General features: G+C 42.0%; 4 protein-coding genes across 10 annotated transcripts in view; 2 read left to right on the forward strand and 2 right to left on the reverse strand.

Moving 5' to 3' along the window:
* Nucleotides 1-384: 384 nt before the first annotated feature.
* LOC119651011 (actin-related protein 2/3 complex subunit 1A-B) lies at nt 385-15,689 on the reverse strand. Its single transcript, XM_038054302.1, has 3 exons — nt 15,250-15,689; nt 1,379-1,812; nt 385-1,315 (listed from the first exon to the last, which is right to left on the reverse strand). Exons 1-3 carry the CDS (start codon nt 15,320-15,322, stop codon nt 695-697), a joined length of 1,128 nt encoding a protein of 375 aa, XP_037910230.1. The 5' UTR covers nt 15,323-15,689; the 3' UTR covers nt 385-694.
* On the forward strand, nt 15,017-30,630 carry LOC119651010 (kelch-like protein 12). Of its 3 annotated transcripts, XM_038054300.1 has the most exons (7): nt 16,223-16,505; nt 28,508-28,604; nt 28,674-28,913; nt 28,972-29,081; nt 29,147-29,819; nt 29,891-30,116; nt 30,171-30,630. In XM_038054300.1, exons 1-7 carry the CDS (start codon nt 16,422-16,424, stop codon nt 30,310-30,312), a joined length of 1,572 nt encoding a protein of 523 aa, XP_037910228.1. In that variant the 5' UTR covers nt 16,223-16,421; the 3' UTR covers nt 30,313-30,630. The 3 variants fall into 3 exon arrangements, with proteins under 3 accessions (XP_037910229.1, XP_037910227.1, XP_037910228.1); XM_038054301.1 differs by lacking the exon at nt 16,223-16,505 and adding an exon at nt 15,017-15,126 and having other exon boundaries at nt 28,508-28,913; XM_038054299.1 differs by having other exon boundaries at nt 16,154-16,505; nt 28,508-28,913.
* A 24,513-nt stretch (nt 30,631-55,143) lies between these two features.
* LOC119652366 (chymotrypsin-1-like) lies at nt 55,144-56,397 on the forward strand. The gene is made up of 4 exons (XM_038056458.1): nt 55,144-55,401; nt 55,602-55,780; nt 55,871-55,969; nt 56,031-56,397. Exons 1-4 carry the CDS (start codon nt 55,187-55,189, stop codon nt 56,315-56,317), a joined length of 780 nt encoding a protein of 259 aa, XP_037912386.1. The 5' UTR covers nt 55,144-55,186; the 3' UTR covers nt 56,318-56,397.
* A 14,675-nt stretch (nt 56,398-71,072) lies between these two features.
* Nucleotides 71,073-72,089, reverse strand: part of LOC119651622 — a 2,017-nt gene continuing 1,000 nt past the window's right edge. For all 5 annotated transcript variants that reach the window (XM_038055282.1, XM_038055284.1, XM_038055283.1 and 2 more), the window contains exon 3: nt 71,073-72,089. This exon is cut by the window's right edge. In XM_038055282.1, coding sequence (XP_037911210.1) covers nt 71,487-72,089 — 603 coding nt within the window. In that variant the 3' untranslated portion in view covers nt 71,073-71,486.

The following is a 72,089-nucleotide window of genomic DNA, read 5'->3' on the forward strand; positions in this document are numbered from 1 at the left end:
GGTAAAAGATAGAGTGTCCATTCCATGGACCAATTTTCCTCAAACAAGTGGTACTATCGACCATTAAAATTTTTACAATCTTACTCCAGATGTCATCAATAAAAGTTGAGGTTGTTTCGGATCAATTTTTTTTAGAAAAAAAAATTATGCGAGACCTAAGGACAATTTGTTCAAAGCGGAATTTCCCCCTTGTTGCCTCACATTGGTTGACTAAATATATCTCCTGAGACCTATTAGCAATCCCTACGTCCAGTTTTTCTACGAATATTGGAGAAGGAATGTTTTCATTAAACTTCATTTTGGCCTTTTATGTAGGAATATGAATTAGTTCTGGAAGAATACCGCATTACACACCAAAATCAACTTCAGAAACTTCACTTTTTCACTCATTAACATTTGTTTTTATTAAAATACTTTTCTTTTGCACGCACGAAACAATATACAATTTTTCATCTTAAATAAATTATACAATTAAAAGAATGCGCACTGAAAATTAATGGAGCTAGTTTTTAATTAGAATAACTTAGTGGCAGAGACCCAATTTGAAGATTTTAAATCTTGAAAGAATAACGCGCAATGCAATCATTTTGACAAACTTTTTGATTATTTTCACTTCGGACTATTGGTTGCTATTTTCGCCCTTGTTCATTTGTCTCTCATCTTATTTTTGCCTTTTTTATCGCCTACCAATTTTTTAGATCCTCAATCCTTGCATTGATTTCGTGAGACTTGATGCCAAGTCCCAAATGACTAGTTGGCCGTCCAGCCCTGAAGTACTGATTTTCTTTGTGTTACTTTTGTTGCCTGCATACAAACAAATACAAGTTATCGCGTTTTGATGAATCGACTCCAGCCATGTATCGGAGTTTTCAGTTCGAAGATTACGATCCAATGATTGGAAAATTCGCATAGCCGATATCCCGCTTGATTCTTTCTTTTGCGATTGATCCAGGCGTGCGGAAAGCTGAAGTTTCCCGGAAGCGTCCAATGAGTAAATTAACGGGACACAACTGTGGCCGGCGACAACTATAGAGTTCGGTGATATCCAATCGCAACATAAGAATGGAAGGAATTCTGTTTTCAGACGAAGCACTTGATTTCCAATACTCGTATCCGCAACATTAATTGCACTATCGTGTCCTACCCAACAGATGCGATTGCCATCCGCGGAGAAACTTACGCTATGTATCCAACCACCGCCAGCAGTGGTGTTTTTAAATTCGGCCATCAATTGTCCCAGTGGCATGCGATTACCCCAGGGTGTCGGTGAAGGTTGCTCCTCGATGTCTTTGATATAGGCAGAGAAGACTCGTACCTGATGTAATTAAAGAAACCATTTTTGTATACCTATGAACTGAAACTCCACATGGGAACTCACCTTATAATCAGTAGAACCAGCTACCAACAGCACATTATTCGGATGCCAATCTAGGGAGGTAACCGTCGATCGAATTGGTTTCTTGATATGCTTTGAAACCCACCAATCATTCTCGGATTCGAAGTAACACACTGAGATCAGACGCGCTCCAGATCCCACCGCAAACTTGTTCTCTAATGGTGACCACTTTACGCATGTTGCAGCCCGATTTATACGTAATAGAACTAAAGTTGGCTTCCATTTTCCATCGTCTCCTTGACTCCAAACGTATGCATTTCGATCTACGGCACAGGTAACAATTCGATTGGTATTTGGAGCCCAATCGATGCCCATTACACGAAGATCATGTTGGTTTAAAACATCAAGTAGCTTCCAATCGCTGCCATCACGACGGTAAATGTGAACTTCGTGATTGTTAGGTGAGAGGGCAATTTCTGAATAATAAGGAAATATAGTTTAAATTATGATAACATATATACAGAGGATAAATTTTAAAAATTATTGAAATAACCGTTAAGTTAAACATTTGAGTAACATTTATTGACGTTTATCGAAAATTGATAATCAAACCTGAGGATGAGGTCTACGTTCGTCAACGATAAGTGAAATAGGAAAATTTCAGGGGAATTTATCGTTGATGTTAACGTGTCTTCAATTTAATTGAGTGATGGACGGAATCACGATTGCTACATTTAGTTTTGAGTTCCTCTATTGTAATCACTTGGTTTTATCATAAACTCCATTTGTTCAAACGTATGCCGAATACCATTTACATCTGAAATTACCTTTATATCTCTTCATTAACAGTGATCAATATCTTTTAACTAGAAGACTACGCTCTCCTACTGTTCTGGGCCATGTGCTCGTCGGCCACTCTGGGATAGTGAATTCCATTGCGTGGTATAGTTAGGAATGCATTTTCCACCCTTTCTTAAAGTGTAACGTATCCACTGCCAGTTTCCCTCTTTAGTTAACACGTCGACCGGTTCCTGGCCCGTACCCCGGTTCAGATCATCGTTCGAAATTTTCACAGACCGGAGTACCTTGAGACAGTTGTTAGAACAGGCTTGGAGCCTTCGATATCCTGTTTCGTAGAACAGCGCGGGGACAACATTGTTGTAGCAATCACAACTTGATATTAGTGTTGAGGTATCTGTATTCCCGAATTTTAATCACGAAGGACCGTCGGTTGATATCCCGTTCGATGTCACCCTTGTAGAAACACCGTTTCCTAGATATACATTTTTTTACGTGATGTTCTGTCCACTAATGCAGATTGGAAGAGGACGATGACCAGTTAAACTAAGAAGCTTGGTTGTACTGGTGTTCATCTTTCGATTCTGCTATTTGGCTAAGGTCCATGACCCTGTGAGAGAACAGGCAGATGTTATCCGTGTAGTCGAGGTGTTTCGAGAAAAAAGTCATCGTCTATTGGAGTCATCCACGTCCTCCGAACAGGACAGCATGGGAGACATCACCGATAAAAAGAAGAAATGTATCGGCTACCAAATGTTAGCTTACTGAACTCCACTTTGCACTTTAAATACCTCGATGCAATATTTGACCCTTTTCGAAATCGATAAAGAGCAGGTGAAGTAGAGATCTGAACAGCACATATTGTTCCAAAATAATCCGAAGGGCGTTGATGGGTCAGTGGAGGAGGATCTTACGCGGTACCCAGCCTGTTCTTTGTCGATCAATCTCCGAGATGTTCTTTAATGCGTGCTAGGATGACTTTAGTTATAATTTTTGCGACGACAGGGAGCACACAAATACCCCTTCAATTGTCGCACTCAATTTCCTTCTTTTGTATGTTAACGATTTCCCCTTTTTTCCACTCATTGGGGAAGATTACGGGGTCCAGGGATTTTCGAATGTCCAGCGGCCTTACACCCCTAGGCGCATTGATGGTAAAGATAATTTCTTTTTGGAGAAGCAGTCCATATCTGCATGGGGAGAAGCCATTTTATCAAACGTGGAAAGAACTTCACTTCGTACTTCAGAACTTCAGGTATTATACAATTGAGAATGGTACCAAAATATTCCCTACATCATTTCTTAACAGGTTATTTTTTCCATTTTTTAAGGTTTTGTTTGCAAAAATCGGTTCAATGTCTGGCTGGCTGTTTGTCACACGAACTTTTCTCAGAAACGGCTATACCGATTAGCTTGAAATTTGGTGAGAAGGTGGGAACTGTGGACGCCCAGGTATGCAGTGAGTGATATCCTTCTACGTTGAGATATGTAAAAGGGGAGTGTAAAATTTATTTCACCGAATATAGTCATGTGGGGTATCAAATGAAAGGTCTCAATTAGTACTTTTTGAAGCCACTCTTAGTTTTGAGATTTATTGGAAAGGCGAGGAGTGACAGGGGTCGAAAGTGATGATTTCTTTAACGGACCAATTCTCAGGAACTACCCAACCGAAAAATCTGAAAAAATCATGAAGCTGCCTCTATATGGTGCCCAAGCCTCAAAATAATCTCCATATTGATATCCATTCAAATTAAGTTAATAATAGTATGTTACCATATTTTTGAAAAAATTGAATAAAACCCCCCCTAAGTGTATCCCAGAGTTATAAAAGTTGGTACTAGTATAAAATATAATATGAAGCATATTATCCCCAAGTCTCATTAAAATCATACTATTAGTAACAAAGTTATAGTAGCTCAAAGTTGACTTTACCGTGTAAATTTACTGCAATTGAATATCAATATTACACTAAAGTGGGTAACAGATATACTAAATGCTGATGATGATTTTATGGCAGGTCCTGGAACCTGAAGAAAGCCGTAAATCTCTCACCATTGTCGACATTGGCATTCAGATCATTCATCACGAATGCAATGTCAGATTCACGCTTGCCGTAAGGGAGAGGGAAGTGCTTTGAGTGACTTCTACGGCGGCCCCTTAAGAGCCGGAAACCTCTTTTCCACAATATTCTCCTTGTTTTTTTAAAGAAAAATTTCTGTTGGTGGCTCAATCTTCCCCAGCGAATTGTTTAAAATGTCTGTTGACCGGACAGAAAGTTAATTGCCGAACGAGAGCTGGAGCCACGAAAGGGGCTATGTAGGGCTTGGAGCTCGAGGCTATCCACCTTTGCAATAGGCAAACGGAGTTAAGCGGCTATCGAGTACGATCTCAATCAAAGCTGATATGAACGTCTTTACTGTTGCACACATACAGAAGACAGCTGCTAAATCTACTTCTAATCGCGAGGTGATTTTCATTCAATTGAAATGTTTCCAATTTTTGACCGGAACCTCGCCATCAATATTTTATCTGATACCGGTTCCCGAGACATGAAATCGCGCTGTGTGAATGAAGTTGGAAGTTAGTTTTAATCTGATACTGGCTTCCCGCCTACTCCCGGCAGGTATGCAAGAGTGCACAAAAATAGGGCCACAAGAGGGATAGGAGGGCTTCAAAGAATCCTACTATCTTGTTTCACTTGAGACGGGGAATACATCCTTCCAGTTATTTCACTTTTAAATAACGACTGAAAGTACCTTTCCTTTTTTGCTTCTGTATGAAATGTTTTTGTTAGAAAATATTAACTGCTGATTGAAAATAACGATAATAATTATTTTTGTTTTTATCATTATGGTACGACAGCATTTCATTCACAAAGAGCAATATTTCAGCGGATATAACATGAATTACAATCGAATGAAGTGATATTTTTATCCTCTTAAATTGCCAATTGCTAACATTCCAAAACGCTCCGACCCTCCAGTATATAGCAATGTTTGCTGTTGAGGTTTCCCTCTTGAAGCTAGCAAGTTTCAAGCTGAAATCGCTCAGAGAGAGTAGATAAGCGTTTATTAGGACTATCCTTGTGAATAGCTGATGTTACTGCTTGATGTCGTTATGTGTCAGCCAATACTTTTCATTTAGATGCTGCTAGGCACGCTTCGAAACCTGTTATGCGTCAACGGCAAGTTCTTGGAGAGCTCCTGTAATGACTACATGGCTATTTCGATAGGCGCAGAATAATGTGTTTGGCGTTCCTACTCGAATACATTTTCGAACGGAATTGAATAAAAATCAAATGCACAATTAAAGTACAGCAGCGAATATAGCTCCCCTTTCCTCACTTTCTCAGTTGTATGTGAAATGAAAGCCTTTTTAAATTTATTCGGAAAGGCTTGAATTTATTGACACGAAATTTGGTGGAAAATTTGGACCTATGAACGCATGTAAGAACAGGCATATATTGATTTGATTTTAATCTTCACTTTAGTGTGATACATTTTATATATGTTACAGTGAATTTACGCCAGATAGACGAATGTAACTTACTATAGCTTGGTTAACAATAGTGACTTTTTTTCCAAATTTTTCAGTCTCATTTGTATCTCATGTTTGGAACCAGAGAGCATTTTACAATTGTGAATTAAAAGATGAATAACAAATAGTATTAAAAGTGTAAATGAAGCTCAACTCAAATCGATATTAAGAAGCATCAAATGCAATGGTTAACCATAGAAATATTGAGACAACTTACTTTTTGAAGCACGATCATTTCCAAGAGTTGGATCAACCAAATCATAAAAGCGCTATAAAACCTAACTGAAGGGATAACACGTTTTTTCACAGATATGTAATTATGTTGTTTATTTGCAAATGAGGCCGTTATCAGTGAGGTATTAACTCTTGTTAAAATTGTTCTATACAAATCCTGAGAAGTATGAAATAAAAGGAGTAAACCATTTCTGAAATATCATCCCTACAAATAAATTCTTATAACTGCCGTAAAGTATGTAATCTTTTAGTCTTAAAGCCAGCTACCGATCCACTGGGTTATGTCGAGAGATTAGCAGGTAATCTTTCATGCAAAACATTTGTGCCAAAGCGCATTAGGATTAGGATCGCAATATGAAGGTAAGAATTTTCGTCAGATCGGATTAATTTTACGACCATAATCAAGACCTCAACCATGTGGGCTTCAGCATCTATTTTTCGATGGATTTTTTTTTCTGAAATATTCTTCACTTAGTTTTATCGATTCCGTATTATTAAATAAAAAATAATACCGCAATTATCCAATAATGAATTGAGGTAAAATTCAAGGTATTCTATTAAAAATTGAAAATCATTGATTTGGTTCTCATATAATTTTAATATTAATGCTCGTGTGGAAGCTAGCTAATATCCCAAAATCTTTTTCATCTTTCAATTATATTTCCTTGTGTAGATCTTTAAAATCAAAAGTATTCGTGTCGTGAAAAGGAGTTATTACTCCTCTCATTAATGATAGTGACTTCCGATCCATTCCGTTTGTTTAGCACCTGTTTTATGAAATGAACATATTTTTGAGAGGTAATCAGCACTCGGCAGAAATGAACCCACCTGAATTACATACGGAAAGAAAGCATCCATGGGAGCTGTTCTAGCACCAAAAGTGCTAGAAATTTGAAGTACGGACGTTCAGCTGACAACTTACATTACAATATGTGAGAAGTTTCGATCGCGGCTTTAATCCGGGGCAGAACAGATTACGGGGTTATTGCTTTCTTCATGCTATAATTCTTTCGGGGTATTTTGCCAAAAATGTCACGATAGAAAACGTGTTAATCCCTTGGCATAAAGCAATGGATCAGTCATTAGCTTTTAGGCATCAGGTAGGTCAATTTGCTGATATTCGATTGCAATTCATTTTTGGCATTTAGTAGTATTTTGTATATTTCGCTAAATGTGCATAAAAGAATCTTATTCTACCTTAATTCTTCGTTCATAATGACAAAGCTATCATTCTCAAATTAGCTAACAATTGTCGAATTGGATGCATTTTGTAAGTAAAGATGTTTCTAAGAAGAGTTAATGGGTTTAATTCTTTTATGACGCCTATTAATATTTAGGGGTTTTGGCGTTTTCTTGGAAATCATAATCACTTGGTGTCTTAGGTATTACGATACCCATTTGTTATCATCTTGGAAATTTTATTATGATTTTCTTCAATAATTTTTCTAATTAATTATGTTATGCTAGCAAGAGATAGGAGAGTTATTTATTCCAGTATAGATTTTAGTTGTATTTATGAAAACAATTAATTCAACTCAAGATGAATTCCAAAGGGTTTACTTCGCTCTCCGGGTTCATTTGCAAAGCAGGCAGAAGATGCCACAGGAAGCTTGCCTGGAAGACTCTTTCTTGACCTCTCTAAGCTTAAACCCGGAAATCGTTTGGAATTAATTAAAATAGAAAATGTAGGATGATAATCTACCCTTCGTATCTGCATTGAACGAGGTAATAAGGATTGATTTTGTTGACGTTGGGACTGAGCTCGATGCTGATGCATGTACAGGCAGCCTTAGATTGTCTATTTAAATCTGATTGCTGTTGCTTCCTGCGAAAAGTATATGTAAATTGAGGTTGATCATACGAAAGCCAGGTGGTCTGGTTTGACACAATATTAAAAGAAAAACTATAGGTCCGACATACTTCTGACGACTCGGTTAGAAGATATTATACATTAAGGACACTTGCAATGCTAGTTAACTGCTACTGCTAGTTAAGTCTTATTTTTAAGCAATAGATAGATACAGTTGAAACATAGATGATATATAACATTATTTGATCCTCCTTTTTGGGTATATTCAACTTTTCTATATTTCTGATATTTTCAAAATTCGGACTAACTCGTTTTACCATTGGTTTCCGAATGCTGCAATAAGAACCTGATCTGATCTGAATCTTATCACTGTGGTACTTGACGTTAATCTGATACAAAGATTGAATGCTACAGACTTTTATTTGCGTTTAAATATGAGACTTTGTGTTCAATGCATACGTGATCAATCCACACTAATTAAAGATAGTCTGAAGTTTAAAGTCGGACACCAGACGTGACGCGATCGTCTAAAAACCGCATCATTTTCCAGGATAAAGACGAAGTTTCCTCTCCCTCTTTCAAAGGAATATTGGTACCAACATGATACAGTTAGAAGCAGGTCTAACAACGTAACAAATTTCCCTATTTTCTCGAATTTGGACTTAGTCAAAGCATATCATCAAATTCTTGTAGCTGTGGAAGAGATTTCGAAAATGGGAACATATCTTTCGGGCTCTTTGGGTACACTAGGATGACTTTTAGACTTTAAGGCCGCACAAACCTTTAAAAGATTCCTCCACTCTGTGTTGTGAAACCTCCACTTTTGTTTCGTTTATTTGGAGGATGTTATGTCCTATTCGCGGCTTCCTCTGAGTCCGAGCATTTAGAGTATATGAGCGCATTTTTAACGTCACCCTGAGGCCGGTCTAATATTCACCGTTGAGAAATGCCTATTTTTACAATCGCAGATGAGACTCGTCGGCCACCTAATTACCTCTGAAGGTATCTAACTAGACTCAGTCAAAGTGCAAACAATACCCGAAATTGATCAACCAGTCAACGGATATTGTCACGGGTTGTAGAGGTCAAGATCCCCGCCTCCGTTAATTCATATGTCCACGCAGTGACCTGAGACGAAAACTTTGAAAGGCATTTCTGTACAATTTAGTGTTGAGGCCCTCTGTCGAGAGTGAATTCTACACTTCGATGTGACGCTAGTTTTAATTATCGACGAGGGAATGTAGTTTGAGTCCTCCCTTTTTTGGAAATTAGGCAAACTATTCCGCTTGAAATGACACAGGACAACCACATACCACCCGAAGTTCCATATAATGGCCCAAGATGACTTTTCTTGAATGCAAGTCCTGCCAGTCATTCTATTTCCCCCCAGACAGCTAATTACGAATAATTTACTTCAAGTTTCGCGGAACTAATATACTGGGAGAACCTAAACCTGTACTCGAAATTAAATCGGGCGTTAACATCACCGCAGTGATGCGTTTGCTCAAGGACGAAGTGCGGAAACTAAACCCACCACCACCAAGTCTTCTGCACGCATGTAATTAGGACGGACGCCTCTCAAAGGCCGCTGCAATCACCTTACGAGCGAAGCACACACCATTTTAGTTGTTGTTGGCACGACAAGAGGATCTCCCTGGCCCAGCTAAAGTTTTCGGAAGCAAGCACAGCCAGGAAGAGATGTGTGTGATACGTCCATTTTCAGTTGGGGCACCCGAGCTGAAACCCGCATAGTGCCAAGTTCTTATCGAGGTAAAATCTCAGAGAAAAATGAAGTCGAAAGTGGAGCTCAGCAGGGTTGCATCTTGTCACGGATACTTTCTTCTTGTTAGCCGTGGACTTGCAAAAAGAGGCAACCATATTTCGCCTGAAAAGAAACACCAACAAAACCAAAGCACTCTTCCTATCTACATTAATGGGCAGAACGGACATAGGTCCCAGGGTGAAGCGTGGATTGGTACCCACGAAGAAACATAAAACTTGGGAAACGCTTGCTAAACCAACACCAACAGCTCTACTACCAAACTCTATCTCCACCTCAACGTGGTGATCGCAGGGAGTTCTTTCGTAATGGAAAACTGCAGACGGAGAAGGATGAAGGCCCACGCCTCCAGGTTGGGGGTTGTGTAGGGCTGACAACGCTACACAGAGGAAACCGTTACGAAGCCACGGACTGGATTGACTAGACAACGACGAACCCGGCAACGACAACGGAATAATGATTTGCACATTTTTTCATGGAACGTGCGCTCCCTGTACAGACCGAATGCTGCTGAGTAGCTAGCCGATAACCTGTCCCAATATAAGGCTGATGTAACAGCGTAGCAGGAAGTACGTTGGACAGGAGGACCGGTTTCTTGGAGAAGCGCCACTACACCATATATTATAGCGGCCATCCAGTAAACCATGTACTCGGAGGTTCCTTAGTCAGCCAAAAAATGAACCCTGCTGTTATCGGCTTTGCAAATATAAGCGAAAGGCTATGCATTCTGCGTTTGCGAGGCAAATTTACAAATATAACTTTCATAAATGTTTATGCCCATACAGAGGAAATTGCAGAGTCGGAGAAGGATATCTTCTACGAGCAATATAGACTCGGATCACTATCTCGTTGGCATAGTGATCCGGGCTCGAAATACAGCACCACCCAGAATCAACTCTGACAATCAGGTGAGAGTGAATATTGAAGCTAACTACAACACAGCCTTCCGTAACACCTATAAGGGGGAAATTGATGCCGCAATAACTGCAACTAACAGATGTCTTGGGGATGAAGCGTTATCATTAATACGACCACAAATATACTTGGCCCCAGCCGCAAGAAAAGTCGGAACCGCTGGTTGACGATGAAAGTAAGCTAACAACGGAGCGGATGAATGCTGCATACCCAGTAATGTGGCATTCTCACGTGGGCACGCACAGAGACCTAACAAGAAGTCCGTCGAGTGGAGTGGAGAAGCGAGCCTGGGAGACCCAACAGGTCTGTAAATTCGGAAAGAACAGGGAGCAACCACACCAGGCGCGGACGTTTTACCAGCAATTTAGCAGGATGAAGCGTTATACACCTCGATGCTCATCCTGCCGAGACAAAGAGGGAAATCTGATTTCCGATAGAATGGGCATATTGTAGCGATGGTTTGAGTATTTTGATGAACTACTCAACAACCAAAATATCGGCAACTTGGAAGTCCTGCCAACTGAAGACGACGGACCAATGCTGCCACCACCAAGCATAGAAGAAACAGTCCATGTAATGCACCGGCTTAAAAACCATAAGTTGCCAGGGACCGATGGAATTGCAGCCGAATTGGTTAAATATAGGGGCAACCAAAGACACCAAGCGGTTCATCAATTGATGCTCAAGGTATGGAATAGCGAATCAATGCCTGACGACTGGCAACGAGGCAATATCTGTCCCATACATAGAAAGAAGAGGATCATGTTGCTGATTACCATCTATAAGATATTCTCCACTATCTTGCTAGGCCGGGTAGCCCCATACGCCATAAGAGAATTCGGTATCCCGACGAAATTAATAAGACTGACTAGGTTGACCTTGACCAGTGTACCAGGCCAGATAAAAGCAGCAGGATCACTCTCGAGACCATTCGACATCAACAACTGTTTAATACATGCGTCCTCTTTAACCTGGCCCTGGAGAAAGTGATCCGTGATGCTGAGGTAAATACGAGAGGTACGACCCTCTTCAAGTCCACCCAAATACTGGCCTACGCTGGCGATATCGACATCATGGGAAGAACGATCCGAGATGTAAAAACTGCCTTCATCCAGATCGAGCAGGCGGCGCGAGATCTTGGGCTGCACATCAATGAAGGCAAGACAAAATATATGGTGGCAACGTCAGCACCCAAAACCAACAGCCAACCAACACCATCAAACTGCACTGGTTAAACGGGAAGAATAAAGATAGGAGATTACAACTTTGAGACCGTTGATAATTTTTCCTATCTAGGGTCGAAAATCACAACCGATAACAGCTACGATGATGAAATCCGCGCACGTTTGTTGTCAGCCAACAGAGCCTATTTCAGCTTACAAAAACTGTTCCGCTCGAAACGTCCTTGCCAGAGTGTCAAAGCTCTCACTGTACAAAAGTATGATCTTGCCAGTCCTTATGTATTCACCGGAAACTTGAGTTCTTAGCAAGAAAAATTTCGAACTCTTGGCCGCATTCGAGAGAAGAATCCTCCGAAGAATGTTTGGCCCCCTACATGAGGATGGACGTTTCCGTATCCTACATAACGACGAAATCTATGAGCGGTACCTCGACCAACTGATTGGGGGCGGGTCGCTTAATCTGTATGGTGAGGATGATCTAGCTTGGAAAGTCTATAAGAACAATAATTATGGTAGAAAAGGAAGACGAGGCAGACTCTGCTTGAAATAGAGTGATGGCGTATATCAGGACGATGCGATGATAAATTGCGTGTATAGGTAGCGTTGTTTCTGCCGATAGGAGCACTGGACTTGATGTTGCTCGAAGCGTTAATGTTTTGTCGAAAATTTAGAAATCAACTTAAAGTTTTTCTGGTCCCATGTTCTATCTGTGCTGATATATTGGAAATGGTCACCGCCACTGTTACTCGCAAACTTCAAGTTTTCATTAATTCATGTGTGCTGGACTGTTATGCCAGACAATGGAACCTACTATCCCCGAATGCCTGACGAGTCAGTGGTGCTAGATATTTGTGGCACAGAATTGTGGAGGGGGAGTGAAAGTTCCCCGAAAAGTCATGAATTAACTGAAGCACATTACTAGGAACCGACAGCGATGATACGTAGGGCTGGTTGACGCCTTACGCTTCTCATAAGAGACTATGGCCATCACATATAGGGAGGGACGCAGTAAATCAGCATTGGAATTATGGAAGGGATGGAAATGCTACTAATAACCAAGAGAATTTCCCTGAAACCTCGACACAAATTAACATAAAATTGAACATGCCGCGATCAGCAATACTCATGTCCAAAATTATTCCAACTTTGCTTTTGGTACTGAGCGCGGTTAACGGCGTGGAAGTGAACGTTTTGCTTGGGACCCCTATGGTATTAGAGTACCAGGGGGGAAACTTGCCAAATAGCCAAATAGAATCAACTTTTCCTTGACTTTGAAGTACTTTTCAGGAGATGCCTCAGATTTCGGTCATTTTCCAGAAGCATGCACTAGCCAACACGATAGTTCGACAATGTGCAGTAAGTGTGGAGCAGAAGGCGATCTCATCAAAGATTGCATGATGTAAAAAGAATCAGGCCCAATGGTTCATAAGCACATTTGAATCGTGTATGGTGGTGTCCGGATAGCTGAGTGGTTAGAGCACAAGGCTGTCATACGGAAGGTTAAGGTTCAAATGTCACCCGTGGCAGTGGAATTTGTATCGTGATTTGACGTTGGACAAAAATCAACTCAGCTGTGAATGAGTACCTGAGTCAAATTAGGGTAATAATCTCAGGCGAGCCCAATGCTGGACACATTGCCACCTATAGAATACTGTAATTCTATAGAGTACCGTTACGGTCTTGAATGAAATGCTCTAACACACTTCAAGGCTCTGATCCAAATGGATTGTTGGTGGTGGAATTAGTGTCTCTCGCCCAGTGGAAGAGGCATAGATTGGTTCTGCTACCGCCCTATCTATCTTTTAGACACTATGGGGAAGATGTTGGAAAAATGAGATACAACGGACTGCTTCTCTTCGTCGAGGTAGCGGATAGTCTATCGAAGCAGCAGCACCGGTCCTGGATCTGACTCAGGAGGTATCGGCTGTTGGTAAGTGGTGCGCGATGGCGAGATCGGAATGCTTTGGTTGTGTGGTTGTCTTTACAGATGATCCGGCGGTGGTAGTAGTTGCTAAACACCCCGAGGACGTAGAACTTTATGGAAGTGAACCCATTAATGCCATCAAAGTATGTTTACGAATGGTTAAAAAACGGAGGCGATTTTTGTACCAATCGCAGGAAAAACAATACCGTCAAAATCCGGATTAGTAATCACGAGTTCATTTCAAAATCGATCATTAGATACCAGGGGGTAATAACCGATGCTAAGTTGAGTTTCAAGGGGCACTTGGACTATGCGCGCGAAAAGCAGCAGAGGCTAGTTCAATTCTAGCAAGGTTGATGCCTAATATTGGAGTGCCACATTGTAGTCGCCCGCTGCTTATCGGAAAGGGGTGAAATCATCCTACTATACGCGAGTTTTGTCTGGGCGGGAGCACTGGACAACAAGGGTGAGTCCGGTATATCGGTCAATCGTGTGAGGTTGCGTATAGAACCGTGTCAGATGAGGTAGTGTTTGTCAACGCAGGAATGATTCCCTTAGACCTTCTAACAAATGAGTCACAATGTATCAGCCAAAGGAGGAAGCCGATGGGACTGTATTGAGAGATGGGTCGAGTGAAAACATGAACAAGATTTGAATTAGCACTTAAGACAGTTCCTTACGGGACACGGTGGATACAGGAAGTACTTGCTTCGCTTCGGATTGGACGAGTCCCCCGACTGTCCCGAATGTGCCAATACATTCGAGGACCCGGAGCATGGTACATGTTCTCTGTTGCGGAAGAAAGGGGAAGGTTACTGGACCTCATAATCTCGGAAGGAGACGCTAATGTCAGAAGCAAATTGGACCACGATAAACCCAACAATAACTGCGATACACGAAATGTAGCAGGAACTGAATCGAGCTCGGACCAGAGCTCTCCCCGTGAATAAATACTTTACAGGGGGTGATGATTATGGGTGATAATCCCGCACACTTTAGGATTCCTAACTCCATCCAAAACAGAAAAATTAATCCGGAGACTAGACCACAGTCGCTATTTTATTGGCGTCAAGCCAATTACTGTGAACAAGCTGGCAGATAATAGTAATTTGTCGGCCTATATTCAAGGTGCCGCTCTTGACTTCACTTAGCCTCAGCTCACCACTCAAGAAAGTGTGAATAACCACAATTCGTCCACTTTAAAAGGACTATCAAGCACCCTTGTACGGAACGGAAACTATTGGCCGAGTTGAATTGTTGGACGGCCGGTATCAGAGGTAATCCTATCGTGTCCAACTGCTGAGTCAGACGGAATGTGTTTATCTCAGTTTACAGTGGGTGAATATGAATCATTGGGCGATCATATCAAATGATTATTTCATACGATAAAATGGTTGTATTGAAGGAGTGATTTAGTTGTCGCGCCTTTCCAGACGAGCAAGTAGTTTCCCAAATTACTTTTAGAAGAGGAGCCGTCCGATCCTTCAGCAACTATTGAATTGGATAATCCTTTTTGGGTCTTTTTTGATAAGAGCGTTTCATGTAGCAACACTGGATGTGTTCGTATTTCTAAACTAGCAGGACATGATCTAATGTACGCAGGGCAGGATGATAAGTGAAGAGTAAATTACGTAGCTTAGAACAATTGCAGTTTTTCACACTTAATTCGGAAAACCCGTCACCGAATATACTTCAATTTGAAGAAAACTTTTCCGGCATTCAAACTTCACTTACGTGTTCGATCCTTGTTCCAAGCATGACAAGTAATCGGCGCTAAAATTCCTCCAAATGTGTGTCGCTCTGCCATTGTTGACCGTCCGTTGATCGCTTATAAGGGGAGCCTTTCCAAATTAGTCACCAGAATTAAGGTTACCGGAAATCTTTGATAGTTTTTTCACCCAACAAATGTCGAGATAACGAGCACGAAGAGACAACACCCCGTTCAAGTGGACGATCTCTCGCTGAAAGTCTCTTTCGACGCGGCTCCTGACTAAGCTGAACGCAATGATTTCCTTGAACAATGAAAATTCGCGGACTCTGTTCAGTCTACACGAATTTCTTGTACGATTTTAAGTGGAAGCTGCTGCAACCCAGAATTATGATCCAACTGGAAGAAAAAACGAGTCACCCGCGGCGGTGTTTTGATGTGTCACAGTGACAGTTGGACGACTAAATTTGAAGGGTGTTGGGTGGCTCGGCAGTCATCGTGACAGTGGTGGCGGAATTCGGGGGCAGAAATGGTTTCTGAACGGTCGGAGTGCAATTTAAGGTAAAATTAAATTTCTCGAAATAAAATCTCGGCTTCTTTCATGTGATGAAACACGGGTTTACTTTGCAGCAGAACTGGCTGAATCTGAGGTGCAAATCGGAAAGCAGAACGAGTTGTGTCAGACTAGCGATCTCTAAATTAGACAACGGTTTTGTTTACTAACCCCGCACGTAGATGAAAAAGAAATGGCGCTTATAATTAGGGTTATTCTAATTGAAAATAGATCTCTTATTAAGTGCAGTTTCCGTCCTATAAACTGCTTGTAATTGAATCCTTGAATTTTCAACGCAGGTTCCTTAAAGCCGCTAATCCCTTGTGTCTTTAGTCGTTACAAACAGCAAACCTGATTTTTCTCAAATTCCCGAAGAACACAGTACCCAAAACGTACCAATCTATCCATGTTGGTAATAAATTCAACCCGTATACCCGCTCCACGTTTATTCGACTCATCCATATAAAAACAAAGGCCATGCCTGACGACCGGCCATTTCAAACTTTGACACTTGTCGGGCGGTTGGGCTGTCGGGCGACTTGTCAGTGTTTGCTATTTGTTTACGGTTGGTTCTTTGTCGGGTGGAGTTTTTAGGAGTGAAAAATTAGTTTACTGTAGTGAATCCATCGCCAATACAATTTTATAATGTCGGATGAGATAGAGATTAGCGATCAGGACCATTTTTCGCACTACTTTGCTATTATTGATGAATATCGTAAGATTGGGAGGGTAAGTAAAGGAAAATTGTGTGGGTGAGGTTTGGAATTTTTCTTACTTTGTGTGCTGGGATTGTCGAAGGACGAATCGTTTTTATGTTATTTTGTGCATTAATTCTGAATTTATACAGCACCCGCGTAAATATGTACCGCAATACTAGCAATGTCAAGCATCAGCGTAGTTGCAGCAAAAGTGTTATGCGGCCATGGTAAAGTCTGCTTTTATATTTTCTCTATTCCGTAATTGTTCGGTATTCTAAGAAAATATGTTGGAATGAATAAAGAAACGGTGAGAATGTGGATGCAGTAGCATGAAGTTGTGTTGTTTCATCCCATGCGACTCCTGTCCTTTTTCCGGTGCCTTCGGTTCCATCCTGGATTGTTTGCTGTACGCCGAAAGCACTTTACGGACAAAATAAAACGCAAGACTTGTCGAATTGAGAGTCGCCATGCAAAGATTTCGCTCGTAAATGTCGAATCGAGTGCCAGGAAATTAAATCTCGTTTTCACGAAAGGTCGTTGGTCTTGGGTACTAAAGTTTGCCAGCCATTTAAGCATATTTTTTGGTTCCAGTTTAAGTCGCCTTCGTTAGATTCCATTCCAATATCGGTTGTGTTACTAAAAGGGCCGAAAACGAATGTATTTTTGATTTTTTTTGTTTATATCTGATTTTGTAGCATATTTCACACAGAATAAAATGTGTGATTTCAATTTTTGAAGAAAGGTATCTTAAAGTATCTGTTGCAACTTTTTTGCCGTAATTTTCTTCCGAAATGTTGTTTGGTGAAACACTAACCAACCTATGTAGTTGCGGGGAGTGTCGTTTGGTGAAACACCACCGACCAATTAATAACTGTTGACCCTTTGGTGAAACAGCAATGGGAAAAGGGTTCTTGATTTGGTGATACACCAACTCAGGTACCAAGCTCGACAAGGCATCTTGTTGCTAAATATGGTGCGGATGAAGTTCCATAGGTTACCGTACAAAGCTTGTAGCACCTTAAAGGTAGGCTTGAATATTTTCTCCACCAAATTAGATAGAAGCGTCTTTTTCCTTCTTGTAGTCGAATCTGGCGGTACATTATCTATATGTCTGCCTTGAATGTAAACTTCGGCAGTCGAAATCACAATAAAATTGTGAAAATTTCGTCTTGTCCTGGTGGTCCCACATGCAATATGTCGTTCAAGGAGACTTTCGTAGAGGTCTTTGCTGATGCGTCGAATACGACCCTTAATTTTGTGCTGGTACTATCTGGTTTAAGTACGTAGTAATGCGGGTGAGGTATCTGATCCGGGTTGACTTCCTTTATGTGAGCAAGATCGAGATACTCCTTCATAAATTTGGTGTATTGCTTTTTCAAGTCCCCATTCTTCGGAAGCTTGCGTTCCAGTGCATAGAATCTGCTCATGGCGATGTCCGGTGGTTGTTGCTTAAGAGGGTGTTCTGATTGAACATTTCTTCGCATTGTTGCTCCGGGGGCGTCTGTGCCGCGGAGACCTCTGGTAGATGCTCGATCTGCCAAAATCTCTCAATACTGGCTCTAGAGGTTCGTTCATCGTGCAGATGCCGCATGTAGCAACAGATGCATCTCATTCCGTCAGCTTTCCGTAACTATCCATCCAAGTAACTTGTTCTGCAGCAGCGGCAAGTTCTTCCCTAGTTTGATTTGTCCAACTCCCAAAAGCTCATGGTAGTATTCTGCTCCTATTAGCATATCGACTCATCTCGATTCATTGAACCTTGGGTCCGATAGCTTAATTTTTTTAGGAACACTCCATGAAGAGACGTCAAACGTTCGCGAAAGCTGCGGCGCCACGATCTGAGGTAGAACAATCGCTTCAACTCTCGTTGAATACCTAGTCACTCCTGATTGAACCTCAACGCTCACTCTTCGATGCGTCTCCAGCTACGAATGTCCCACTGTTTGTAGGCGAATTGGCCTAAAATTAATTGCTAACGGCATATTTAATTTCCGCAACAGTCTTTCTGATACGATGTTGACTTGTGAGTCAGAATCTAAGATCACTCGCGGCAAACGTAGCATTCTCGCTTGCCGCTTTAGAAGGCTTTCGACTCGAGCTAATTTTCTCAAGATCCTGCGTTTGGTCTTCCGATGATGTTTCTTTCCGGGGGTTAAAGTGAACGAGCGTGTTGTGTTTCTTGGAGCACTTCGTGTACCCTCTCGAAGAACAAGATGATGCAAAATGACGACCTTGTGTTTCCGGAGATGATGAAAACGATCCGTGGGTGACAAACGCAAAAAGTCGTTGCATGCAAAGATTTGATACGCCTCTTTACACATTGTGCATTGACTGACATCGTTGTTCTTGGTAGCTTCTTTTTGCTGTCCTCCGCTTTAGTATGTAAAGATAAGAGTGGAGATAGGAGATCAAGTCGATCATCCTGAGTGGCCGATAACGACCTAGAGGGCAGAGCTATCCCAAAAAGCTAAACAAATTGGCAAAATTGACCGTGAAGGTCCGCCCACAAAGATTGAAGCTCTATCAAAGTGCTCGGTCGACACGTTCTTGCACGCCTCTGTGCTAGCCAGGCTCGGGAATGTGGGGGGGTCCTTTGAGCGCTTTGATCCCTCACGCTTCATTACGTAAAACAACGTGCCTTGTCCGATGCGTGGGTCCGCACCGGATTTTTAAGTCGATTTTACAAGGAATTTCGCGACGGCCTATCGATGGACAAACAGAACGCGAGCTCAATTGGAAAAAAAAAAAAAAAAAAAACCGGCTCGACCGCGCGCGTGGAGCCGTAAGTCTCCGGACCCGAGTGCCGCGATCAAGGAGGGGAAGATCCACGACGGATCACCGTCTCAATTGCCGTCTATTCCGCCTCAGATCTTGTACGAGGCGCGGCCTCTGAGGTTCCCACCCTTCCTCGACATCCTCCGGCCAGTTATTCGTTTAGAGGATGTCCCTTCAATAGGAATTCTGCGGGAGTAAGGAGGAACTAAGGGGAGGAAGTCCTCAAACCACCATCACTCTATTCACACTTCATTGTTTATCCAATTCTATATCATTAATCATAACAAACAAAAATGAAAATGAAAAATAAGCAATTGATCAAATTCAAAGAAGAAAATAATAAAAAAATGAAAAATAAATAAAAATAAAAAGAAAATAAAGAAAAGAAAATCAAAACAATGACTCACCCAGGTCGTCACGCCGAGCTCGGTTGGTGGCTGGTGTACAAAGTCTAAAAAACCAAAATTTTATCAAGAATATGATTAAACTATTTATATGCATATATCAATAACACTTAGTGCAAGTTATGCAAGTAGCAGCTTTGGCCGTTGTGCATGCTCTGTGTCCTTTGACGTTACTAGTGATAATATACACGAAATATTGAATGCATAAAAATCTGATCGCTATTTATGTCACAGGACATCATCAATATCTAACGCCCTAATTTTTACTCTTGTGTAATGTGCTTGTGTAATTTTAGATTTATTCTAATTTATATTTCAAATATTTCCCGTTAGAGCACTAACGAAAGAGTAAAATCCACTTAAATATTAATTCTATTAGTTTTCTCCTTCCACCTTAAGGGGGTCATCCCGTGTGAAGGCCGTTTTTTTTGCCTTTTTTTGAAAAATTATTTTGAAGGACTGGATAAAGATAGAAACGTGATTTTTTCACCATATGTTTACTGATATCTCTAGTATATGTGATAAATTTTTCAGCTTGATTTCGTAGCTAATTTTCGGAATAGGTGTTAATTTATGCACCCATCTCCAAAAAAAGGTGTTTTTCTGCTGCCACGCTGGAGGGCGCTGTGTTCATCTGAGGAAACAAAACTAAACGGCATTTTAATGTGGACAATATTTCACGGTCCGCAAACTAGGATAATTGGAAAATATTAAAAGGTAAATTTTTGGTGGGCTTTTAAACTTAATTTTTTGGATTTTGGTGTTTTTTTACGGCTTCTTTTATGAATAAAAAAAAAACTACCTGTCCGATTGCAATTATCCTAGTTTGCGGACCGTAGAAATATGTACTAAAGAAGCCGTGAAAACTTCAAAGAATTTGGTTGGATAGATTTTGAGCTATGGTGGCAGCCGATTTTCAAGATGCAGTTTCGAGAAAAACGCATTTGAAAATTTAAATGTGATTATCAACAGTAAAATTTTAGCCCACCATTAATCTGCTATACCTGGTCCATAGAGAGCACCCTCCGTTTCTTCAAAAAGGTATTGTAAGGTCGATTGTTGCTCTCTGCTGTCAATTGTGGCTCTTTTAGCGAGGTCAGTCGATGGTCGTTCGGACCGCCAAATTCGCTCTTCATTACGGCGGTCGGCATAAACCTGACATATGTGACCAACTTGACATCCCATTGTCACTAGGATTTTGAGAATGCCATTGAATCCTTCATTGAAAATAATTACAGCCAGAAAAGTGGCTATTTCTACGACCTTGGCCCCAGAATGAAGGTGTTTAGGAGCGAAAGTCCAGATCAATGCACTTAACGACTCATTGTTGTTCTGGGTCTCTGCTCCTAAACATCTGTTCAGGAGATCATCTGGTAACAAATCTTCGTAGATTGGTTTGATGACTGTTTGAACTCCTTCAGTCAAAGGTGCCTTCTCGTGGTGAAAACTATCCAGTTCTCCTTCAGCATCCGCTTTGCGCCTTTTCCACCAACTGTCCTCGCTTGCTGGACAATTTTGATGCTGAGGATTTTCGTCTGTAGAACGTTTATGGAAGAAAGTTTCCCAAATTTCTTGCTTCATTCCTTCTATCAAATTTGCGTGTCGACGAATAGCTAGCCCAGAAAATGTAGTGAGGTCCTTATCAGTAAGTTTTCCAGCCCCTTTTCCACCAATGCCTTTGTGATTCTTCTTTGCATTTCTAAGCCGCGTTCCCATTCTTTTCTCGACATGTCTTACGTATTCCTTTTTTACTACTACGTATATTTTATTATTTACAGAAATTTGCAGAAATACCGGAGAAAACTCCAGCACAATCCAATATACAATATACAAAACTTGTCGCAATTGGAACATCCATGTTCATGCTTGCTAAAAGTTTCTTTGCTGATGTTGATGCGAAGTCCTTTTTCTTCTCTGATAACTATCGGTTCCCATGAAATACTCGTTTTTAGTGCGAGCATGACGTTGAACGTTAAAAAGATCTCCCTTCGTACGATCCATTTAAAAAAATCACTGAACACAAAAACAGCACAATACTTACAACAAAATATAACTGAGTATAACTTGAACGCCTTTCAGTGCTCACTCTAGACTGGATTATCCTTTTTATTCTAAACAGCAAATAAGTTTAGACGATTGATTGGTTTTTCATCTTTTTATATTTATACCTGTGTTCAAATTTATAAGGCTCAGGTAAAAAACTACCAGGTAAAAAAAGATTCGATGCTCTTCCTCATCGAGTACTCTAGCCGCGGCTGCAAACTCCTTACCTGTTTAACCCTGTAATTTCTGAAGGACTCGGAATATCGGAAAATCCTTTTGCCCACATATTCTCCACTATATATAGATACAATTCATGCAAAAAAAAAATCGATTTCTCAAACCCGACACACGGGATGACCCCCTTAATGCAACTTCAAATTAAGCATAAACCTAGGTTTCTTTCACTCACTTTCTTATTTTCTGTTTATAATTTAATTAATTTTTAATATATTATATTTTTTTATCGAAACAAAGCACTCCACTTTTCGTGTTCAAAACTTCACTTCCTTTGTCCCTTCGTCTCCTACACTCCAAAAGAAAAGACTCCCTTCTTGCTCTTCCTCCGTTGCTCCTCCAATCTTTCTACTTCCTCGTTTTCTTTTCCCCAACTTCTCCCAGTCTTTCCTCTTCTTGTTGCTCCTTCAACCTGTCCACCTCCTCCAACGCCAAATCGAAAACACCCCAGTTATTTTTCCGCGCACCGTTTCCCTCACCAAGCAACACTCTCCACGTTCGCTCTTCGTGCACCGCTTCTATTCCCGCTACATAGCCTTTCTCACTCGCTAGGCAATGTTGCGGCAACATGCGCATGCGCCTGCGGATGCGGCAAATCATTCGCCTCTTGTCAAGATCAATTCGCTCGAATGCATTCAATAATGTGCAATCTGCAGCGAACATTAAGGCAATTGCACACTATTAAATGCATTGTTTAAGCAAATTAATTAAGAAAGAGTCGAATGAGATTCCGCTCCTGTCGCACAGCCGCGGTCACTACAAGTATACTTGGCACCCAGCGCGTCCAGCGACTGAAAACGAGTTCCTAGGAATTGCAGAAACTCGGCCAGCGATTGCAACTGTTTACGATTTACCAACGACTGCTTGTACAACGTGAGGGTCGTTTTATCCAATTTCCTGAGTACTATGTGTAGGAGTAGTGGTTCCCAGGTGTCCACCGCAACTCCCAAATTTTTCAACCCATGAAGACACTCTTGTGTGGTGTCATGCAATGACTTTAGAGTTGCGGCTGATGTTGTATTTGATGATTGCGATGGTTTGCCCAGAATTTTGTTGAGGAAGGCTGCCATTAGAAGTCGAGGATTTTTGTATGGATCTTGCAATAATTTCTAAGTCGCTGCGTAGTTTAAATCCGACGAAGCTAAATGTTGTATTAAACGTTCCGCTTCGCCTCCAAGATTCATTTTCAGGTGCCACATCTTTTGCTGATTATCCACCATCTGGGTAAGCACGTCGAAGAACTACTGCCATTGTAAATAATCTCTTCCGGTATTTTGGATTTGCTGCTCTAACTGAATATATGCCTCAAAATTGTATCCTGTTGCCGCTGGATCTTCTGATGCCTTCCAGATGTTGTGGATCTCTTCGATCTGATCCCAATAGCGCTGAATGGTTGGGCCCTGCAACTCATAGAATTGCCCGGAATGCTGCTCCATTTAGCACATTTTGAAACACTCGTTTTAATGCTCCTATGACTGACTGTTGTCGTCTGACCCGTTTCTGCAACCCAGCTTCCTCACGAGGGATGACCGCTGGCTGCTGCTCCACCGTCTTGTGTTCCGACTGAGCCTGCAGCATTTGAATATTTTCCGCAAACTCCGCCGAGTATTTTTGAAAGGCTTCCCTCATGAGATGGTAGTACCGATTTGCAAAGTGTGGATGGATTTGATCATCCACGAACCGCTTCGGTATTTGGCTGCCGCCTTACTCGAACGGCTCTCACACCTCCAGTGGTTTTTGTTGTCGCTCCCGAAAATAGTTCAAAGTTTTTCAAGAGGCTCCATCTTTCCAGTAGTTGGACTTGAGCGATTCTATCTGCTTCTGAATCGCTTCCTGCTTCTATCATGATGCAGAGATATTTCACCGCCAGCCTCAATAAAACCGTGGTTTTACCAACCTGAATAGGAAGGACTGTGGTAACCCTCTCCTTGGTCAGCACAACGACTTCAGTTTTAGAATCCATGCTCAACCAGCCATCTGCTCATTCGCCGTATCATGCATTTACCGTACGCGCTGAGCTTCCTTAACCGTACGTTCGGTAACCAGTGCCGCGTCATCGTCAGCGTATCCAACCAGATGTGATTCATCGGACATCTCGAGTCGTAGAAGGCTATCGTATCAGGCGTTCCAAAAGTTCGAACCAAGGATTGATCCCTGAGCTGCCTCCGATGTCACCTTTAGTCGGCGCTGTCCTTCCCGGGTCTTGAAGAGTAGGACACGCGTTTCTTACGTCGGGGGTCAGAAGGAGCGCTACTCGCCGACAGTGGTGACTGTGTGTCTCAGCCAGTTTTACCGTTTGGACCACTTCCTCAATAGCATTAATTGTGGATCGTCTCGCTCTAAAACCATATTGTGTTGGTGAGAAATCTCCCGCAGCACATATTGTCTTCTCAATCAACTTCCCCGCTATGTCCAACATACTGAACAGACGATACGTCGACGGCGCCCCTAAGTCGTCTTGCCCCTGCTTATAAACAAGTCTCGCAATCTTCCAGCGGGAGGGAAAAATCTGCTGTCAAACGTGCGTTGAATGCGCCGAGTAGCAAGTCCGGCTTGTATTTACTACGAGTTTCAACTTGTCGCTGAGAATACTGTCCGGTGGTGGTGCTTTTTTGTCCTTCATAGACAGACCGCCTCCTCTAGTTTTTTTGCAGTGAGGAGTGGGCATTTATCACTGCTTACTCCTTCATCGACAACGTCAGTTCGGATGGCGTGGACAGGAAAAAGTGCCTGCCTGATTTCTTCCATCTTCGCTGCTTTTATAGAACAGGATGACCAATGGGAACCGAGTTTATTGGAAAGTAGCTTATACTTGAGGCCCCATGGCTCTCCTTCTGCTCCAACATTTCAGAAATTAAACAAGCCGGGAAACCGGGAGCTGGACGCTTCAGGTATGAAAGGTTTTTTGTATTTCTTTTATAAAACATTTGAGTGAACGTTTGTCCCGTTAATGCCTAACACGTAATGTATGTGAGAATATCCACTTTCGTGTGATAGTGGCATTCAAAGTTTTGAATTTGCACTAAAGCGGAAATTTTGACCTATTATAACTTTGTTAGTAATAGTGCGATTTCCACCAAACTTGGCAGGATCATGCTCCATGTTATGCTTACATCGCTGCAATTTCGTGAGTCTAGGATGAACTTAAGACAAGAATTATTAACTTTATTTGAACAGATATCGGTAAAACAAAATAATGAGCCCCAAAGTAGAGACGAGGAAAATCATGAATGAGCTGCTGTCTACCTTGGTGAAGTTGGTTCTGGCACTGTACCGACAGCTTGTGTTTTCCATTACGACAAAATTTTCTGATTCCAATTCGTTCTTTTTCTTTTTATAAATTGCTCTTTGCACATTTAGATTCAAATGATGTGATCACCTTTTAAATCACAAACAAATAGAAACGTTGATATACATAAATAGATATTTCAGCAATTTTTTCTGGTATTATGAGTCTTATCGATTTTTATGTTTCTTTGAGGCTTTTTGTGAGTTACTATGAACGGATAATTTATAATATTATTGTAAATTTGAATCTTTTGACTTAGTTGAAGCTTAATGTGATAATGAGGTAAAGATAGTTATTTCTGAGGTTATAATAATATTATCATCATTATCATCAACGGCGCAACAATCGGTATCCGGTCTAGGCTTGCCTTAATAAGGAACTCTAGACACCCCGGTATTGCGCCGAGCTCCACCAATTCGATATCTCTAAAAGTTGTCTGGCGTCCTGACCTACGCCATCGTTCCATCTCAGGCAGGGTCTGCCTCGTCTTCTTTTTCTACCATAGATATTGCCCTTATAGACTTTGCGGGCCTGATCATCCTCATTCATACGGATTAAGTGACCAGTCACCGCATCCTGTTGAGCCGTATTTTATCCACAACTAGACGGTCGTGGTAACGCTAATAGATTTCGTCGTTATGCAGGCTATGGAATCGTCCATCCTCATGTAGGGGCCCAAAAATTATTCGCAAGGTTATTCACTGGAACGCGGCCAAGAGTTCGCAATTTTTCTTGCTAAGAAGTCTCAAAGTTGTAGTCTCCTATCTTCATTGTTTTCGTTTGACCACTGCGATTCGATGTTGTTCGTTCTTTTGGTTCTGGCGCTGACGTTGCCACCATATACTTCGTCTTGCCTTCATTAATGTGCAGCCCAAGATGTCGCGCCGCCTGTTCGACCTGGATGAAGGTAGACTACATCTCGGGTTGTTCTTCCCGTGATGTCGATGTCGTCCGCGTAGGCCAGTAGTTGGGTGGACTTGCAGAGGATGGGGCCTCTCGCATTTACATCAGAATCACTTTCTCCAGAGACAAGGCGAAGAGGACGCATGATAGAGCATCCTCTTGTCTTAGACTGTTGTTGATGTTGAATGGTCTCGAGAGTGGTCCTGCTGCTTTTATTTGACCTTGCACATTGGTCAGGGTCAATAATAATATTATGCCTAAATATTTTCCACATGTTGATAAAAATCATACTTCAAGTCGACATCATGAAACCCGATGCAAAACATTTCCACAACAAGAAAACTTCTCACATAGTCACACGGTTTGATATGAAACAGTTTCCAACATCATCAAATAATATTATTAGAAAGCAAGCAATTTTATGAATCTGTATTCCACTGGTTCAAATAATTGAAAAAGTCGAAAGCTTTAGAAAAAAATTCCTCAAGTATGTTGTCTGTTGTTGCAATACCCCATTTGTTTTCTAAATGGCTGAGTCCTCACCAACCACCTATGCGTCATCGTCCGCGGTTACCTGAAATGTGCGTCATTTACCGATTGGAACAGGCAAAACTACAGTAACTGCAGGTGCACCGATAAATAACTTTACAGAGAGATCGTCAAGCCCCGCGGTTTTACTCCGTTTAAATGCATTGATGACCGAAATGATATCTTTTCTGCTTGGAGAACAGTCCGTATCCCCATGTTACAGTGACTAATCATTTCATCCGCAAGATGAGGAACCTCACCGGATATGATACGGTTAAGAACCGTGGTGAAGTGTTCTTTTCACTTCTTCAGTTGATCGTCATCGTGGGTGAGAAGTCGACCGTTGGTGCTATTCACAGGACCATCGAAGAAATTGCGACCACGCTATACGCTTCTGAAATCATTGGGTTCTACGGCATCCCTGACTAACCCAATAACAAATTCTTACTTGTCACGGCGCACACTATGCTGACCTTCTCGAGATTCCGCTTGGAATCGGAGTTCGAGTTCATCATGCCCGCCATCACTCGCAGTGGTCAATAGAGCTTTTGACCACTTCCATTCATCGATCCGTTTCTATGATTGCAGAGTCGGCGAGATGACACCCCTGCGAGACGAGAAGGATGAACTATGTAGCATCCGAGAAAAAATCATTTTTGAAGGCAGCCCAATGTTCATCGATCTTCTTAGGCGGGTTACTCAGTATATCTGTCGTAGGTAGCTCTCCCATTGTTGAACGATAGTTGGATCATACAAGCGGTCGATATTGAACTTAGGGGGTCGCAGCTCCCCAACCCCGAGAGAAGTGACGGATGTAACATAAGCGACCATCAGATAGTGTTCCCTTTCAAAGCCGGGTGCTGAGCTTTTTACCAGGAAAAAAACACTCCTATAGGGCAAATTTGATGTGCTAATGGAAAGTCGCGAGTGCCGCAGGAATAATTGAAACCGATAAATTTCTACAAGAAATATACCTTGCTTGGTGGAAAGACAGGCAAATAATGCTTTCAAGGTCTTTTGAAATAGTTAAAAGCTGTTGGGAATTTCTGCTATATCGGTCCATGTGTGCAAATTTTCTCAAAAAATGGCTTCTATTTATACTTTTTGAAAACCGATTTCGTTTATCACATCAAATGGTGTCTAAGGGTTTGTTCTTTCATTGTGATTTGTAATCTAGATTTGAACATGAAATAATTTTCGTTGGTTTTTTTCTATTTGATATTTGAATTACGAATTATTCTGTCTTTCATATAGATAGCTATCTATCTAAAGGAAAGAGGTCTAAAATACAAGGAATGGAATTCTTTTTAAAAAGAATTTCTTCATAGTATTTGTATCTATATTAACGATTTTAACTTGTGTACATTATTAAGCTTTCAGAGTATTGTGTTAAATTTTCACTTAAATTTTGAGAATTAAGCCAGTGCTAATAATGAGAACCGTGTAATAAGTTTTTCTTGGATTTTAACGAAGGAATTAACAAAATATTAATTTTTGGTAAAGGTGCAAACATAAAATTTGCGAAAAAATGCTCTCTATGAAACAGAACCTGATTTATTTAAGACCATAATGGTGCACACTTTAAAAGGCAATATTGTCAACACTGCACTTCCCCGTAATTGTTACGCTGATTTGACTCAGGTACTCATTCCTAGCTGAGCCGACTAGTTTTTGTAATCCAGTCACGATACAAATCACTCTGCCACCAGTGAAATTTGAATTGAATACGGATAAGCCCTAAATAATGTTTAAAATTAATTAAGCACTGTCTCCTTTTCATTGTCTTTTTTCACAATTCTTTCTTTGTAAAACTTTGACTTTCAGTTCTTAAATGGTGTTCACTTTTTTATTTTTCAGTTTTGCGATGTCACAATATGCGTGGAAGGAGGTGAAATCACAGCCCATAAGACAGTCCTATCATCAAGTAGTCCCTATTTTGATGCTCTCTTTGGGGGTAAAGAAAAATCAGTCATTGTGAAAACACGGATTGTAAAACTATTCGTTAAAAACTCTTCCCCACCAGAAAATTTTCGTGAACGCAAATATGAACGAATTGAATTGCATCACGACACAAACTTTGAGATTATGTCCAAAATTATTGACTACATTTATACAGGGAAAATTCGTATTAGTTTAAATGATGCTTCTATACTCCTCAAGAACTTTGACTATCTGCAAATGCGAGATGCAACTTTAAAATGTGTAGAATATTTACTACAGAATGTTAACCACGACAACTGCATTCAATTGTTCATCTTGGCAGGTTGGTAAACTTAGATTTGTATAAAGGAATAGAATACTCTAACGGACCTATTTTTTAGGGGAGCTAATGGGAAATGGGGTATTGCAAAACGCTGCTATCACCTACATTGGGAACTACTTGACGGAAATTAGTAGCAGCGCTAAGTTTAAGACTCTTGATCGAACAAAGGTTGATGCCTATTTGATGAGAAAAACATTTAAGTAGATTGACAATTTGGTTTGATCGTTTTGCAGCTTGAATCAATTGTGGCAGAGATAGAGCAGTCGAAGGCGGACGCGATATTTACCGCGATCATGAACTGGATCAAGTATGATATTCCAAACCGGAGTGAAGATGTGGAAGCTTTGTTAAAATATGTATCAATTAAGCATTTATCACTGCAAAACATACGAAATAATATTTTAGCGGACGATTTCTTGAATAGCAACCCCTCGGGCTGCAAGTGGCTTGTGTCGTCTTTTTTACGCAACAGTTCTTCGTTTATCCTTGGACGAAAGAATTCTTTGTTGTATATTTCTTCACTGGGAGTGGATAGTATGAATTACGAATTTGACGTCCATTCACGGATATTAGTGAAGCAAACCGCCAGACCCTTTCTATTTCGTTGCGCCACAATGAAACTGAATGACTTGATTTACGCGGTCGGAGGGGAGAAAGATAATCAAGTGGCTGACTTCGGTCTCACATATGACATGCGTCATAAATCGTGGGCTCCATTCAGCTGCCCCTTGAACAGAACATCATGCGGTGTTTGTACTTTGGATGATAAGTTGTATGCAATATGTGGACTGAACGCAAATGGCAGGAAGTTATTCTCTTGTCTGAGCTATGACGCGGAACTTGATCGTTGGACGAATTTGCAAGATATGAAAAATGCACGACGCTATCCGGGAGCAGCAACTTACTGTAAATATAACCTTCTTCAATGTAGAATATTTGTGTTCTACCATTTGTCAAATGCTTATAATTTCTTTCAGATTCGTCTATTTATGCACTTGGCGGCTATAACGGAAATGCTTCCGGAACAGTTGTTGAAAGATATGATCCGAGGGAGGGTGTTTGGCAAGATATCGTCAAAGTAAAATCGAAAGGTTGTTGCAGTGCTGCCTTCTTGTCGAATTCCATTTATTGTTTGGAGTATGATACTGAAGAGCTTATCAGCTTTGATCCAAGGTCATTGAAGTTCAATGTGGTTAAAGAACGGTGGGTACAGATACACATTTTACTTATTTTTTATATTAATGATCAATTTTCTAGAGCGGGATTATATATCACAGCCTTAGATGGCTATCTGTACTCTGTGCACAAAGATGGGATTTCCCAATACGATCCTCATTTGTCAGTGTGGGAGGAGATACTATGCCATCCCTTGGCCGACTCTCCTGTCATCACCGGCTGAAACTAGGCCAATATTTACTGAAATGACGATCCCTGAAATATAATTTTTTAGGAAGTGTACATATCTAAAGACTGAATAGTTTCAATTTAAGTAATTACCAAAGGTGGAAATTAAGTAAAGTGTATAAGATTTAAGTGTTGGAGAATTTGCTGTACTGTCAAGACGAACTGCATGTTATATTTTTATCTTTTATTTTGACGCTGAGAGATTATTTATGCATTATGCGAGTATAACGCATAGGTGTTTATGAATGTTGATCTTTATATCTTCGAGTTCTTTTGCAAGATACTGAAATAAAATGATTTTATATGGAATGTTTATGTGTGTTTTCTTACAATATTACATTTTTTCCCCTACCCTATGGTGAGACATTTCGAGCGGAACATTTTTTGTAAGCTGAAATAGGCTCTGTTGGCTGCCAACAACCGTGAGCGGATTTCATCATCGTAGCTGTTATCGGTTGTGATTTTCGACCTAAGGAGAAATTATCGACTGTCTCGAAGTTGTAGTTTCCTATTTTTATTCGTCTCGTTTGACCAGTGCGGTTTGATGTTGTTGGTTGGTTGGTTTTTGGTGTTGATTTTGCTATCACATATTTCACCCTTCATTGCGTTCATTGATGTGCCAAGATCTCGAGCCGCCTGCTCAATCGGGATGAAGGTAGTTTGTACGTCTCGGGTCGTTTTTCCTATGTTGTGTCGATATTGTCAGCATAAGCCAGTAGCTGGGTGGACTTAAAGGGGATCATGTGCTCGTATTTACCTCAGCACCACGGATCACTTTTTCCACGGCTAGGTTAAAGAGATCGCATGATAAGGCATCCCCTTGTGTTAGACCGTTGTTTATGTCGAATGGTCTCGAGATATCCTGGTGCCTATATCTGGCCTGGCACTTTTGCCAGGGTCAGCCTAGTCAGTTTTATCAATTTCGTCGGAATAGCGAATTCTCTCATAGCCGTGTAAAGTTTTACCCTGGCTTCCATATTCCAACAGTTTTTCCATCGAGAAAATCTGATCTATGCTTATTTGCCTGGAGTGAAGGTCCTTTGGTATGGGCCAATGATGTTCTGTGCGTATGGGGCTATCCGATCTAGCAAGACAGCGACGAATATCGTATAGATGGTACTCAGCAATGCGATAGCTCTACAATTGCTGCACTGTGTGATATCTCCCTTTTATGTATGGTACAGATAATAGCTCGTTGCCAGTCGTCAGGCATTGATTCGCTGTCCCACACTTTGAGCATAAGTTGATGAAACGCTTGGTGTAATTGGTCGCCTTCATATTTAACCAATTCGGCTGTAATTCCATCGCTTCCTTGTGACTTTTTTTTAAGCCGATGAATTGCATGAACTTTTTCTTCTATACTTGGTGGTGGTAGTATTTGTCCGTCGTCTTCAGTTGGCGGGACTTACAACTTGAGGTGTATAAGGTTTCATCCTGCTGACTGGTGGTGACTGCTGGTGAGACTTGCGTGCCTGGTGCGGTTGCTCACTGTACTTTTAAAGTTCATCGACCTGTTGGTTCTCCCAGGCTTCCTTTTTCCGTCTGTGAAGTCGCTTCTCCGCTCGACCGAGTTCGTAATAAGTATCTGCGTGTGCCCATGTCTTTTGAGAATGCAATATTACTCAGTATGCGGCATTCTTTCATTCCATTGCTAACTTACATTCATCGTAGTACCAGCCGTCTCGCCATTTTAAGATTTAGTGAGAAATAAATCCTTATTAGAATTGAGTCTTTGTCTGTCTGGCACACGCGATTTATTCGGAAACGGCTAGAACGGTTGTCACGAAAATTGGTGAGAGCGTGTGGTCTGTGAATCGCTTTAAATACACCAAGTGGCGCCATTTTGGGTTAAATTTAACGGGGGCTCCGCATACATGCGAAAGGAGGGAGTAATACTTTGTTTCCTGGAATGTGGCCATGTGGTGTATCCAATGAAAGGGCTCAGTTTGTACTTTTCGAAACTGGTCTCATATTTGATCTCGGGTGAAAGTCAAAATATGACCCTCAAAAAGTGTAACCGGTTACGTTTTCAAAACTTATCCAAACGCAATCTGTAGAAAGTCACAGTGGGGTATCTAAACGAAATCTAGGCTTCAAAGAAAGTTTCGATGTAATATAATATATAAGCATATTTTAGATATTTAGCCGGAAACCTCCTTTAGGTTCACGCTAGCAATACAAAATTTAGCACTTGGATAAGGGATAACATAAGGCATAACTTTGGTATGTTCGGAGGAAATCCAACTATATATTTCAGCTCTGGCCAAGCTCTGGTCAATAAGCCGTATTTGCGCTCAATATAATTCGTAGTCATGTTGTGTTCTGCGAATAGTCATAAACCAGACCACTCCAGATAAGAAAAATGAAACGACAACGACAAATAGAGATAAATTTGAGACGCGAGAATCAATTTTCTGATTAGGCTTAAAATGCGTATGAGCAGAAAGATGCATCTTAATGAGTCGACGCGATAACGTATTTCAGATAATTCTAATAAGCGTTTCATTTTTCTTATCTAGTCAATAGTTCAAAGGTTGATCTTAAGATAATGTTGTCCACATATAAGGACACCAAAAAGACATGGAACGAGCAGTTGAGTTGTTAGAGTTGAGTGTTAGAGTTGAGTTTGTCGAAACAAATAAAATTATATTAATAAGTAAATCGTGCGTTTTCATTTTCAAGGAAACATATATCTGAATTATATAAAGGAGCACTAAACATTTGCGAGCCGCTTCGGTCACGCTGCTCCCAGGGCAGAGGTGAGGTAGCGTCTGAGGATTTGCCTTTGCCCTGGTAAGAAACCGTAAAGCCGTCATCGCCTGATATTTTTTTAATATTAACAAACATTTTATGTGAATTTCATGCATTCTAAAACATGTATGACATCATGATAACATATCAATTCCTCAATACCACACAAAGTGAGCTCACATGAAGAAGGGAGATCGCAGGGCAATTATTCCACACAGACATATGTATGTATTTATATGTATATGTAAATTAAGCTTTGGGGCACAGTAGATCTACTGTAGGCAGTACCCTTACTAAAATGACCCCACTTGCGAATGTGCTCGCAGAAGCTTATCTGTACACATCAGAGACGCTAAACAAGGAAAAGGCATAATCTTCGTCAAATCGTATTGGTAAGAGAGAGATCGGTGAGCTTTTGCTATTCTGGTACAACGGCGTGCTCACCCATATAGCAAAAAGTTGTTTCACGTATTCACTTATACATAAACAAAAACTTGCCAATCTTACCAAAACATTGGCAAGTCCGAGCGGTATGTCAAACACAGCTGATCGGATTTTCGTTACATCTCGCTCATGTTCAAAGGCAAAACAATTTGAAATCGTGTGTACTCACACTGATTTCCCCCCTTGAGGGGCAAGGGGGAGTGTGGTAGCTGTCTAGTATCTAACTGTGCTTTGGGGTATTGCTTAAGTTAGATAGGTAGTAAGTTGTATTGAATTTATATACATACATATAGAATAGAGTATTCGATAATAGGCAATGTTTGTTTAGCGTGAGCATAATATCTACGTCTGTAATATGTACTTATTTCTTGTAGTTTGAAAAAATATGAATTAATATTTCGCCATATACAAGTGGAAAAATGTGCGTAGCAAGTTTCTCACATAAAATGAATATAAAACCAGCCAGCGCCAGCTTCCGGTATTCCGACTTGTTCCACAACTGAGGCCAAGTATGTTTGTGGCCGTATCAATGGTAACATTCTTCAGGTGATTGTGAAGATCATTTGTTGATGCTTCATCTCCGGGATCTCTGTTGACTGCGGCATCCATTTCCCCTTTATAGGTGTTCCAGAGGGATGTGCTGTGGATGGCTTCAGTATTCACTCTCACCTGATTGCCAGAGGGGATTGTAGGCGGTGTTGTAACTCGACCACAGAGCACTATGCCAACGATATAGTGATACGAGTGTAGATTGCCCCCCCCCCCCCCCCCCCCCCCCTATATGCTCTAACATTCATCGAGGCTGAGAGGTGGCGGCGTCCGATTAGCACGTGGATAATTTGGTTGAAAGTGGTCCCGTCTGGAGTGCCCCATGTATGTTTGTGGACCGCTTCCGCGTAAACTAGATATTTGTAACAACCATTTCGTGTGATACCGCCAAATTAATAATCCGCAGTCCGTAATTATTGGTATCTTTATGTAAGCTATGGGGGCTGACGTATCGCTTGAACACGGGCTTCGTCCTTACATGACTGTTAAAATGTCCATGTATGATTCTGATATCATACCTAGGACAGGCTTTAAGGGTTCGTTCTAATGCCTCGTAGAAGGTGTGGTTGCTCCCCGTACTTTTCGAGTTCGCAGACCTGTTGGGTCTTCCAGGCTTCCTTTTTTGGTCAGTGAAGTCGCTTCTCCGATCGCCGGAATTCATGATAAGTTTCCGCGCATGCCCGCGTCCTTTGAGAATGCAACATTACTCGGCATGGAGCATTCTTCCGTTCTATTGCTAGCTTACATTCATCCCGTATTTATGATAACGTTCTTAAGGTGATTGAGAAGATGATTGTTTGATGTTTCATCTCCAGGATCTCTGTTGACTGCGGTTATTGCGGTATCCATTTCCCTCTTATAGGTGTTGAGGAGGGCTGTGTTGTGGATGGCTTCTGTGTTAACTCTCACCTGATTGTCACAGGGGATTCTGGGCGGTGTTGATATTCGAGCTCGGAGCAGCATGCCAACGAGATAGTGATCCGAGTTTATATTGGCCCCCCTATATGTTCTGAAATTTATCAAGGCTGAGAGGTGGCAGCGTTCGATCAACACGTGGTCAATTTGGTTGAAAGTGGTCCCATCTGGAGAGGCCCACGTATGTTTGTGGACCGCTTTCAGCGCAAACCAGGTACTTCCAACAACCATTTCGTGTAACACTGCTAATAATAAAGGAATAATCCGCAGTCCATTATCATTTGTATTTTGATGTAAGCTATGGGAGCCAACGTATCGCCTGAATACGGGCTCCGTCCCAACTTGACTGTTAAAATCCCCAAGTATGATTTTGATATCATATCTGGGACAGGCTTTGAGGGTTCGTTCTACTGCCTCGTGGAAGGTATCCTTCTCCGACTCTGTAGGCTCCTCTGTAGGGGCGTGAACGTTAATGAGGCTTATATTTCTAAATTTTTCTCGCGAGCGCAGAGTGAATAGCTTTCGCTTTTTTGGCTGACTAAGAAACCTACCCCGAGCGCATGATCTACTGAATGATCACTATAATATATGGTGTAGTGGCTCTTCTCCAGGAAACCGGTCCCTGTCCAGTGCATCTCTTGCAACGTTATTACATCAGCCTTATATTGGGATAGGGTATAGACTAGCTGCAGCTTCGATCTGTACAGGAAGCGCACGTTCCATGAGAAAATGCGGGTTTAGAGAAAGTAGTTTCACCGGGCCAATTGGCATATAATAATAATAATAATAATAATAATAATAATAATCGTTGGCGCAACAATCCATATTGGATCAGGGCCTTGAAGTGTGTCAGAGCACTTCATTCAAGACCGTGACGGTACACTACAGTATATTGTAGGAGACACAGTACACAGTCGGTTGGCACGCAGTATAAATGAGGTCATGAGTCGGCCGGAGGAATTTCCACCTTTCCTCACTGCGGGAATTACCTACCTTATCCCTAAGAAGGACACGGTGCAGGACCCCGCAGACACAAGACCGATCACTTGCTTACCAACCCTCTACAAATTCATCACGTCCATTATTAGTGGAAGGATCAATGCGCACCTCGAGACCAACAACATTCTGTCCGAGGAGCAGAAGGGCTGCCGAGTTGGGTCAAGGGGTTGCAAAGAGCAACTCATTATCGACTCGGTAGTTGTAGGACAAGCAACTAGAAGCCAAAGAAACCTCTTCAGTTGCTATATCGATTATGCCAAGGCTTTTGATAGCGTTCTGCATACCTGGCTAATCGACATCCTACATCTGTATCGCATTGATCCGAAACTAATAAAGTTTTTGGCGACAGTCATGGAAGGGTGGCATACCACCTTGTCAGTCCGTACATCTGAGGGTGTTAATACCTCAGAGCCCATCCGTATTCGGAGGGGCATCTTCCAGGGGGATTCATTGAGTCCTCTTTGGTTTTGTATGGCACTGAACCCCCTTTCATGGCTACTGAATGATGCTAGAGGGCATGGTTTTGCAATAAAATATGGCCTACGTGCTAAGTGCGAACTGACACACTTGATGTACCTAGATGACATCAAGCTGTATGCTGGTACTGACGACCATCTTAGAAGTCTGTTGCGAATAATAGACATGTTCAGCCGTGATATTCGGATGGAGTTTGGATTAGACAAATGTCGAATCCAAGCCATTCGCAAAGGTCATCACGAGCCGCATGACGGACATAGCATTGGTGACCTCCACATCGAAGCTATGACCGAGACAGACTTCTACAAGTACCTAGGAATTCTGCAAGGAACCCATGCTCGAGTTGGTGATCTGAAGGAAGCTCTGCTGTCCGAATTCCTGCGTCGTGTAAAGCTGGTGCTGAAATCGCATCTCTCGGGGAAGAATAAAATAAGCGCATTGAATGTATTCGTTATCCCTTCACTGGCTTATGCATTCGGAATATTGCCGTGGACGAAGACCGACCTGGAAAACGTCCAGCGGCGGATACGGACAACTATGTCCAAATTCCGAATGCATCACCCAAAGTCTGCCGTGGAGCGGATGAACCTGCCTCGTGACATCGGAGGTAGGGGCGTGGTTGACGTGGCGGCACAACATCATCGCCAAGTCGACTCGCTGCGCGCTTATTTTTACAGTAAAGAGCAGGCGAGCCCCTTGCATGCGGCTGTCTGTAAGGCAGACTGTGGACTGACTCCACTTAACTTGAAGGATCGATCTTTCAATCCTCTGAGTGGGGTGAAGTCGGACCAGGAGCGGATCGAGGAATGGAAGTCGAAGGCAATGCACGGTAAACACGTGAATTGTCTTTGGCAGCCATTTGTCGATTTGCATCTGTCGAACAGATGGCTGTGTGCTGGGGAGCTCTTTGCTGAGACGGAGGGGTTCATGTGTGCCATTCAGGATGGCGTGGTCGCCACCCGAGCTTATAAAAAGCTCATCATGAAAGAACGGGTGGAGAACGACCAGTGCAGAATGTGTGGTTCGGCGTTAGAGACGTTGGACCATCTCATTTCTGGCTGTACTGTTATGGCACCGGTGCAATACATCACCAGGCATAATGCTGTATGTAAGGTTATCCATCAAAACCTTGCATATAAGCATGGGCTGATCACGGGAACATGTCCGGTTTACCGATATGAGCCGCAAGCAGTACTTGATAGTTCTGCTTACAGCATGTATTGGGACCGGCAAGTTCTGACTGATCGCCATACCGCACACAACAAGCCTGACGTACTGCTAGTTGACAAGACGGGTCGCTCCGCGTATATTATTGATGTTGCTATCCCCCATAATAGCAACATTGAACGGAAATACGTGGAGAAGAAGGTGAACTATGAGCCATTGGCTCGGGAAATCAAAGAAATTTGGCGTCTCGAGCGGGTGGTTGTAGTTCCCATAATATTGTCAGCTACAGGTATTGTACCTAAATCCCTGACGGCTTCCCTTGATGTCCTGGGACTTTCGCACAGTCTGGTTCAAACCATGCAGAAGTACACCATTCTGCATACGTGCTCGATGTTGCGGGGGGTACTCGACGGATTCTCCCACTGACCTACCACCGGCCACCACCACCAGTGCCCCTTTAGTTTTTAAGTAGGTAGGATCGTCCGAGCCTAAATGCTTGGCACTTAGTGCTAGTATTAGGTAAAATCCGGCATCTGCCGAGATTGTGATAACTCGGAAAATAATAATCGTTGGCGCAACAATCCATATTGGATCAGGGCCTTGAAGTGTGTCAGAGCACTTCATTCAAGACCGTGACGGTACACTACAGTATATTGTAGGAGACAATGTGGTCAGCATTGCGCTCGCCCGAGATTATTACCCTGGTTTTACTCAGGTACTCATTCGCAGCTGAGTCGACTGGTATCTGACGTCCAATCACGATACAAATCCCACTGCCACTAGCGAGATTTGAACCACGACCTTCCGTACGACAGCCTTGCGCTCTAACCACTCAGCTATCCAATTGACATATCCCTTGAAAAAAAAACCCAACTCGGAACGCTGTTTTATTAATATTAGTTCAAAAGCCAAATTCTCAAAAGCGGAAAAGAAAATGGGACGATTTGCTCACACTTTATGTCACTTTACTGGGCGAGTAGTTTTTATCTTCGTGAAAGTGTACGAAATAATCAGTTTTCAACAGAAAGGAGGGAAAATGTTACGCGGTTATGTGAAAGGACAATCCGACAATTTACCTTACGTTCTGGCAGTAATGGTAACAAGCTGTACAGCAACTTCTGGCAAGTAAAAGGTCGCCGAAACAAAAGGTGTAAAAATGGAAAAGTCAATATGTTGGTTAATGCATATTTTTTACACTATATAATACTTATAATTAAAATAATAGTGTCGAAATGTTGACGCCAATATCGGAGTCCACCGATTGATAAAGTAAACAGATAAAGTAACTCACAAGTCCGATCGAATGTTTGCAAGTATGAAATGAATGAAAAAAAATCGTAGATAGCTTTACTTAATACTTTTTGTACTTTAAAATTAAATACATTGGAAAGTATACAAATAGAAAACATAGTCAAATTTCATCTAAAGCTTTTTAAAAAATACAAAAAAAAAGAATACATAAAAAATGGCGCTCCATCAGTTTTGTGGCTTTGTTTTAAATTTAGTGTAATCTGTATTAATATTTTGTATGTTTGCCTTTTGTGTTTCATACTGCTTCTATGAATTAAACAATTGGATAAATTTTATTCCACTCTGTAGCAGCACGAGTATAAATTTGCATCCAAATTCCTTGGGGGGCTGGATTAACTACTATTTTGCATTTTAGCTGTTGCCAAAGGGGCTTGGTCGGATTTAAACGTGGCTATTGTGGTGGCCAGTCGGACCATTGAAAGGACTGACTTTGTAGCAACGTTTTCATCGCCCTAGCAGAATGCTTCATCGTGCATGCATTATCGTGTTGGAATATAATATCCATAGCATTTTTTCCTCAATTCAAACTACTGTTTAGAATAGCAATGTAGACCTCCGTAGTCATGCTTCCGCATATCCTCCCACACATACCGACGCACTGTGACATCATGCAATCCCACATCATCATATTGCCTTTAGCGCAACAATCCATATTGATCAGAGCTCATTGCGCTCGCCCAAGATTATTACCCTGATTGATTTAGGTACTCATTCACAGGGATCTGGGTATCCAACGTCACATCACGATACAAGTCGCAATGCCACCAGTGAGGTTTGAACCGCGACCTTCCGTATGACAGCTTTCTGCTCTAACCACTCACATTGAACTTAAGCGTTTCCTTAATAATATGTGGTGTCAATTTTTCTCCTGTACCGCGCCATTCACGTCTGTTCGAACTCAACCTATTTATCATATTTTTGTTTCATCTGAAAAGACATTGTTCCAGTCCTCTATAATAAAATGGCTGCACATTTTCACGAAGCTATACTTTAGTTTCCGAAAGCGTTTGATCAAGAGCAGTTTTTTAACCTTTGCGGGGCTCCGTAAACCACTCTTCCTTCGAACTCTACCCAGTTTTTCTACATTAATATTAATATTATCGATCTTTTGTACACCATGGTAACGGTTTTTTTTCCTGCTTGCGGTGTTGCATCCAAATTTTCGTTTATGATGGTTGCTAATTGATATACCTAACTGTACGGAAATTTGACGTCCTCCAATTCTTTCTAATTTCCTCAATCAAATCTAAATTTATCGTTTTTACCGTAAATGAACATGCAGCAATCGCAAAAACAACTCTTGTTGAGTCAAAAAATTTTGAGAAATTTCCAAAGAAAGTTTTGAGCCAAAAAAAGAAAGAAGTTTTGCAAAATACACATGAAATTTTGACTAATTAGTCACATATTTCAAAGCCATACAACTGATCAAATATACGGTTTTAATTTGGACAAGAATTCGTCACCATTTTTATAAACTCAATCTATTTCAAGTCTAGAGCACAAACGGTAATAGTCTAAGCTAAAAATGTGCCTGGAGGTATTTTGTTTTGTAAATCCAGTAACGTTTAAAAAGCTTAAATATTTAAATTTAATAAGAATTGCATGCAATTTTGAAGATCTTCTTCAACTGAAGCGCAAACAAGTCGGGAAACCGGAAGCTTGATGCTTCAGATATGAAAGGTTTTGTGTATTTCTTATATAAGACATTTGAGTGTGCATTTGCCCCATTAGTACGTAGCACATGCATATATTATGTGAGAGTAACCACTTTTGGGTGATATTGAATTTTTATAGTCTTGAATTTGCAAAGAAAGGACAACTTTGACCTATTATAACTTTGTTAGTAATAGTGTGATTTCCACCAAACTTGGTAGAATCATGCTCTATGTTATAGTCTACATTACAATACATTTCCTGGTAATAGGATGAGCTTAAGAGGGCTTTGCAGCCAATTATTGAAAATTATAGTAATATACTATTGTTAACTTTATTTGAAAGGATATCGGTATTTCGGAGCCTAGGCACCATTTAGTGGCGGCCTCTTGATTTTTTCAGATTTTTCGGTTGAGTAGTTTCTGAGGATGAGCCCGTTAAAGAAATCATCACTTCCAACCCATCGAACTTCCCACTTATGCAACAAATGTTAAAACTAAGACCGGCTTCGGAAAGTACTACCCGAGACCTTTCATTTGACCCCACATGACTATATTTGTTGAAAAAAAAATTACACACCCCTTTTGCATGGAGAGAGGAGTTTATAAAATGTTAACTAATATCTATGTGATCCGCACAACAATATAAACCTGACTGTAAAGAAAGTGGATTTCAGCTTGCGATCTGTTTTTAATGAACATTTTCCTTCGGGACAGCTATAGAAATGATTTCCGTTGTTAGTGAAAATAAGGCGGGGTGTCTATTATATATAAGAAGGGTGTTTCCTCCAGCATTCTAAATGAATGAGAAGCGGATTTGTGGAAACAGTGCAGACTGCACAAAATTATTATTTGGGAAGGCTATCAAAGACATTTCTGTTTCGCACCAGAGGGTAAATAGAAAAGACGTTTCCGTTTTAGTCAGTAGTTTGTTTGCGGATGTTACATTAGCTTGTAATTTTATGGAGAACACTCAGATGGGTTTTCTGGCAATGATGATTGTTGCCGATCATTCAAAATCCAACTACCCTATATGTCAAGCGTTAACTCTAAATAGCCTCAATCACAATCTCCCATTACCATAACAATATCACAATTTAAGGAATTCTACTGAACTGGATTCAGTTTTTCAATTAGGCTTCCTTCTCCTTTGTATCAGAAGATTCCGTTTATGCAAAGCACTGCGAATTGTGATACTTCTTCGTATTAACCGCCTTTAGTATCTTGTTTTTTTCATTGTTCTAATTTTTTTATATTTTTTTTTGTTCTTGTTGTTATCAAATTAGATTAGTCGAAAATCCGAACTTGGAGTGAAAATCATTGGGGGCTGGAGTGAAAATATATTATCCCTTCTTGAAATTCTATTCCGGTCCCAAGAAAACTCCGGGCCCGGGAGAATCAACTTTTTCTACTCACCTCAGACCTAGTTAGTCTTATAAATTTAGTCGGGAAACGTCATTCTCTCATGGTCGTGTACAGCTTTACCTTGGTTATGTTATCATACGGCCTTCAAGCTGATGTAAAGATAATGGAACTGTTGGTCAAAAGTTTTCCCATCGCTTGCTATATCCACTGCTGGTTGAAATGTTTGACATGTGGGTTGGTAGCCACGATGGATTATAAAACCTGGGAAGCGCCTGACGAACCAACACCAATAGTTCTACTACAAAATTCTATCTCCACTTCCACATGGTGATCGGTGGGACTACTTTCGTAATGGAAAACTGTAGACGAACAAGTTGAATGTGAGTCTCCCCCGGAACAAATTCGATGATGAATATTAACAATGGCAATGCACTTTCAGAGAATCGCGCATAGGCTTATCCTGAGCTTGGCCGGGTGGAGAAGTGACTTCACAGACAGAAAAGGAAAGCCTGGGAGAAACAAAAAAAGTTATTGAACTCGAGAAGCACAGGGCGCATCCGCAATAAGTCAGTAGAGTGAAGCCTTATACACCTCGATGCTCATCCTGCCGAGATAAAGGGGGGACATATGATTTCTCACCGTATGGGCATATTGAAGCGATAGTTTGAGCACTAAGATGAACTGCTCAACAGCCAAAATAACGGGCAAATGCAGCGACCTCCAATAGGAGAAGAAACAATCCTTGTAATTCATTGGCTCGAAAGCCACAAGTTGCTAGGAGTCGGTGGAATTACAGCCGAACTGGTTAAATATGGAGGTGACCAACTACACCAAACGGGTCATCAACTGATGCTCAAGGTGTGGGAAAACGAATCAATGCCTGACGACTGGTAAGGAATCTTTGAAATAGTAAAAACTTGTTTTTCCTATTCGCTGGTGTTAATTTATCTAAGTCTAAGATTTGTTGGGACTAATGAAGGGAACAAGTGGTTCCTGAAATATCGGTATTTGCAAGACCAATAAGTTCACACTAGCGAATAGGGGAAACAAATGTTTGTTATTTCAAATAATTTGATTGCTAGAAATACCGCGTAATTACACTCAAAGAAGTATTATTTGTCTCATACAAAGGGGATATTTCGCAGAGCAACAATTATAGAGAAATTGATAAGACTGGCTAACCTGAACCTGACCAGTGTGCCAAGAATTTTGGACCCCCTAGATGCGGTATGGGTGAGAATAATCCAGCCTGGAAAGTTTATAAAGGCAATATCTATGGTAGAAAAAGAAGACGTGGAAGACCCTGCCTGAGGTGGAGCGGTGGCATAGGCTAGGATGCCAGACAGCTTTTATGAATATGAAATTGGTCGAACTCGGTACAAAACCGGGATGTCTAGAGTTCCTTATTAAGGCATGCCTAGAGCGGATTCCTGTTGTTACGCCGTTGATCTCTTGGACTGAGTAGTAGAATTTGTTGGTCTTTATTATTCATCTCTGAAGTTCTTGTTTTTCGCTCCCTATGCTTATCCCTACGCTGCCCAGGTTACAAACATTGTGAAAGGGTTCCGAAAAAAGCTGTCTTTTCTGTTAGCCAAAGATTTCAAAAAGCAAGGAGAAAGGTAAGGGTATTTCTTAGTCGAGCTTTGAGGAACAGGTTGCCTGAAGATACACTCCCCCATGGGGCGTAAAAGTGATATTCACTAAAAGCCTGGGAAACTCATTTACATGGACGCAAAAAAGTTCGTTCAATTAGTCTGACTTTCTTTCTTCTAGTTGTATTGGAAAGATTTGTAGATCGCTTTATAAGGAATTTCTCGAAAACCACGTCGAAGGCCTCCTTGATACTCGCTTTCTCCAACTTCTTGCGGAAATACAAGTTGTAAGTCCAGGTCAAGGAGTATTACAACTGAATAGCACTAAGCACTAACGAAAATTTCTGATATAGAGGAGAGTGATGATTTGTATGTGCAACTAAAAGCAGTTCAGGTCAGCAGTCTGAATGCCAATTTGGGTTTTCATGATACCTAGCTCGGGTATATGATGGAGACGAATTGTTTTGTCAACGATGGAAATTTTTTTGTTTTATGTAACTTTCACTTCACAAGGTCTGCCACAAGATCAGTTAGATTTTGACTGACCGACTACGCACTAATCGGATTGACCATATCGCGATTAGCAATGGATCTAAAAGGTATGAATGTGTGTAATAAAACGGGTAATATCCTCAGGCTTGAAGAGGACTATCATTGGAGGATTTGCTTTTGCATCGCTATTTCATCTGCCCGCAGGGGAGCAGAGTGTCGAGATCTCAAGCTAAATGCGGATTGACTCCTTGATCCGAAGATACTAGCGAAAGTTGCCGTGAAGCATTTTGATATTCAAATGACCCATCAAGATTGAAGTACCACCTTTAAAAAGCATCTTTTAGATTAAAGTCAGTATCTCCTATAAAAACTCCTTCCCTTCTACATAGCAAGTTTTTGTTGGTGTTTAACGCTATACTACTGATAATTTTGGACCAAAATCTCGCAATTAGTATCCAGCCAGCCAGGCGGTTGTCAGCCTAATCAGGTGAAGTAGCGGAATTGCCCCAATAAATTGAATACACAAAGTAGAAAGGAAGATCGGTAACGGTTTCGTCCGGGATAGAGGCAATTCATTAGACGTGCTTTACCTCTACCCTGGAGATAGCGTGACCGAAAGTGGTAACAGATAGAAATCGCTCCTTTTTATGTAATCGGAAAACACGACTAGGGTGCGAATTATATCTAACTTATAACCGCCAGTACTTTAAGCCTAAGCCAGCCTAAAGCTACATTTTTGTTTGGTATGTGAGGGATCCTAAGCCCACATCTACTTGATATTGGATCGGACTCTTATCATGCCCAAAACGAGTAGTCTGTAGAAGATCTGGTCCGGTCTAACATTAAAGAGCTTTTCATTGAGGACAACCTCCTCCGCAGTGTTGAAAGGTTTGCAGAAATCGCCAATTCCCTCCCTCCCACTTCTGAGTCCTGTTCTCCCGGGGGGTGTACTTCCAAGAAAGTCTGCAAAGACTCAACTTAGGAGTCTGTAAAAGTTCCATCCGGTTTTCTAAGAGAGAGTCCAACTTGGCCGACACATCTCTCCACTCTGCGCAGCCTAGAAATATCTCTTTGACCTTCCAGTTCCTCATAGTATGCTCTAAAGGAGTTTCGGTTCGAACTTTTTACGAGCTTATTGTATTCCCGCTGTGACTTCGGAAAGTTTAACCAGCCTTCCCTCTTATTGCTTTTACAAGCATGATTCAGAATTCGTCTACTTATTTTCTTGAGCTTTCCAGAAAGAATTTTGTTTGAGGATGGACGAAGGAGCATTTTACATCTGCGAATCGTTTCGGTCACGCTGCTCCCAGGGCAGAGATGAGGCAGTGTCTGACGAGTTGTTTCTGCCCTGGTACCAAACCTTGAAGCCGTCTTCTCTTTTTTATTTTGAAGCTTGGTTGTTAAACACAAACGAGGGGTCCGTGGACCAAAAAAGAGAGAGTAAGTTGCTCCTCATTTGGTCCGGTCCAACATCGAGTGGATGCGAGCTTAAGGTCCCATACTCTTCAAACAAAATAGTAATTTGAAGCCTTTGTAATTCTAAATCTGTCCAGATTCAAGATGGGCTGATTTTTTAATACCAAAAGTACTACCTTTTGAAGTTCATTACCTCAGTACTTTTCTTCATTTTTCAGTACGTTTTTAGTTGAATAGGTACTTTTCATTAGTTTTCAACAGAAACCGAGAGGAATTTAACATTTGACAATAACACGTTTAGATAATGACAAAATGATCGAAAAGTTGAACTGGTAATATCCGTGAAATAGGGTAAAATCTCCGTGAATTCGCAAAAGCAAAGTAGCGGTTTCTGTGAATGCAGCCCTCCACGTTATCAAAGGTATAAAGTAACCCACTAACTTGGAAATTGGAACGATCCATTGCGGGAGCTGGGAATTCGCAAAATACGCGATGTCAGTGATATAAACTAGATCTAAATTTTTATATATAATATATTCAAAAAGCCCACGGACCCTCTTCCCGCCCAACCGGACCGAGGGGCGACCAACCTAAGGATGGGCTGAAGGCAACATCCAAAGGCCCGCATCACAGCGATGATGCGTTTTAACGCAAAGTGTGTGCGACCATGCGAAAATGTATTACTACATCCCGATTGTCGCAAACACTTCAGCCAATGACGCGGAGGATCTACACTACAGAGACATGGATCTTATATTGAAGACAGTGCGGATCAAGACTGAAACCCATTAGGTCAGATTGTTACCGGACAGGACTCTTCGGACTATAGCACAGGTTGCAAGGATAACTGCTTTTTGCATCTCCATGTATAGTCCAGCCCTAAGATCGAGCGTTTTCAGCGCTTTATGTAAGTTCTGCGGGACTAATCCCGTCGCTGAAATTATTACTGGGACTACTTGGATCTTTTGTAGTCTCCAAGTCTGCTTCATATCGTCTGCCAAGGGGCCGTAGTTCCGGATTTTTTCGTGCTGTTTTTCAACAGTGTTCCGGTCCAACGGTACGGCTATATCGATTATAAAGCACGCTCGTTCTTCCTTCAGAAGCAGAACTAGATCGGGTCTGTTATGATTAACACTGTGGTCGGTGGCAATAGTGTGATCCCACAGTAGTTTGACCCGATCATTTTCCAAGATTCTCTGCGGAGTATACTTATAGTAAGGATGGTAGGTTGCCACTAAGTTATACTTCAACGCAAGGTTTTGATGGAGAATCTTGTAGACGGAGTTATGACGATTGGTGTACTCGGTACCGCTCAACATCCTGCACGCAGATGTTATGTGCTGGATGGTCTCCTCTTCACAGTTGCATAATCTACAACTGGAGTTGGTGATTGAGGAGTCATGAAGAATGTACCGTTTATAATTTTTTGTTGGGAGCGAAGCACCCTGAATTGAAGTTAGCAATGCTTCGGTCTCATAGAAAAAAGTACACCATTTGTCAACCATTTGTTGGAGGCTTCGATGTCAATGCCTGACAACAACAAATTTTTTATATGACCTCCGTGAATGGGTTTCTCTTTCCACATGTCGATCTTCGGTTGGACTGAAGTAACATTCGACATGGGATCCCATTCTCTGCTTCTCAAGTTCAAAGGAGATAATTTATTATCTGCCATGACGGTAGCCTGATGTATTTGGCTAGAGGATTGTTTCTCATAGAAAAACTCACGAAGAGAATGCACTTGATTGTAGTGCAACGTTTTTAAATCAAGTACCCCCCTTCCTCCCTGATGACGTGGGATAGTGATCCTCAATTTTTCGGCAGCTCTATTGTGTATGTTGTTGTTTGCAAGAACTACCCTTACCCGTCTATTGACAGATTCTAAATCAGTATTACTCCACTGTATCACACCGAAAGTGTATAGAAGGACGGGAATGGCAAAGGTGTTGATTGCCATGATTTTATTTTTCCCGTACAGCTCAGTTTTAAGGACAAGGTCCAGACGCCGCTCAAATTCCCCCAGCAACTTAGATTTAGTTATTGCCACAGCAGGTGTTGTTGCTTGCAATATGCCGAGGTATTTGTAGACGTAGTCCGAATCCATGCCCTCAATTCGGATGTTATTTTGGCTGTATCCTTCGTTGTCTGCGTGTTTTCCCCGAACAATTGTTTTTATGCGACATTTCTCCAAACCCAACTGCATGCCGATATCCCTGCTGAACTGGATGGTGATGTCCAGCAAGGAGCGAAGTTGGTTCTCGTCTTTGGCATACAATTTGATGTCGTCAATGTACATTAAATGGCTTAATGTACATTTCGACAATATGCCATGCTTGACTTGGAACCCGTATTTGCTTTCATGCAAAAGATGGGATAGCGGATTCAAAGCCAAACAAAACCACAGTGGGCTTAGAGAGTCGCCTTGGAAAATGCCACGCCTGATTGGTATCTCTCCTGATGTTTGCGAAGATACCGATAGCTTCGTGCTCCAATTTTTCATTACTGTTCTCAGTAGAAGAACGACATTCGGGTTAATTTTATACAAGCGTAACACTTGTAGTAACCACGAATGTGACATGGAGTCAAAGGCTGATTTATAATCGATGTAGGCTGTCGAGATGTTTCGTTTTTGGTGGACAGCCTGCTTTACAGCTACCGTATCGATTATAAGCTGTTCTTTGCAGCCTCGGGAGCCTTTTGCGCATCCTTTCTGCTCCTCAGCTATCAATTTATGAACATCAAGATGTTTTGAGATGTTCGCGCACAGAACTGAAGTGAAGACCTTGTAGATGGTAGGAAGACAAGTAATTGGTCGACATTTTGAAGGGCAAGAGACACCCTGTTCCTTGGGGATGAGGAAAGTTATCCCCTTGGTGAAAAATGGTGGAACTAAATCAGGATCGGCAATCATCTGATTAAATTGATTTGCCAATATCCTGTGAGTGCTCTTGAACCGCTTCAGCCAGAAGTTGTGAATCTTGTCAACTCCTGGCGCCTTCCAGTTACCTGTTACCAGTTACGTCAGGCATGGTCATTTCGGGGAGGGCCTCACATGAACGCATAAGGTGTGGGAGCCACGCTGCTTCTAAATTGCAACGGCTGGATTCGCTCCAAACACTTCTCCAGAAGTCTTCTCCCTGATCGAAATTGAGGTTACTTTCCCTATCTGAGCTGGTGAGACTTTTGTAGAATCCCTGTTGGTTCTGGAAGAACAAGGTGTTGTCTGTCCTTCGCTGAAAGCTTTTCTGATACCTACGGATGCGATTGGAGCATACCGCAAGTTTCTGCTTCAACACCTCGAGGATTTCTTCGATTGGCATATCATTGGACAGATGGTAGCTTCCAATGATGTTCGCAACGCATCTGTGCACTCTTGGCGATGGATTTCCAAGGAGTGCTTGCGTCACACGACCAATCTCCTTTCTCAACTTTTCGACTCTTTTGTTGAGTCGAAACACCCAGAACGGTAAAGTCCTTCTGCGCATACTTCTGTTATTCGCTCTAAGATGCTGGTTATGGAGACGAATAACCGTGGCAGCTGCAACGTAGATCAGGCTGTGAACCTCTGTAACAGTAATCTCGCTAGCGAAACGATCAGCCAAAATTCTGTCAACGGCAGCAATGATGTTAGTAGTTGCCGAAGTAAACTTCAGTTTTGGGATCTTTGGCCTAGCGTCTGGGAGAATCTCAGCATACTCTGTGAATGCGACCTGGAATGCGGTCAAAGCCTCATTATAAATTGGGTCGACATCCCCAGTTACTAAGCTTCTCCTGACTACTGGATTCATGGAGTGCCTTACAGGTGGAGTACTTGTGTTACTCCTTTGACTAGTTCGGTAATTTGATGACTCCAGCCCGAGCTCAAGTGAAACCTCTTGGAAGATTTGTTGCCTAGTTGGTAAGGCAACTCGGTTGTTATTCACTATCACCCGGTACTGGTTGACGACGTTCTGTTCCGAAACATGACTTAGCTCCGGAAATCGGGTTATGAACGCGTCATGTAGTCGATGTCTGTACCCTGATGGATTCCGTTCCAAATCCGTGACACGGTAATAGGCGCGGACGATAAATTCGTTGAGTTGGTTCGTCCAAACCATACGACGCCTAGGTCTCCCGTCCCTGGTGGTTGACGGCATAACCGCCAAAACATCCAAGGGCGAAGAGCCGCTCTGATGTTGTTGAACGACCCTTAACCGTGTTGGGTACTGTCTTCGTGCCCCTAGGGTCCCATTAAGAGAATTTAAATTGTTTTCCCCACTTTTGTTCCCACGAGTATTGGGGAAGCAGTCAACCCTGCAACAGAGCCCCAATGTTGCAATGCCCCATGGTTACCTCCAAAGCTGGGGAGGGTATTTGGAGGGGAGCCGCTGAAATACAGTGTAACGTCACTGCAATTCATCCGATAGGCGCGTCGATCCCTTCACCCCGGATTACGGATTTGTTAAGGAGGTTTACTCCCCTGAACGGGAAGAATCGGTAAGGGAGGACGAACACAAAGGGAAACGTTCTGCTTGTCCGCGGCTACTTATTTACAAGATTAACTTGCGATATTCGTAGCTGACCCGGTGGGTCATGTCATTATCCGCAACCCATGACACGCGCCTGGTCGCATGCAGCTCTGCGTTTGCAACTCAGGTGAGGACTGCTTCCCCAATACTCGTGGGAATAAAATTGGGGAAAACAATTTAAATTCTCTTAATGGGACCGCAGGGACACGAAGACAGTACCCAACATGGTTAAGGGTCGTTCAACAACATCAGAGCGGCTCTTCGCCCTTGGATGTTTTGGCGGTTATGCCGTCAACCACCAGGGACGGGAGACCTAGGCGTCGTATGGTTTGGACGAACCAACTCAACGAATTTATCGTCCGCGCCTATTACCGTGTCACGGATTTGGAACGGAATCCATCAGGGTACAGACATCGACTACATGACGCGTTTATAAACCATTCTTTTGCATGAAAGCAAATACGGGTTCCAAGTCAAGCATGGCATATTGTCGAAATGTACATTAAGCCATTTAATGTACATTGACGACATCAAATTGCATGCCAAAGACGAGAACCAACTTCGCTCCTTGCTGGACATCACCATCCAGTTCAGCAGGGATATCGGCATGCAGTTGGGTTTGGAGAAATGCCGCATAAAAACAATTGTTCGGGGAAAACACACAGACAACGAAGGATACAGCCAAAATAACATCCGAATTGAGGGCATGGATTCGGACGACGTCTACAAATACCTCGGCATATTGCAAGCAACAACACCTGCTGTGGCAATAACTAAATCTAAGTTGCTGGGGGAATTTGAGCGGCGTCTGGACCTTGTCCTTAAAACTGAGCTGTACGGGAAAAATAAAATCATGGCAATCAACACCTTTGCCATTCCCGTCCTTCTATACACTTTCGGTGTGATACAGTGGAGTAATACTGATTTAGAATCTGTCAATAGACGGGTAAGGGTAGTTCTTGCAAACAACAACATACACAATAGAGCTGCCGAAAAATTGAGGATCACTATCCCACGTCATCAGGGAGGAAGGGGGGTACTTGATTTAAAAACGTTGCACTACAATCAAGTGCATTCTCTTCGTGAGTTTTTCTATGAGAAACAATCCTCTAGCCAAATACATCAGGCTACCGTCATGGCAGATAATAAATTATCTCCTTTGAACTTGAGAAGCAGAGAATGGGATCCCATGTCGAATGTTACTTCAGTCCAACCGAAGATCGACATGTGGAAAGAGAAACCCATTCACGGAGGTCATATAAAAAATTTGTTGTTGTCAGGCATTGACATCGAAGCCTCCAACAAATGGTTGACAAATGGTGTACTTTTTTCTATGAGACCGAAGCATTGCTAACTTCAATTCAGGGTGCTTCGCTCCCAACAAAAAATTATAAACGGTACATTCTTCATGACTCCTCAATCACCAACTCCAGTTGTAGATTATGCAACTGTGAAGAGGAGACCATCCAGCACATAACATCTGCGTGCAGGATGTTGAGCGGTACCGAGTACACCAATCGTCATAACTCCGTCTACAAGATTCTCCATCAAAACCTTGCGTTGAAGTATAACTTAGTGGCAACCTACCATCCTTACTATAAGTATACTCCGCAGAGAATCTTGGAAAATGATCGGGTCAAACTACTGTGGGATCACACTATTGCCACCGACCACAGTGTTAATCATAACAGACCCGATCTAGTTCTGCCTCTGAAGGAAGAACGAGCGTGCTTTATAATCGATATAGCCGTACCGTTGGACCGGAACACTGTTGAAAAACAGCACGAAAAAATCCGGAACTACGGCCCCTTGGCAGACGATATGAAGCAGACTTGGAGACTACAAAAGATCCAAGTAGTCCCAGTAATAATTTCAGCGACGGGATTAGTCCCGCAGAACTTACATAAAGCGCTGAAAACGCTCGATCTTAGGGCTGGACTATACATGGAGATGCAAAAAGCAGTTATCCTTGCAACCTGTGCTATAGTCCGAAGAGTCCTGTCCGGTAACAATCTGACCTAATGGGTTTCAGTCTTGATCCGCACTGTCTTCAATATAAGATCCATGTCTCTGTAGTGTAGATCCTCCGCGTCATTGGCTGAAGTGTTTGCGACAATCGGGATGTAGTAATACATTTTCGCATGGTCGCACACACTTTGCGTTAAAACGCATCATCGCTGTGATGCGGGCCTTTGGATGTTGCCTTCAGCCCATCCTTAGGTTGGTCGCCCCTCGGTCCGGTTGGGCGGGAAGAGGGTCCGTGGGCTTTTTGAACTATATATATAAATTATATTTGTCAAGCCTTAAAAAAGTCTCAAGCATAAGTGTGTGGACAGGGTATTTCGCTTGGTTGATAGCGCTTGTTGACGATCTGGTGCGTCAACACACTTACCAAGCCTTAACAAGCAGTCGTAATGCAAATGTGTAGACTGGGTGTTTGGCTTGGTATGTATACGTTGGCTAGTGCTTACCATCAGTCCGATGGAGTGTCGGTTTTTTGACAAAAATCAAAGGATGTGTACATGAGTGTGTGAGAAGAAAGAGCGGTGTGAAATGCAGTGCGTGAACGAACTTTGCAGCGCTGTTGCAGGCGAGTTTCTGGCAGTTTGGAGTTCGCCAGCAGTAAAAGAAAGCGTTAAAAATATTTTTACTGCGCGGGTTTAAAAAGCAATACTTTGCTTACTTGCTGTAAGAATGAAATCTATATTTATAACACTGCACTGTTGCACTTAAAACTTCTATTCGGTTTACTGTCCTTGAATAAGTGGTGCTCAGTTAACTTGAAGTAAGCTTCAAAACGACCAGAGTGAGTAGATTAGTGTTCATTGGCTAGAACATGAAAAGGAAGTATATTTTAATGTGTTGTGCCTTAATTTGTTATAAAACACCACCTTAGGAATACAGCAATCGTTTTTCATCCAGAACTGCTATTTTATAATGTTCATGCCAACTCTATATGGCTCCTAATTGGCAAACCTTAACCTGGTTTAACATTTGTATTATTTGTTCGAACTCCAATTCTATAAAAGTTTTACGGTCCTACTGAAATGAAATTTGGTAGAAAGGTGGCACTCTTGAATGCCATTGTATGCAGTGAGTAATATAGTTCCACGTTGAGTTCAACAATTTTTTTCCTCCCAATATAGTTATGATGGGTATCAAATTAAAGGAATCGATTAGTACTTTCCCAAGCCGGTATTAGTTTTGACATTGTTGTCAAAGGGGACAAGTGTGGGGGTCCGAAATCGGTCGGTTACTTTAAGGATTCGTTCTCAGGAACTATCAAATCTACATATCTGAAAAGAAATATGGTGGTCCATGCACATGGTTATCTTTTAAACAGAGTTGAGAATATTATATTACTATACTCATTATAAGTATATTTTTTTGCTTAAATTTATCATAAAATCATCATTGGAGGCTATCTGCCTGCTTCCTGTCGTTGCAATGATAATGGCTTTAATCCTGGAACGCATCAAAGAATATCTTAATTGACAGAGAGCAGGCTGGTTTCCGCTCTGAACCCTAATACATTGACCACATCACGCGGAAGTTAGATCTTACACCTGATTTTCATCGATTTTGAGAAAGCTTTCGATAGCGTGAACAGGAAGTGTGGAGTGTGGAGTTGTGGAGTGGTTTACGCAGAAGGGGCATTCCGGAGAAACTAATAGTATTATCAGAGCAATATGTTACGGCGCAAAATGTCACGTGCTGCGACGAGGTAAAATCTCGGAGAATTTGGATGTCCAACGCGGAGTCCGCCTGGGTTGCATCCTGTTATTGATATTATTTCTTCTTGTTATCGATGACGTTCTTCATGCTGCCTTGTCCGGAGGACGTGGAGGAATTCAATGGACGATGACATCTTCCTTTAAGCACCTCGACTACGTTTATGACATCTGTTTGCTCCCTCACTGGGTCATAGCCCCTGGCCAAATGGCTCTGGATTTGGAAAGAGGGGTAAGTAGAATTGGATTGAAGATAAACACCTACAAAACCAATATTCTCATTCTGACCTGTCATCGCACTCTCCATATCTGCATTAATGGGCAGAGCAGCGAAAGCGTCGATCAACATTGTGCCCGACTCATTAAAAGCGCTAGATCCGCTTTCGCTGCACCTGTCTAAAATCTGGAAATGCAGTTATCTCAATAGTAAGATCAAGTTCAGATTGTTCTGTGCTAGTTTTCTGTCTGTGTTGCTATATGAGAGTAGGGCATGGAAAGTGAACTCCACTGTTAATCAAAAGCTCTAAACTTTCGTCAATACATATCTACGTCGTATCATCGGAGTACGCTGGCCTGACACGGTCCCAAACGAAGAACTTGGTCGGTGCACAAGCTTGGAACTCGTGCGCGATGTACTGGGAAGATGAAAGTAGATAGGTCATACATTAAGGAAGGGTGACAATTGGATTGTGGGCTATACCATGCAATGGAATCCGCTCTCCAAAAACGGCCGACGAGTGTGTCACCCCAAGGGCACTTGGAGCAGAACAGTAGAGAACGAGTGCATTTCGGGAAGTCGTGGTGGGAGCTGAAGGGCATTTCAGGTAACCGCGAGCGATGCCGCGTAGGTGTGGTTGACGTACTTACTTCACCAAGGGGGGGAGTAGCCATATATGTATGGTGGTTTCCACTAAAAGTTCAATGATTGCGAGTGTACTGTCTGAATTCAATATAGGGAGTAGATTGCTTGAAGTCTTGAAAGTCTTAGCTCAGAGAACCACAAGTGATAAGGAAAGACAGGATACAAATGTTTGAGGGTAAAATCCACCTTACGAAATGACGGGAAGGAAGCAGGACATTCGCATAATCCTAATCTATTATTCAGTGATGGGAATGTTTGGCTATGGACTATGACTTGACAAATTTCAGTATCATATTTTTGAAAAAACCAGTTCGCATCGATTGGAAGAATTATGTATGTGGATTAGTTGAATAAGTGGTAAACAGCCTCGACAAGAGAAATCTACTGCAAGCTTGTCAAATATACAAATATATCACTTCACTAAAGCGCAACTAAGATAAGTTGTTCTTTGCGGTAGTACCTGGAAACCAGTAAATTTCATAATGACCATTTATGTTTCCATTACATACTTGATCGCATTTGGATATGCCTCATTTAACGTAGCGTATAAATTTATCCCCGTTTCCATTATATAAATAGTGTGGGTTGAGGAGCGATATTTTTCAGTTTCCTATTGTGTATCCGATTCGGCTAGGAAAATGCGGTTCCTCTTGTGTTTCGTATTTGCCAGAGCGCTATACGTCGCGTGTGATAAAGTTCAAATTATTTCCTACTCAATTCCCGGCGAGATAGCAAAAGCGGAACAGTTTCCCTACCAAGTAGGCTTCGAGTATCCTGGCAATAATGAAACACGATTTTCTGGGGCCTTAGTTTCACCATCTCATATATTGACCGTTGCCGATCATATTGTCAGGTAGGGTTTGTGGGTTAGTAATAAATGTTGGTTATTTCAAGGGCTTGAAGTCTCTATACGTTTCCACAATGGAACAACATTTTAAGATACTGTGGAGTGTAGGAAAGTTCTGAAGCACTCACTTTTGTAGTATTATTATTAATTGCGATACGGGACAATCATATAATTTTTTGAATAAACAAATAAGAATATTTCTGCAGGAATAAAACTTTGAACGTGTACCTTGGAGCGCACCGTTTTCACAACTTTAGTGAAACAGGTCGGGTCAATCGAGTCGTTGATACGGATAAAGACGTGGTTATTTTTCCCGAGTATGATGCAGAAAGAGCACTGGACAACCTTGCCATAGTGATACTGCAAGAGGCAGTAAAATTCTCACGTAAGTTATTTAGCATAGGCAATGTGAACTGTTTTCGGATGAAGGTGGTAGGATTAAACAACCAATAACTAGTTTTCCCTTAAATTTCAGCAACCATTCAACCTGTAAGTCTTCCTATGGTCAGATTTAACTCTGAGGAATCTTACGATAATGAAGTTGTTTGGGTCTCTGGCTGGGGTGAAAAACCACGTAAGTTTGTTTGTTTTTATACTCTGTGAACTTAAAGAAACTTCTTTCTTGTATTCACCAGCACTTAATAAGAAGCGTAAAACTCTGCATTATTTGAATGTTACTGTCCACCCGTATCAGGACTGCCATGTGAATAACCCAATTGAGAGTGTTCAACTCTGCTTAGACACTTCTTCTGGAAGGTTCATTTGCTCAGGGGATGCTGGCGCTCCTATAGTTTTGGACCGTGGAGATTCACGAATATTAGTTGGATTAGCAAACCGTCCGCAGCGTTGTATTTCTGAGGAACCACAAATCGCATTGCGCATCTCTTCATATTTGGATTGGATTACAGATAATTTGCTTTGATTAGGAGAACTTTTGTAGTCTTTTAGGTAGGAGGCAAATAAACCTAAGGTTGGAAGAAATAAATATTGTTTACTTTTTAAGATTGAATGTCTTTGGGGAATTGCAAGTGTTCTGGGTGGTGATATTGCGGATGTTTTGCTTTTGCACTTGCATGCATTTGAAAGATTTGCCTGGTCTAAAATTTTGAATTATCAGAAAAATGGTTGATTTCTTCCTTCGCCACGCTTACTAAAGAAATCAATCGAATTCGTTTTGGTGCGGAGTTATGTGATATGAGAATCTGCAGAGGGTTAGGGTGATTGTAGGGTTGTAAGAGTAGAGCCACATTTGAGATTGAGGTAGGTAATATAAAAATACTCACTCGTGGATCAAAATTGGGTATTGCAGGGTACCCAGAAAAATAAATCAAGTATGGAAGAGCAGAAAGTAAATTTTGCCAATTTGCAAAGTAGCAAATGCGGAAGGGAACAAACAGGAGCAGGAAAAACAGATTATTCATCAAAACTTTAGGCCTCTGATAAGAGCAATTAGTTGTCCTACTCGTATATTAAGGAAGAGAGCTGAACTGACTGTTTAAATTATAAAAATAATTGAATCTGTGCTTTGAAATGTGTTAGAGCAGTTCATTCAAGACCATAACGGTACACTACAGGTCTATGGTACACTGTGGGAGGCAATGTGATCACCATTGCGCTCGTTTGTGATTATTATCCTGATTTGAGTCAGAGTCTCATCCACTCATCCATCTCATCCACAGCTGAGTCGAATGGTATCTCATATCCAGTTACGATACAAATTCTTCTGACATCAATGAGATTCGAATTGCGTCTCTCCCATCTAACTACTGAACCGCCTGCACATCAATTCAAGATTTGCTCTTACAAACCATTCGAGAGGCGAATGTTGAAGTGAAGTGAATAGGGGGGGTGAAGGCATCGTGTGGGAACGTCGAAATATGGATATGCGGAAGGCAACCCATAGAGGAAACAATCATAAATCGCTTCTATATTTTCAGCTGTTACCCTCCTTTTAGAACAATAATAGCGCAATGTAATTACATGCTAGAGAGTTTTGTGTTAGAGACCGCAGCCCTAAGATGATTACTGGCATTTTCAATGCTTATTTCACGCGGGGTTAAATCCTATTTCAAACTTTTATGCATCTGAATATCGTGCTTTCCATTGTTAGATACGTACCCCACTTCTGAGGAAGAGATTTAGGCTCCATCGTCGTCTTGACATACTTCAGTACTTCGTTGCGATCAGAGTCCTATCGTTCTCGACGACTTTTTGTGGGTAGGGTATTCTTTCAGTCACAGAGTGTTGGTTTCCGCAATGATACGCCGACGGACTCCCACTAAACCCCGTCATAAAAAGCCAGCCACTCGTCCGGTTTAGCGAGCGAGAATTGTAGGAAACCCTTACTATGCGGTTATCTACCTCCGTGAACCTTCTCCTTTGCAGTTGTAGATGGCTTTAAGTTCCTATGCAAGTAGGGCAACGAGGATCACTTCTACGATCACCATTACACGCGTATTGCTCGACAATTTCCACTGCAACAAAATTTAGCCCCGAGAATTCGCAGAGGTGTTACCTATTCGGGCATTTGTTAATTTGCAGATCCACGCTTGATGGTCTCTTCCATTTAGACCTTTTCTGTGAGAGAGTTAAGATCCTTGGATTGCAAGCGAGCACATTCGTTCGGTTCGCAGAACGTTGGTTCTCAACGTAGACTTCGACCTTATAGCGGATCCCGCTCAGAGCTTCTGCAAATGTCTTGCCTTTCGTCGTTCGTCTAGTACTTCTTCGTTTTCTCGTCTTATCTTTTGAATCACACTATTCGCAATCACTTTGACTTTGAGTAGGTAGTTTGGTAACGGGGTGGCATATTGCTTCCGTTTTGTCTTTTTTAAGCAATGGAGTCTCTGGCAGACGCGTATTCCTTTTTCCGCTTTTCTCCCAATTCGTTTTGCAACGGGTTGTTTGCGAACTCGGGCACGCGTAGAAACCTACCAAGAACTCCGTCGAACGGAGAAGCGACTTCACAGGCGGAAAAAGGAAGCCTGGGAGAACCAACCGGTTTGTGAATCGAAAAGTACAAGGAGCAACCGCACCAGATGCGGAAGTTTTACCAACAAGTCAGTAGGATGAAGTCTTATACATCTCGATGCTCATCCTGTCGAGATAAGGAGGGAAATTTGATTTCCGATAGAATGGGCATATTAGAGCGATGGGTTGAGTATTTTCATGAACAGTTCAACAACCAAAATATCGGCGAGTTTAAGGTCCTGCCAACTGAAGACGAGGGACAAATGTTGTCACTACCAAGCATAGAAGAATCAGTCCGTGTAATTCATCGGTTTAAAAACTATTAGTGTCCAGGAGCCGATGGAATTACAGCCGAATTGGCTAAATATGAATGCGACCAATTACACCAAGCAGTTCATCAACTGATGCTCAAGGTGTGGGACAGCGAATCAATGCCTGACGACTGGCATCAAGGTATTATTTGTCCCATACATATAAAGGGGAATATCATGCTCTGCAGCAATTATAGAGATATCACGTTGTTGAGTACCATCTATAAGATATTCTCCGCTACCTTGCTAGGTCGGATAGACCCTACGCCCAGAACATCATTCGCCCATACCAAAGAGGCTTTACTCTAGGCAAATTAGCAACAGATCAGATTTTCTCTCTGCGGCAAACGATGGAAAAACTGTAAGAATATGGACATCAGTTGCACCATCTTTTCATCGAATCTAAAGTCGCTTATGACAAGACAGCAAGGGTGAAACTGTACATTGCCGTGAGAGAATTCGTTATCCCGACGAAATTAATAAGACTGACTAGGCTGATCCTCACCAATGTGCGAGGCCAGATAAAAGCAGCAGGATCAATCTTGACACCATTCCAAATCAACAGTTTACAGCGCACCGAACTAGTGATATAGTGGAGTTTATGTTGGAGTCAACGAAGGCTTGGAATCAAGTGGTAATTGTGCCGAAAATGATTCATCAACAGCTAAAGCATGAAGAATTGTGAAGAAAGCAAGAAAGGGAAAGAACAATAATAAGCCGCAGTTAAGAACTGATCCAGCTTCGCGATGCAATGCGCATAGCAGCCCCGTGGGGAGAGTGGTAGAAAAGGAGGTGGTTTTAGTGAGTATATAACTGCATAGCAGGAGCCAGCAGTAGCAGTTTTGAACCTTCCTACCTTCCAAACATGAAAAAAAGACAGACAGACATCGACTCGATAATAAGGTTTTGTGTTTACACAAACTCTGAATGAAATTTGGTTTCGAGAAAAACGCTTTTAAGGTTTTCGTTTTGTATGCATATCAACCTGCCGCGTGCCTTTCTATTTGCTGTATTTTCCTAAATATTTTGAATTTCAGTCCTAAACTTCTACAATATATTCCTAATATATTCTGCTTTCAAAATATATATAAAAGAAAAAATAGATGCTTGCTTCCTGGAAACCACCGCATAGGAAAATCGTGTTAACGCTGTGGAGGTGATAAGCTCATAGCAGCGAGACGAATATAAGGCGAACATAGACATTCATGAACTCAGAGCAGTGAGATGGAAAGGCTGACTCTTTACCACCTCAGTCATCCCACATCGGTGTACTCGACCGATCTAGCCGGCTAAATTTCAATTTTTAAAAATTCATTGCAAGTAAACTCGTTATTATCGTTGTTAAGTAGATAGAGAACAATAATAATAATAATCGTTGGCGCAATAATCCATTTTGGAGCACTTCTTTCAAGACCGTAACGGTACACAACAGCACCTTATAGGAGTCAATGTGGTCCCCATTGCGCTCGCCCGAGGTTAATACCCTGATCACTCATCACTCAGGTATTCATTCACAGTTGAGTCGACTGCATCCGACATCCAGTCACGATAACCAATCTTCTACCCGAGCGAGATTTGCACCGGCACCTTCTTGCACAACAGCCCAGCGCTCTAACCACCTGAGCCATCCGGACACGGATACAGCCAAATCTAAGTGTAACAGTCTCGCGGTGTTTTTAGCGACTAACTTACTTTAAATAATTAAGACTTGCCTTTTTCTTTTCGCTAATAATATTTATTAACCTTGCAAAAACCGATACTTAGGGAAGCAGTTGTTCCCTCCATCAGTGCTACTAGTCAGTTAGACTTGTAAAATTGATGACGGGAACATGTGGATTTTGTCTATTCTGTTGATGAAGTTAAGTAGTTGAAACATAAATTTTCACATTTGAAGTTAGAATTTAAACAAAACAGAGGAAAAGATGGATAGAAGGGAAGCTAGATTTCTACAAACTCTCGGCAATTGGCTAAGAAAGACCTTTGAAATACTAAGAGCGCAGCAATTATGATCGATCATCAAATTGATTACAAACATCTAGAAGCAAGTCGGGAAACCGGAAGCTGGACGCTTCAGGTATGAAAGGTAGGTTTTGTGTATTTCCTTTATAAAGACATTTGAGTGTGCATTTGCTCCATATGTACCTAGCACGTAATATATGCATATATCACATGATAATATCCACTTTCGGGTTATGTTGACATTCATAGTCTTGAATTTGCTAAGAAGCGACAAATTTGACCTATTATAACGTTGTTAGTAATAATGCGATTTCCAGGAGGATCATGCATAACATAGACCTTATATTGTTGCAAAATTTCGTGGTGCTAGAATGAACTTAAGGAGGGTTATGCAGCCAATTACTAAAAATTATAGTAATGTACTATTATTAACTTCATTTAGTTAGCCTAGGTACCATATGATGACAGCCTCTTGATATTTTCCAGATTTTTCGGTTGGGTAGTTTCCGAGAATGGGTCCATTAAAGAAACTTTTAACCCCCCTCCCTTTCAAACACATATCAAAACTAAGACCGGATTCGAACAGAACTAACCGAGGTCTTTCATTTGATACCCCACATGACTATATTTGATGAAAAAAATGTACATCCCCTTTTGCATGTATAGGGACCCCCCTTCTTAAATTTGATGTAGAATTCTGTAATTCGCTGAATGCGTGAGCGTCCACAGTTTCCACCTATTCACCAAATTTGGTGTGAATCCCTAAAACCGTCTCCGAGAAAAATGCCTGTGACGGACAGGCAGACCAACGGACAGACAGCCAGACAGGCAGGCACCGATTTTAATAAGGTTTTGTTTTGCACAAAACCTAAAAACAGATGACTCACTTCAACTTAAACAATTTATGACTTCCCCAACAAGAGTTTCAAAGTTAGACAAGTTAGATCACCAAAACTTTACAAAATACGGCATTTTCACAGGAGGGAAAGTTGTATTGCGTCAAACATACAATGATGCTGGTAGGCGCAGAAGTATATAATGCTGCTTGACATGAATGCAGCTTCTTTTGAATCATCTACTTTCTACTCCAGAATAAGTCTTTATTTGAGAGCATATTGCTTTACAAATTCACAGTGAAAAAGTGCTAGATAAGAACTGGTGATGAAAACTGGTCGTTAAGGAGAGGAAGGGCTGGATTTCCTACGATGCCCAAAATTCTGGCGCGATGTCTGTCTCTTTTAGATAAGGTATTGTTGCCGATTGGGCATTGGGACTGCCGGAAGAAGCCGCTGAGACACGAAACAATCATTTCCGGCCCTACAGGCAGAATTTTGTATGAAAATTGTCAGGGGTTAAGTGTAATATGAAAATTATTACCGACCGTACCGTTTACGATTGCAATTAATTTAATGACTCTCGCTGTATTTTAGTCTGAAAATGCGTAGATTTCGATTTGGAAGAGGCCTTTGGAAGCACAGACAGTAATCAGGGCAATGAAGAACCTCATCATTATCTTAGTGTAAGAAGTTTCTAAACTGTATTTCAGAGAAAATAAATATGAAGTTTTTTGGGAGTAGGGAGGTGAAATCATTTACGCACAAAGTGCCGGACTCCAGTCTCAGACAGGCTACCGGCTAAAACACCCCTTGGAGCATCCAGGACTCTGAAATGAACGCACACATTACCTCAAGCCACTCCTATTCAGTATAACCCCGTAAATTCAGGGAGCCTCAGCTACTGTGGCATCTCTCCTATCCATCTTTTTGCCTTAAGAATGCGAAACGCAACGTGCCACTCGGCTCCATGTGGCTCCGCTCTGCAGCATTACCTCACCTTCTGCAGAAAAACAGGTGTGGCAGGCATCATTTATCATGTCCTTGCAATAAATACAGTCGGGCGACCGCGATTTCCCGAATGTGTGCAGATGAAAATACCCGTGTCCGCTGAGCAGCTGGGTTAGGTAATAGTTAATCTAACCGTGCTTTTGATTGAATCACTGTCGCTCGTCTTTTATGACCTCTAGATTATGTTTCCCAAGATTGCTGCCATGTGCACAAGTGACAGCTTCTTTATTTCCTTCGCCCTTTCAGAGGTATATAAGCCTGCGTTCGTCTGCATGGAGAGCGAACGGATTAATTCCCGCTATCACTTTTACAGCTTCCTTTGAGACGGTATGATAGGCGAGCGCAACGCGTAGAGACCCTCGTCTTTGTACTTGTGCTAGGTGCTTAGGACGGACTGAACCGCGCTCACCAGAAGGCCTGCTAGATAAGGGACTTCCGACGTTGAACATCAGCTGGCAAATCGCAAACTTTTTATCCGCAGCCTTGTCTGAGGTGTTGCGAATCTGCTTGAAGAAGTTCATCTTCGTGTCTATCATGATGCCGACGTATTTCACTGCCGACTTTGACAAAACCATGGCTTTACCAACCTGAATAGGGAGCAGTGTGAGAACACTTTCCCTGGTGAGGACAATGACTTTCTCCATAGCTAGGGAGAATCCACGCTCAACCATCCATCTGCTTACTTCCCGCATCAATATCCTCAATGTGCGCTCAGCTTGTTCAATCGTCGTGCGATAATTAGTGCCGCAACATCGTCCGCGTATCCGACCAGATGCAACTTTCACCGTAGAAGGCTGTTGTATAAGGCGATCCACAGGTCCGGACGAAGGATAGGTCCCTGAGCCGCCATTGATTATACCTTCATTCGGCGCTGTTCTTCCCGGATTTCGTAGAGTAGGGCAAACCTCCGCAATAGGTAGCCTGGAGTCTGCAAATAATTTTCCAGTACCTCAAGCATGTTACATCACCTCACAGAATTAAAAGCGTTTCTTACGGCGAGGGCCACAAGGAATACCACTCGCCGACGGTGGCGACTGTGTGCCTCAGCCAGTTTCACCGCTTGAATCACTTCTTCAATGGCATCAATTATGGTTCGCCCCGCTCTAAAATCATATTGTGTTGGTGAGAAGTCTCTCGCAGCACATATTATGTCAGCCATTTGTGGCTTGATGAGCTTCTCAAGCACCTTTCTCCCTGTATCCAACACACTGAGCAGACGATATGCTGACGGCACCTCTTTTTAGAACAATCTTTCAGCGGGAGGGAAAAATATCCGTTGTTAAGTATGCCTTAATTGCGCCGAGTAGTAAGTCCGGCTTGTATTTACATACGAGTTTTAATACTTCGCTGGAAATATCGTCCAGTCCAAGTGCTTTATCGTCCTTCATGAACAGCACCTCCTCCTCTAGTTCCTTTTGAGTGAAGAGTGGGCATTCCCCAGTACTCACTCCTTCATCTACAACGTCAGTTTGATTGGGGGGGAGAGGGGCTGCACGATTTTTTCCCTTTTCACTGCTTTTATAAAACATTGCGACCGATGGGCACCGAGTTTCTTGGAAACCAGCTTATACCCGAAGCCTCGTAGCTCTTTGTTTACTTTTTTGATTAGCTCGTGCCAGCAGCGTGTCTTCTGCCTGTTGATTTCGTGGCGGAGTTCCTTTCTCCCACTCTTATACTTTCTGGTTTTAGCGTCACCTCATCTTGGTATAAAGTAATTCCGCGGTACGCTTGCAATGTCAGCCGTCCACCAGTAAACGGATAATTTCCTGGGGCTCAGTTTCCTTTTGGGAGCTGATGCATTAAAAGCTGCGGTAATATGGCTCATTGTTGAATGAAGTAGCGATTCAGTTGCAGTCATTCTATCTTCGATAAATTTTTCCATTTTCGATTTTCTCGATGTTCTATCCGATAGGTGTTTGACGTATGTAGAATATTGGGAAGGGGTTTTAGTCGCTTCGAAGGAAATATACAGATGATCACTGGCCGTAAAATCCTCCAGCACCTCTCATCGTTGGACTGCTGACACTCAGGACTCCGTAGTTACGTAATTTCGTTAGAAATAGTGTACCCGCAACCATTTCGTCGGAATGCCGGAGTGCTACTGATATTTAGGACAAAGAGTCCTGTTCTGAAGGCCATCTCCAAAATCTGTGAGCCTAGAAAATTTGGTTGAGGCATGCCCTATTCGAGTACTCTGGGGTTAAAGTTTCCTCTGACTAGAATTCTCCCTTCCGTGTTTCCAATTTCGTGCTCCAAGGCGGCGAGCCTTTTCAGAAAAACTTGTATAGATACTTTCTGTGTGGGGTAAATGCTAAAAAACGTCACTTCCGCATAACGAACCCAAACGAAGCTGTCCCCTCGACAATGGGCCGGCACCTGCAAGTTATCCATGTCACTCACCCAAATGGCAGCAGTGCCACATATATCGGCATACCACGAAGGTGAGCTCCTATCTTGGTACTGATCGCTGAGAAGCAACAAGTCAAATCCTCTTTCCTTGAAGACCTGGTAACGCCCAAAACCGGGAACATGAGCCACATCTTCTTTTTGCAGGCCGCGGTCCTTGCAAAGGACACAGCACTTTGTCGAATCACAAGTCTTCGCTTTGTACCCAGGTTCGCAACATTTGTAACACAAAGTGCTTCTGTCTTGCCCCTTGTAAACCCTGCTGTATGCCCGTATGTCCAGCACTTAAAGCAACGTGTTGGAACTGCCTTTCGCCTTCTTCTGCAAATAATCCAGCTGATTTTTATTTTCCCGCAGTGGAGAAGTTGGCTCGCTGTCTTCTCAGGGACAGTGATGATGGCCCACTCCCCCTTAAGGCTGCCCAACTTTGGGCAATTGCTTTTTATCGCCTCCTCCATTTCTTTTTTTTCTACTATTTAACTTAGGTTGTTGCTCTCGAATTTTCTCCACTTTTCGACGCTGCTTGGTTCGCTTGGTTATCACCACGCGGAATTCTTTCTGCTGCATCTTCTTTGGCAGATCTCCACTGTTTCTCCTCGCCTCCTTTTGTTGATTTTTGGTTCCTCCTCTGGCGGGTTGAGGGCACTGCCTTTTGCGCAACTCGAGGCTGTACCAGCGATTTGCTTTTGCCGCAGTTTCTCTTCGGCTGTCATCCAAGAGTTTCGTTGGTATGCAATAAGGTCCAACAGTTCTTCCATTTCCATCATGCCATTGTTGACATCCATAGGGATGTTTCGCTGGGCGATGGTAGCAGCCTTCATTTTTCGTAGAACCATCCTGGACTTCTTTCTTCCTTTACTATTGTCTTTCGGATGAGATCCATCTTCTCCGGTGAGATGACTTGCATTTCCGCCTAATGGGAGAGTTCGTCACCCTTTTTCCCGACAAAGGGGTGTCACGCAGCTTGGAATTTGCCATCTTTACTCGTGGTTCCTTTTCCGCAATCGAATTCGATAGCGTCCCTCGTTTTTAGCCGAGAGGACTCTTAGCCTCTAGGGGGTCATTCCCTTCTTCACTACCAGTCGCCTTTACCGTTTTACTGCTTTAGCTGCCAGAAGCGTTGAGCGTGGTGTATTGCTGCTCCTTTTAAATTTGTCCGCTATTGCCGGTTGTGTCGTCGTGTGTGTTGTTGCTGTGATTGTTGTTGTCATTTTTATGTATTTCCCAACTGGAAGTCGCTATCTCTGCTCGAAAGTACAGTCGCCTTAAATGATCCCTGTGTCTACGCGAGCAGGGAGGTTGTGCGTGGGTTGATACAAATCCTTATGGGAGTTTGAGTTCAGAGTCGGGATCACATTACATTATCTTGAAAGGCGTTTCCAGGAGATGTTATTCTCGTGTACTTCCCAATCCGATCATGTTGTTTCTAACGACATTCAAGTGAGGATATCCGCGATCGATATGGGGTTGCACCGGCCGTTGAAAAACTGCGAGAGAGGCGTCTTTGATGCTGTAGCCACGTAATTTGCACTAACATTAAGTTGACAGGATTGGTCTGAAAATGGAAGTCGATAGTAAACGACCAAAAGGCTAGCTGAAACAACGGTGGCTTGATACGCTAGATGGGGATTTGAAAGCTTCCAGATTGCATCCAGATCAGGCATTTGATAAAATAAAATGGCGAAACCAATCAGGACGAGTCGACCCCGCTTGTGAACGAGACAAAGGCTAAAGAAAAAAAAGAAGTCACTCTCGTGTACTAAGGAAGCAGGTAGCTGTCAGTTCATGTGCAACCTATTCCGAATTGTTTGCTAAATCATATGTAAGTCAATTCCATGCTTGATTGTCGTTGATGTCGCCGCTCATGTTAGTTCACCACTAGGTTGACTAGTGGTTCTCTGTCACTACCAGCTGAAACGCGTGAGTTTACTTGGCTCGGAAATAACAAGGATGGTTGCCATTCAGCAACTTTGCCCTATCTGTACGAACCCGTTTAGCCCTAATATCAAGTCCTAGATTAAAAATCTATTACTTTTTCTTTCCCAACATTTTAAGTCAATATTCACAGAAAAACAATTTTATTGACATTAATTCAATCAAGGAGTTGTCAGAAATAATATAAACGGCAAAATATTCCTAGGTGCATCGTACTGACGCAGGACTAGGACGGTTTTAAAGCACCCGTTTCGACTGTTGAATCATTTCAACATAGAATTAAGCACGACAGGATTTAAGAGCATTTGCATTGTTTGCTACTATTAACCTCAATCCATTATATTGCATTTTACTTCTTTGCAAATTGTCATTCCCATAGTTCAGTATTATTTAAGTTAACAGTTATTGTATAATAAACGGTTTACAAAATACCACGTTCGTCTTTTTCTTCAGCCTTTGTCCCGGTCACAAGCGGGGTCGGCTCATGGTGATTGGTTTCGCCACTTGGTTCTATCAAATGCCTGATCCTGATGCAATCGCGCGGCTTTGAAATCTCCATACTGCGTATCGAGCAGGCCTTTACAATCGACTTCGATGTTCGTACCAATTTTGGCAAGTGAATTCTCGTTAGCACGAATTATTTGACCATACCATCGAAGACATCTCTCACGCAGTTTTTCCACGATCGCCGGAACCCCATATCGATTGCGGATATCCTCATTTCGGAAGTGATCAAAACGTGTAACGCCACTAGTCCAATGCAACATCTTCGTCTCCATCACCGCAAGACGCCGTTCATTGTCTTTTATAGTCGGCCAACACTCAGAACCATAGAGAGTAACAGGAAGGACGATTTGATACGTCGATCACAGAGAACACCAGTTGTGGAACGCCACTTCATCCAGGTTGCGTTAATGTGCGAAACAATTTCAAAATGCATTTCTCTATTGGCTGATACCATTGACCCGAAGTATTTAAATCGTTCAGTTTTGGGCAATTCACTGCCGCCGACAGTGATTGTGCCTGTTTCATGGGGATCGGTAGTAAAAAAATGTGTTTTATTCAGATTCGATCTGAGACCGTGTTGCATGAAGCGATCATTACATTTTTGGACAAGTTGCTCGATGTTATTTTTGCTATAAGACGCTAGGAAAACATCATCTGCATAAAGTAGTGTATGGGGCGTTGGACATTGCATGTTCCGTGTGACAGTGTCCCTAACAAGAACAAAGAGGAGTGGTGAGAGGGCGCCTCCTTGATGAACACCAATAGAGACACGAAGCGCTTTTGATACACTTGCCATACTTCGAACTTTACTTTTCGGATCATGGTAGAGCAATTGAATCCAGCGCACGAGTTCTTCTGGCACTAAGTGTTGTCGTAGAGCATACGAGCCTACCAGATGAGTCCGTGTGGCACACGGTCAAATGCATTCTCTAGAGTGCGATGCTTCTCACGGTGTTTCTCCATGAGTTACCGCGCAGCGTGTATTGCATAAGTAATTTCGCACTTCTTGACAAATCCGGCTTGATTCACGGTTATTTCAACGATTTCGCGACTATGGTTATCAAAAATCTTCATGGAATGAGTAACCGGATCGGATGGCACTTTAAACATTCTGCTAGATTACCTTTCTTCTTCTATATTGAACCAGTGGTATTTACTTGATGATGTTCTACCTTCCTGAATAACCCAATTAAACAGTGTTGGGTTCTAGCTCTTCGCTTTCCAGTGCTCAAATGCGGTGTCATCAGGTCTTAGCATTTTCCCAAATTTCATTCGTTTTGTTGCTTCATAAACTTCAGTTGCACTGAACGTTAAGTCCTTGAGGGTTTTACGTGAGCACCTATCTGGAAGACTTAATTCCACGGTCTTCTTAGGACACGGATTGATTTTGTGACCACAAGTCCCGCTGAGACAAGCAACAACGGTGCCAATCTATACCAAGTGCATGGCTTAGCATTCATACTGGTGGATGCAAGACCTACCTAAATCTCTACCGAACTAAGGAGTACGACACCCATATTGAAACGCAACACCACGCCGAGGCCCGAAAGTTTCTTCTCGCTTGAGCATAACCAAAACCACCATGAAACTCCTACTAGGGGGCCAACCGCAAACAACCGAGCTGTACTCACATACAACGGGGGTTAACCCGAAGTATGAGAGTTCAGAAGCTATCTCGGTTCAAATGGTACCAGTATACCCCTTGTGAGGTTTCGTGACCAATTTGCCACTTCAGATGAGTCCCCGTGCAGACTCGGATCTGATCGCCCTGATTAGGCCTTTGGAGCATTCGCCTACTGCATCACGGCCGGCAAGCCAAAGTGAGTACAGCGTCTCCCGGTGCCATCACTATGGAGGTTCTACTCGGCCACTTGGTTTTGGTTTGGCCGACAGGGTTGCCGCCCCGTCTTCCTCACCGCCACCTCTGAGCACCAGTTGCGCTGACACGTGGAACTGTTTCAAATGTCGGCAATGATTGTGGAAGTGGAGGATGAACAAATTCTTTAGCTGATATCAGCTCGAAATATTCTCGACATTTATCCGTTGCCGCTCGACGGTTGGCAAACAAAGTAACGTTCTTTTCATTGACGCAATAGAAGTGTTCGATATCCTGTGTGCGTTCGTTTCGGTTTTTAGCAAGTCGATACAGATCTCTCTCGTCATCCCGAGTGTCCAGTTTATCGTAAAGATTTTAGTAATGGCCCGCTCGGGTGACAGCGGCTGTTTTATTTGCTTCCCGGTTGACATTCTTATAATTTTGCCAATTGGCCAGCGTTTTATCATCGAAAACTTGTGGTAGATGGATTTCTTTTCACGGACCTTCATTTCAATATCGTCATTCTAAAGCCAAGTACTCGGTTGATGTACCACTTACGTGGCCTGGTGACCCCGAGGGTTGCAGGGGTCGCTTTGTGGACCGTGCCTTTTATTTGGTTCCACGATTCTTCCACAGTCGTAATGGTTGGTAATCGTGTAAGTGAGATCATTTCTTCTTTCTTCTCACGAAATCTTCACCATTTAATGCGCGACGGGCCAGTGCGTTCCTTACGCTGTTTTATCAGTGGCTTGATTCGTAGGACGGCAATCATCGATCAATGTGCGATGATCTCATAAGGAACGGCTTTGCAATCACTGACGGTGGTAAAATGTCGACGTTTTATGAAAAGATTTGCGTCGATTTGCGTTTTACAATTATCATATATAAATTGTAAGAAGATGAGACAATCGTTTGATGAACCATGTATTCATCATGTCATGGGAGTCCCCAAAATCGATTATACGCTCACCACCCTCATTGCGCGATCTAAACCCATTTCCTCCATGGCACCTGTTACCGTCTGCCTTTTCGCCCACATGACCATTATGATATAGTCATCAGCAGGCACCTTACAGGTCTTTTCATCAAGAAGTTCCCAGACAGCATATTTATCGACACCAGGTCGATCTGTCTGTGGTGCCTATGGAGTGAAAAATGAATAATATGGTGAGCTCCATCAGCCGATGGTGTTCTCTAATGGCATCATGGAAACCTTCAGAAAATGTTATGCCAACACCGTATTGAGTGTGTGGAGTACCAAAATAGAGAAGTTTATAGCCAATTTAACCGCGTTCACGTTCAATGTCGCAGCTTTTTTCACCAGACTGTCGGGATTTTTGCCGAGCGCAGGGCAAAGGGCTCTTGCGAGTTCCTCGGTCTTTCCAGTTAGGGAGCCAACATTTGGCGTGCGGATACGTATTTGTTTTGCTCGGACTAACCTACTCGCGTCCTGACATCGTCCATCGGTCAAGAACCCTAGCCCATTTCTTGACAGGACATTTTTCCGAGGCTTGTTACTCGATCCGCTCCCTTTGCTTCTAATGACATTGGATGAATTTTTTTGGTTGGTCTGTTGCGGGACCTGTCACCAAGAGAGATCAGGTAGGATTTAGCATAGAACTGTACTTTATTTACCTTTTTCTCTGATCTCAGCATTTTATTTTTGTTTTACTGAGGATAGTACAAAGTACGTTGCCTCAAACTCTCCTTTACCTGGGCTTGGGACCAGTAGGCTATGTTAATAGCATGGCGTAGTTTTACAAAATACCAAGTTATTTTCCCTCTTCTATACTCACCCAATATATGAGAACGAACGAGTTTATCTTACAGCTACAAAGTGATGGTTTTAAGATGAGAGTCTCTCGTTGCGACTTTTGTATTCTCCTAAAGTTTGGGATGATAGTAATGCTTTAAGCAAATAATGAGGGATTTGAATCGAAATATAACATTTATTCGGGTTCGGCATAAATAGATGAACGAATCTAATATCTGCTAATATTATTCTAGTAGTAATATTTTACATGACGAATTTTTGGAACATAATACGCATCAGAAATTTATAGTTACTTTCAAAATATTAAAAACAGAAGCCACGAAACTTTGCAATAGTTTATACTGTAACAATCATTTATAACTAACGCTAAGTATGCAATGGATAAAATACATAAAGAATCTGTATTGATAGATCTCACAAACAAATATATAGAAAGTATGTTAAAATCAAGAGAGGATTCGGGCTCTTAAATCTAATCAACTTTAATTTAGGATACATGAAACTTCCTTGGATAGCTGATTGGTCAGTTATACTGGCAGTATTTCAATGCCAGCGCTCTAAATCGCGCTCTAAACATCCTTTGCATAGCAGTCGACTAACCACTTTGCAAAGAGCTGCGGATATGTGTCTGGGAACACGTAGCAGTCACTTAGCTGCAAAACTCGGAACATTTCTTTGAAAACTTCACTGTTTCTGATCAGGACGTCTCTGTGGGCGTACATCCTTACACCGCCAATTACAAACGACGTATCTCCAAAGCGAGGACAATGAATTCTCTGTCTGAGGTTTTCAACAATCTCGGCTGGTAAGTTAACACTTGCCCCAATTGGAGGTCTCCACTTGGTATCGATGGAAATCTTCATTTCATAAAGTACGTATCTGTGCTCACGAACAAAGTGGTGATGGTGGTTCCTTATGAAATCAAGCAATGCTAGCCTTGGTATCGTCCGGCTTATACTTATTGGCAGAGGGGCGAACTTCTCATCAGCGTTTGTAAAGCACTTGCTTCCATCCAGAGCGAGGACATTCGTTTCGCATTTCATATATACCTCTTCGCTGTCTCGGGACTCAATTGCATAGACCATGTTGGGATATTTTCCGGACGAGTCATTTGGGAAGAATCGGATATTTATAGTGTATTCTGAAGTTAATTTAAACTCACAAGACTGGTA

Source organism: Hermetia illucens, chromosome 3, assembly GCF_905115235.1.
Source record: "Hermetia illucens chromosome 3, iHerIll2.2.curated.20191125, whole genome shotgun sequence".
Lineage (NCBI taxonomy): Eukaryota > Metazoa > Arthropoda > Insecta > Diptera > Stratiomyidae > Hermetia > Hermetia illucens.

Bases quoted from the DNA above. Each gene is read 5' to 3' on its own strand.
- LOC119651011 (XM_038054302.1), bottom strand. From the start codon at position 15,322: ATGGCAGAGCGACACACATTTGGAGGAATTTTAGCGCCGATTACTTGT. The intron at 1,813-15,249 runs GTAAGTGAAGTT...CTTATTATTCAG, and splicing joins TTGGAACAAGGATCGAACAC to AAATTGCCCTCTCACCTAAC. The intron at 1,316-1,378 runs GTGAGTTCCCAT...TAATTACATCAG, and splicing joins CTGGTTCTACTGATTATAAG to GTACGAGTCTTCTCTGCCTA.
- LOC119651010 (XM_038054299.1), top strand. From the start codon at position 16,422: ATGTCGGATGAGATAGAGATTAGCGATCAGGACCATTTTTCGCACTAC. The intron at 29,082-29,146 runs GTTGATGCCTAT...ATCGTTTTGCAG, and splicing joins AGACTCTTGATCGAACAAAG to CTTGAATCAATTGTGGCAGA. The intron at 29,820-29,890 runs GTAAATATAACC...AATTTCTTTCAG, and splicing joins TCCGGGAGCAGCAACTTACT to ATTCGTCTATTTATGCACTT.
- LOC119652366 (XM_038056458.1), top strand. From the start codon at position 55,187: ATGCGGTTCCTCTTGTGTTTCGTATTTGCCAGAGCGCTATACGTCGCG. The intron at 55,781-55,870 runs GTAAGTTATTTA...CTTAAATTTCAG, and splicing joins AGAGGCAGTAAAATTCTCAC to CAACCATTCAACCTGTAAGT. The intron at 55,970-56,030 runs GTAAGTTTGTTT...TGTATTCACCAG, and splicing joins TGGCTGGGGTGAAAAACCAC to CACTTAATAAGAAGCGTAAA.